The sequence below is a fragment of the Dipteris shenzhenensis genome, chromosome 12 (assembly GCF_047967505.1).
Source record: "Dipteris shenzhenensis isolate YYH24624 ecotype China chromosome 12, Dip_SZ_1.0, whole genome shotgun sequence".
Taxonomy (NCBI): Eukaryota; Viridiplantae; Streptophyta; class Polypodiopsida; order Gleicheniales; family Dipteridaceae; genus Dipteris; species Dipteris shenzhenensis.
In genome coordinates this window covers 34,495,958-34,568,046 of record NC_141607.1, presented here as the reverse complement: position 1 = coordinate 34,568,046, position 72,089 = coordinate 34,495,958, and the positions used below count along the sequence as shown (strand labels likewise).

Sequence of the window (72,089 nt, the reverse complement as noted above, 5' to 3'; positions counted from 1 at the left end):
AGCCTCTGTAAGTTCGATTGGCAAATAAAGTTCTAGAGAAACAAGTGAAATATTGTCTTTGCTCATTGCACTCTTCTAGCTACGATCTTGACGATGTCTCTGTTTCTCTATAGAACATTTTCTTTTTCCAAAGGTTCAAGGATGGCTTTAGTGCTAACACGTGGCATTTCAAAATTTTGCCCATAAAGCCCTTCCTTAAGGTTCATTTTAGCAAGTCAACTTTGCAGTTGATTGAACCTTTCTTTCACCTTTTTCAAAGGCATTTGAGGAGATGTGTTTCAAAGGACATACTAGTTTTTATTGCCTTCATTTTCTACACATATTTACCAATTAAGCAATCGTATTCATCTTAAAATTACAAAGGAAAATTCTTTTCTTCATATCAAGGCATTTGATGGAGAGGGATTTTACGTGGCAAACACAAGTCAAGTATTTGTTGATGTACAAAGGTTTGTGGCCTTATGTGAAAGGCACAAAGTAGATCGACATCACTATGGATGAGGAGCATATTTAAGAGCAAGCATTGGCCATCATTGCACTTAACCTTCATCCAAAACTCATTCGCGTGGTGGTGGGAGCCATGTCATCAAAGACTTCTTGGAATGAGTTGGATTGACTCTATGGAGCAAGTGGCAAGCACTCTTGCATTGCACTCAAGGTCAAATTATTTGGTTTACACTATCTGAAAATGAAAAGTTGAGTGATTATATATGTGGGCTCCATAGTATCACAATGCAATTGGCCACTATTGATGATAAGGTGGAAGAGGAGGACGTGATTGTTGTGCTCTTGAAGAGCATACCCGAGCCATAACAACACCTTATCACAACCTTAAAGGATCTCCTTAACCCTCATTTGGAAAGCATTATTAGTGCTTTACTTGATGAAGAGTGCAACATCAAGACAAAGAAAGGAGAGGGTATATCTACATCAACTCAAGGGTAGGCTCTATCCATGGGTCATGGCAAGAAGAAAAAGTTTTTCAATGGGCTCAAATGTAATTTTTGTAAGAAAAAGGATCATGATGCTGCCCATGGTTTTTTGAAATTTTGTGTAAGAAAAAGGGTCATGATGCCACCCATGGTTTTTTGAAAGACCCTTCACGAAATAAGTGTCATCATTCTGGTGAAATTGGTTGTCTTGTAAAGATTGCAAGAACCCACGTGAAGCGGGCAACTTTGTAAGCTCGTCAAATGACACCTCTGATGGAATCCTCTAAGTGAAAGAGAAATATGTGTCTTGTACATTGGCATTTTCCTACCGTATGCTATGTAATCCTGTATGCAATGCTCAACATGTAAGTTTCACATGTTGGCATTGAGAGGTGATGTTGAAATCTCTTCCTAGGAGAAGCAAGAGAGTTCATGAGTGAGTGGGTGATTAGCAATGGGATGTAGGCTTGTGAATTGGGGATGAGGACCCTAATCCTAATCTTTGTATAAGTACACACACAAGTTGAAGTGTGTGGTGTGGAATGAAAATCCAAACATAGGAGTTGGATAGCTCTTGCCTCTTTCTCTCTCACATCCATACCTTCTCTTTTGTGAGCTTTCTTCCTAGAGCTTCCACCATCTTTCTCCTCTTGAGTATCCCGATCCATGTTTTGTAATACTATACACCACCTATTAGGCTATATTTGTGTGGAGGTGCACCATTTTGTTGCAAATTTACCATGATATATCGAGTGGAGGTCATCACTTACAACTTTGGGGAATTTTGAGCTTTATTAGGCCATATTTATGTGAAATTGATCCATTTAGTGTTCCAAAAAACCCAATTTTGTAGTTCACCAAGTGATATTGAGTTGAGGGCATATGTTCAAAAAAAGGCCCAAATGAAATGAGAAATTCAAAAAAAAAATTAATAATGTGCTCTTTGTAGTAGTCTAGCAATCTTTTTACAACCCTTTGCATTGTCTATGAGGATTTTCTCAACTTTTTCTCAGCATATCTCTCTTATAGTTTTTGCCAAAACACTTGCTATGTAAACCTCAAAATTTATTTATTTTTTTGAATAAAGATGCCTCTCCTCTTGTTATACAATTATCACATTTAATAATAGGGACCTTTTTATATCTGTCAATCCATATGAAACAATTCAAGTGCATCTTGTGTTTTAAAAACATGAAAAATATTGCAATTGATGTGATCTCTCTAGTTGGCATATGATTTTTCCAATATAGTTGTTGGGTCAAAATGACTTTATATTGATCAATTTGAGTACTTGGTGAGATAAATTTGGAGCTTGTATGAGAAAACTGTGTTCATTTTGGGATTTATAGATATATTGCCACTCCAACTACTAATTCCAGTTCTGGGTGATGTAGATATTAGTGTTACTTAATTTCCTAATCGAGTCGTTCTTGCACCAATATGTTGAAACGAGCATGAGTGGCCTCAATTATTGTGGCAACTTGTATCATTGGAGTCTAAGATTATGTGGTAATGGCGGCACACATGATGTTATCACCATGGTTATAACTTGCCAAATTGTTATTACTTGACTCTAGTTTATCTCTACGCAGTTGCAATTGCACTTGCCGTTGGACCATGGAAAAGCGTAATAAATTTATTTGCATAGCCAAGTAGATGACCCCTTATAGGAGGGGTTCTCGATGCCAAACATAGTCATGCACATTGATTGCAAACTTCGATTATGGGCTGATGAACTTATGCTTTTGAATTCTTTTATTTTCTACTCTCCTTTGTACTACTTTCTCATGAGCATCACGCAGGATAATGTGATTTTAAAGCTTCATTTTGACCTACATCAGCAAGTCTAACAACTCCAACCCTCCTCCAACCATAGGCCCATTGCCTACATTGTGCATATTATCAATGAGTGAGACTTTTGTGTTATCAGTTGCACTTGTAATAGCTTTCCTCTTACTTAAACCTCATTCTCTTATTGTGCTTTAAATATCTATACATCTATCTCCATACTTATAACTTTTCAAACAAACAGCCCAAAAACATAGACACAATCAATACAATAATTCCAAATACAATTGGCACCTCACACAAATATAGAGACAAGTTAAATTAGGATTCTAATCCAAAATTTTGGGCAAAAATAACACCTTGGAAATCTCATTACCTCACATAATCTCATTTGCATTCATTGGCTTACAATTGTGGTTGATCCTTACCTCAATACACTAGATATCAACGTAGTGGACTACTTCCACAACCACAATGAGCCCTCTCTCCCTCACCCTATCTCTCTCATGACTCCAGTGTGGTCCACCTTATCCCAACACACTAGTTTTAGGATATATGGAATACAATCTTGCCAAGTAAAGAGCACTCGTGTCTCTTGCAAGCTTTTTTTAAGGACAAAATGGGTGGGAAATCCAATCAAACTTGCCTCTGATAAATGCAATTATACCACTGGTATTTATGATAATACTAGCAGTATTTAGATTAGTACCACTGTTAATTTTGAATAGGCTATTGGCATTATAGCTATTACTATTAGTATCATGTCTATTACCACATCAATATTATGGCTATTACTGTCAGTATATTTATCTGATTCATCGGTGATTTTTGTAGGTTACCAACATGACAACACTATTTTCATGCAAATTTGGACCAAAAAAGATGATCATGAATGATGCATTAATGTAAATGTCAAAATGTCAACAAAATATCTGTAAGAAAATAATACAACGTCTATGCTCAGCAGATAACAGGATCTCGTACGCAAGAGAGAAAACAAGATAGTATGGAGAATCAAAAATTTGATCACTGTAGAACTGATACAATAGATGGCGTTGCCTCCCAACCATGTGCTCCTGTGAAAGAAGCTTTGATGGCGTGCTGGAAACAGTAGAAGATGGAGGCTGGAATCAGGGTTGTTGTAGCCAGTGATGAAATGGGCTTCACGGGCTTGCTCTTATATAGCCACCAGTCATAGTTAGTTAGACCGACCCAGTCTGCCCAAAACGGTCGACTGGGGGTCGGTCCCGAAATAGGGCACCGACCATACGATAGAACTGGTGCGCAAAACAGAGCAACTGACATATAGTCACCGTTCGGCAGCCCAGAGCCATTCGGAATCATCTGAGGCTCCAAACGAGCCCCGCAACCTGAGAGTGGGCTACCCCGAGAAATGCTCCGTCTACGCTCAGTGCGATAATTCAAGGGATGCCTTCCTGCACTTGCATGTAGCCTAGTTGGCGGTGTGCCAACTCTATCTGAAGTCGTCCAGCCATCAAGCTACACATGGCCCCCATCTGCTGTCCAAACCACCAGGACCTACCGGATAACCGAGCTACTCAAATGCCTTCTCCTCATATGGGGGGCTTACAAGTAGAGTTCGCTAGTTCCCACGTGATTACATAAGAGTGGAGCATTGATATCTAACAATATCTAGGCTTCTCATGGAGAAAAGGTAGAATAATTCCTTTCCTTAGGTCTCTTCATGTTTCGCACCTCTTTTCTTCTCATGCAGGACTAAAAGAAGAAGATGGAGAAAGGGGTAGAAATAGGTCGTCTTGTCACATCTTTTTCTAGTTGTCTCCTCTTTTCTTTTCATCTAAGAATGAAAGAAGAAAATGGAGAAAGAGGTAGAAAAAATTCATTTCCTCAACTTTTTTCATGTCCTCATCCCACTCATTCTCTCTCTTAGTCTGTCTCATGCCTCTCTTTCTCTCTCTCTCTCCCTCCCTCCCTCTATCCTCCCCCTCCCATGGCTGCCAAGATTTATCATTCTGTCTCTCAATCAATCTCTCTCTCTCTCTCTCTCTCTCTCTCTCTCTCTCTCTCTCTCTCTCTCTCTCCCCCCCTAGGATTCCTCGACTCTTCTTAGAAAGAGGTCCTCTCCTCATACCTTTCATGCTTCTCTTAGCCTCATCTTCTCATGGACTAATGAGAGGATTACCAAAAAGTGACGTGGAAAGCGAGCCAAACAGTTAAATTGAGCCGCAGATAACCCTAGCCGATCAATTACAATTTGAAATAGAGGACACAAAGTATTAAACTAGTCTTAAATAATTTAATTACTATAAGCTAATGAAGAGGTCGAATTGCCAACCCGTAGAAAAATTGTCATGACACTTGCTACTAATTCATATACAAAAGTAGACGACATCCTACAGCCCTAACCATTTGAGTAGTCAAATACCAAAATCATTATTTCGTGCTTACACATGAAAACTCTCAATTATACTATTTGTACATTAAAATCTCTCAAGCTCTATCCAAAAACACTCGTCTTTTAACCATATTTTTAGATTGTACATCAACAACTCAACAGAAGTAACTCAAACCTATCTAATTATATTTCAAAGGTTTTTCTTAGATCCCAAATATTGATACAACGCCACCTTTGTGAGAGCCATTAGGAAAGAAGGGAACTCATTTTGGGGCCCTCTAAGAAATTCACTATCTACCTATTTTTGTTACACTCAAAATATGGGAAATGCCATAAAATATGGATACTTACTGCAAAAATATCAGTCTAGTCCTCAAGCTTCACATTAAATGCATGTATAAGATCCTTGATTTTCTATGCAGAATTTGATGATTCTGACATCGCTAGCGTGTCTGGAGCGGGCCAAAACCCCCCAAGTCGACCATGGAGACACGAAAACCGATGCCCAAAGTCCCGAAAAAGGGCAAAAATGCCTAGAATGGTGGATTTGCACTAAAAGGCGATTTGGCTAGCTGGCACTAGACACAGAAAAGCATCTTTTGAAGATCACGTATGTCAGACATAATATAAGAAAAAGATTTTGAATATGACTTATTTTATATTTTTACATGGTTTTTGGTATTTTTCCAACGTTATGTTGGCCCTCTTCTGATCGGTTGAGAGCCTATTTTTCTAAACCCTAAAAGGCCCCAAAAGGAGCTCCCTTTTTTCCTAATGATCCTAATGTTTAAACTGAAGGACTGTAGTACTTACTCCTAGCACAATAATAAAGACGTCATATATATGTTTGCATGAAATATAAGTTGTCCTATTTACTTTACAATCAGTAAAGTCAGAGCATGTGCAGCGTGGAAGCTCTACAATTGTGATTGGATAACTTAAGCCCTTGAAATTGATCCAAGACTCCGTAAATGGAAAAAATGAGCCTCATGTGGGGTAATGATATCCTTTTGCATAATCTCTGCATTTGTTGCCATCGCTTTCCCAATCCTATCTCTAAACTCCTTACTCAATTTCCAATCTCCACCTCACCACCTTTCCATCACAAATCCCAAAGCATGACTTCATGCGTTGTTTCTATGTAGGATTAAAGATTGCCCAACTATGAAACTACCTATATCATCCTTGAAGAAGAATAAAGCTTTTATCAATTCAACTCTCTCTTACATTGTCACAGAGGCACCCTTAGCAATCTTCCACAATGTAGGAGCAGAACTTGCACTCCTTGATAGAGCGATCAACATTCCATGTATTGGTAGTTGTTTTATTGTGGAACCAGATTACCTATTCTATGATGCCATTGGGATGTTTTCTTCTACCCTTGAAGCATGGATCCGGTACTCCTTCTGTACACCTCCTTCCCAACTTCTTAATCATAGCTCCACACCGTCTAGACACATCTTCCAAGTATCCAAATCATGTGACTACACTATTGGCATTTGTTCTTCAAATTTCCCAATTAGCATCATGCACGTTTGTCTCTTTGTAACCTTATGTTCATTACCTCCATGCATAACATGTCTTCTTTTCTCTACTTCTCTATTTGTTGTCACTGTTATATATTTAGGACGATGACGATCCACATCATGCTCCCCAATAGGAAATCCTATACCTCTCTTTCTTCTTACATTCACAGGCTCTATCATTGGTATGTTCATCTTTGGAGAGTTAATTCCAGCCTCCTCAAGAATAGTAGCTATTAAATCTATAAGCTTATTTCTATGTGCTTTACTTGAACCACTTTGCAAAATCTTTTTTAACAACACTTCTAGATCGGGTCCAGTACCCAAGTGCTGTCTTGACATGCAGGCATAGTAATGGGCACTCTACAAAGCACTCATTGCTAGATCAGATGTTGAAGGTTCATGCAATGAACCATATTTTCCCAATCCATGGGCCGCTTTAATGCTAGAATGCTTATCTCGATGCTCCAAGCTCCACTGAATGATTGTGTACCCTATGAATTGCACATCTACTTGTTTTTCATGATCATGGGGCAGACAGCGGTAAAATAATGCACATGTTGCAAGACACTCAAGATGCTCTCCATAGTGCTTACAAACCAAAGACCTACTCTCTCCAGTTATAGTCCCCAAAGGGGGATCCCTCTTCATCTGACCTTTCCATTGTGTTTCATTGATCATTCCTGTGTGCTCATTGTATGCACAATTGACATTGTAGCACCTCAAACAACCTCCACATCTACTAGTCCTTATAATACCATGGAAAAACTCCCGCCTGCAAGTAGTGTAATCTATCCAAACATGTCCATCAGACTTTTGAACCATTCCTTGCATGGGAGAGCTAGAAAGTATTGAGGGCAACTCAAAAAGAACACACCTTGCATCATAACGAATTGCAAGAGTCTTATTCTCTAAATATTGCAAGAAGGTAGTAGCAGGCGGCATTATGGTGGGGGAGAAAGAATCCTAAGAGTTCAGTAGAGCAAAGTGATTCAAAGAAGAATGTCTTAAGTAGAGGTAAGTGGTTCAGAGACAAGTGCTACATTTGTGAGGAAGAATGCACTTTACATGAAAGGTGGCAGAAACAAGCTACCTTATGTTACCAAAACCAGTTGTCGACACACTTTGAGTGCAACTAATTCCTAACATTTTGCCTTATTTCTAGTTCAAGAGAGAACAAGACTATCACAGGATGGAGTTCCTGTCAAGTATTCCTAGTTGAAACTACATGATACCCAGTTGGATAGAGAGATCCAAGCATTTAATTGAAGATGACACATAGCACTCATTTTTGTGCCATCACAAATTTGATGGTGTGAGTCAGTAACTCCTCCACTCTCTCTATTAGTCACTAAATCTATGATTAATGAAGAACACCTCCACTCAACCAATCTCCCCTTCAGCATGGGATATGGGATGTATACCTTTTCTCCTTCATGAGACCCAAGTAGAAATATTTGTACATGATAGGATACTTCAGACCATGTATATATATGAATATACATTAGACCATATATGTCCATGTATAGATAAATATAGACTAGACCATATATAAATCTATGTATCTATATAAATGAATACATAAGTCCATGCGTACATATGAGTCCATCTATCTATTTGTAAGAGCATCTATAAGTCCACATAAATAAGAGTCCATAAATATTTTCCCTAAGATCAATTTGTATGAGTCAATATATAAGTCCATGAATGTATACCAAACCACATATAAATACATGTATATATACATGAAAACATAAGTCCATGTACATATAAATCCATATATATGTTAGAGCATCTATAAGTCCATGTAAAAATATGTATTAGACTTTATGCAAGTCCATATAAGTCTATGTATATATGACCATCTATAAGTCCATTTGAATAAGATTCCATAAGCATTTACCATTTATACTAGATCATATGCATTAGACCATATATTATACCATATGTAAGCCCATTTATAAAACCATCTATATTATAGCATATATAAGTCCATGTATATATAGGACCATGTGTAAGTCCATGTTTGTGTATTAGACCATATTCAAGACCATTTACAAGTCCATGTATATATATTGACATGAATAGCTCATTAGACTAACAGATGATGGAACTCCAAGGAGTGGATACAATATCAACATTGAAATCCAAACCTTGAAGGAATGGCTGGCTGCATGCATTCAATCTACTTGACTGTCGAACCATCAGTATCTGAGCTGATCATCATGTTCAAAAATGGGCACTCCAATCCTCATCTTGATGCCACTCCACTCCTCCTCATGGTCACCTTCTCCTCACGGTCACCCTCTCCTCACTATTGGCTTCCTCTCCTCTTCATTGTCCTCTCGCAAACCACACCCTCTTCTCCTTGCTCTCCTCAAGGACGACTCCTATCCTCCTCTTTGTGGCTCAATCTTAATGTCCTCTTCTCCGAGCTATTGGAAGCAGGTACTAAATGAGTACCAGATTAGTACTATATTGGATCATGAAAAGGATGGGTCCTCGTTCTCATGGTGGCAAAGGCATTCTAGGTGTAATGTCTTAACATAGAAAGGTGATGTGAGTGGTGGGGTGATAGATTCTAGCTAGTAGTAGTGATGTTTGACACAAAATAAACAGTGCCACAGTGGCATGGAATCTTCGTTCTCAAAGTGGATTTGAATGACATACATTGGCCCAATTTAGATGGTTTGTGTGCACAAACCTCCCACACGAACGTCACCTTCTTGTTGAAAGATAGGCTGAAGGTATTGTAAAAGAGCAAGACCTCTCAAAAGTCCTTCCAATCCCTTCGGAACTCAAATAGCACCCAAGAAAAATGCACACGTCGCAAGCGAACTCTAAATAGATGGAGTTTGTGTAAGGCCGACCTCTGTAGCAAAAAAGAAAATTTCATGCCACCAGAATCATCATCAACAAATTCCTCTATTGTTGCTTGCCTACACTAAAGAGCAAAGCAAGCTATATGCTTCTGCCAAGCATGCGAATGTGATCCATGTCCAAAGTTGCAGAGGGATGTTCCTACAAACGACCAACTACTCAATCCGATGGAAGAGATGGGGTTGGTTTATCAGGTAGTATTCTTGTTGTTCCTATGAAGGCATGTCTAGGTAGAGTTCCCACTTGGTCTCTTTCCATAGTTAGAAGTGCTATGTTTGCCTCTGCTAATTTTTAGGCTTAAGCGAGAAATTTGTAGCCTTGCGTACTTATGATCCTTAGGTGCCAATTATTGTTGTTTACTTGATTTCAAAGAATGTCATTGCTCTTTAAAGGTAAATTTGTTGATGCAACTAAGCTAACTATTCATTAGTTGATGAATTCAAGCTCGAAAGTATTATATCAAAGCAATAGACGTGCTTAATGATAAGATCAAAGATAATCTCAAGATTGACATTACTCTAATCATTTGGATGTTACAAAAAAAATTTTGAAATTTGCTGTTGGACCTGCATATTGCTATGTCCCCCTCTCATGCTAATGTGTCCCCCTCTTAGGATTGAGCAAAGGATGAATGAAGTTCCTTCAGGCTTTGGTTCACTTACCCTAGTCACACTGCATTTGGAGGTTACGAAAAAAAAGTGAAATCTATTACTAGACCTGCATGCTAGTGTGTTTCCCACTCATGCTAATGTGCTCCCCTCTTAGAATGGAGAAAAGGACAAATGGAATTTCTTTGGGACCTGGTTTACTTACCCTAGTCACACTCCCCTGAGAAGTGTTATGTTCATGGGTTTCTCTCAAGTTACTAACAGCCCAAATATTACTCTAGTTACTACCACTGTGGCTATACTCGCTCATCAAGTTTTGTTTTGCTCCTTTCAAAGGAGACGTACATACGATGAACTCTTATTTAGTAATAAAATAGCCCTCTTTTGAATTCTCTAAGTGTTTTGGTTTTAAAATAAAAGTGTTGTCACGATAGTAAAATGAAGTACTAAAGAAGTACTAAAGATTAAGATAGCAAAATTGTCTCTTGATTTGATCGATTGTTGAGAGGTTGTCAGCTTTCCATTACTATGGTATGCCAAATTGTCTCTGTTGCTCATGTCTCTTGCTCCCTCATGATGATTGAATATACTTTTGTTCTAAGGAGATGGTGTTGTTGCAAAGCTAAGACCCTAAAACACTCCAAAGGGATTAGATACATTTCGTATGTTTTGTTGTTTCGTCGTTTCGACAAGTTTCATTTTGTTTCGTTTCAACTTTCCGGACGGAATGGATAGGTTTCGATTCTATACTTAATATATACCCTTATAGGGTTGAATAAGATCTACTATATTTAAGTCAGAGTGCACAAAGAGAAATACAAGTCAAGGCACTAAAAAGGACATTCAAAAAACAAACACGTTATTCAATTTTATTTAAATTCAATCTCTTTTCTCAAGTTCAGATAGGTTTCAAAATGATACTAAATACTTTTGTTCTAAGGAGATGGTGTTGTTGCAAAGCTAAGACCCTAAAACACTCCAAAGGGATTAGATACATTTCGTATGTTTTGTTGTTTCGTCGTTTCGACAAGTTTCATTTTGTTTCGTTTCAACTTTCCGGACGGAACGGATAGGTTTCGATTCTATACTTAATATATACCCTTATAGGGTTGAATAAGATCTACTATATTTAAGTCAGAGTGCACAAAGAGAAATACAAGTCAAGGCACTAAAAAGGACATTCAAAAAACAAACATGTTATTCAATTTTATTTAAATTCAATCTCTTTTCTCAAGTTCAGATAGGTTTCAAAATGATACTAAATATATACGAGGATAGGGGCAAATAAGATATTTTATATTTTTCTCCAAAAAAAAAAAGATTTTATATTCAAGTTTTAAGTGAACAAAGAGAAATACAAGTCAAGATACCTAAAAAGGAGATTAAAAACACAAACACATTCTTCAAAACAATCTCCTTCTCAAGTTTCAACCTTAGACCATTTAATATTTATGAAGTCAAAACTTAAAAGCATATGGATTCTAGAAAAAACGGGGCAAAAATGCATATTTTGATTTGGGTGAAACAAAGCTTTCATTGAGAGCGTTTTGTCCTATTTCAAAACGTTTCGTCTGTTACACAATTTGAGGTTTCAAACCAGACAAAATGGGTTTTCATGTGACTGAGTTCCAAATAACTACCATGTAAGTTAATTCTCCATTACAGAATCTTCTCTCTCCCCAACACCCCACCTTGCCGACAACCACATCATACATATTTTGGTTTTAGCTTCCACCCTTTCCCCTAAGACAACATTGCCTCTACCACTCATCAAACCCTTGGGCCTGGGTCGTTGGTTGAGTAGTATGGACCATGGAAAGAGACACATTCCTCTACACAAAGCTTAGCCCACCCTTTAACAATGATACAAGTTTTAATGAAAACGACACAACGGTGCTGATGATAAGATAAAATCCCAACAGGCATAGTAAGCACCTGTCCTCCATTTGGCACATTTGGTAGACAATTTCAAGGTACCAAAACCCCGAAACATTTAAACCAAATTGAGGATCCAGACGCACACAGGCAATACCACTCTCATCGACTCTCTACAAGCTCTTTTCAATGGTGAACCTTCTACTAAGAGCTTTTTAAGGCTCTTTATGTCTTTCGATACCTCTGTGTTTCGCTAAGAAAATTGACATTTATGTACCAAACAACCAACAGCAGCATAAGGTTGGTTGGACCATTCTTTCTTCTCATCGCCATACAAAATTTCAAAGTAAAATATAATCCCAGCCTCATGCAAGGACAATAGTATTATGCAAGACGCACAGAGGCAATACCACTCCCCTCGACTCTCTACAAGCTCTTTTCAATGGTGAACCTTCTACTAAGAGCTTTTTAAGGCTCTTTATGTCTTTCGATACCTCTGTATTTCGCTAAGAAAATTGACATTTATGTACCAAACAACCAACAGCAGCATAAGGTTGGTTGGACCATTCTTTCTTCTTCTCATTGCCATACAAAATTTCAAAGTAAAATATAATCCCAGCCTCATGAAAGGACAATAGTATGATGCCTACCATTGTAATGTATACTGAGTGCGTTATGAAATCACCACGTAACAAATAGACAAAAACTAAAAATTCAAACACTTCACTAACATTCATGCTCAGAAAGTTCTGCATCTGAAAGAATTTGCACCTTTGATTAGAATAACAGAAACACGCAGAATAATGCCATTCCCTTTGTAAAATCTGGCAACCTTGCAGGCATAGCTCTACAGCCTTAAAGGAAAGCTTAATCTCTTCAAAGCTGTTTTTATTGTTCCTGCTGCAAATAATACCAGTTCTCCACAGCCGACAATCACATCAATAAGCATTAAGAATAGATCGAACTATATTTCTACACAAAACTTGTGCACACCCTTACGTTTCAGGGGTGTGCAAATCCATTAGCACCTCTGGTTTCAGTTTGAATGACTTATGAAATTAATCTACACACGCTCTATGTCTACCTACCTCACAAAATTTCAAAGCCCTGTACTCAACGGCGACCCCTACGAGGAGCACTATCTTCATCATCAGATTCAACATCACCATATTGCCAAATGTTCAACCTTTTCTTCTTGGCAGCATCCTGATGCCCAGCTAGCCTGTCCAATTCTGCCAGCTTCTCTTTGGAATCCCATCTGTTCTTCTTCACGACCTTAGCATATCCTGCCTGGAAAACCCGAAGTACCAAACAATTAGTAAGCATCACATTAACTCTCTCTCTCTCTCTCTCTCTCTCTCTCTCTCTCTCTCTCTGTGCGTGCGTGCGTGGTGTGTGTGTGTGTGTGTGTGTGTGTGTGTGTGTGTGTGCGCGCGCGCGCGCGCGCGTAGTACCAAGATGGGATGAAATGGATGGAATAATGGGGAATGAGATCAAGGAGATAGTAACACAAAAGATGCTACAAAAATTATGGCAAAACCTACAATCAGCGGTGGTGCTCATAGTTTCATCAATTCTAAGACCTTACAGAAGGTGGGACTGATTGCTACTGAGATTGATCATGGGCTGAGAGTAGAGGTGGCAAATGGACAGCATTTGATCAGTAAATTTTGTTGCCAAAATGCAAAGATCAAGCTCTCTGAGGATTATGAATTTGCTGGGGATCTCTTGGCACTAGACATGGGCCCCCATTTAAAGGCCCATACTTGGGCAGTACAGAAATTCCAGTATCTAGGCCATCCAGCCTCTTCCTTGGTTCAGACCAGCACAATGTTGGAGAATCAGGAGAGCGCTTGTGAGCTGTAGACGAAGTACTCACAGTTCAGGAACCTTTGGACATTCCACGAGCACACTAAGGGGCTGATCTACAACCTTAGAAGAGGTGCACAGAAAGAGCAGGAGCAGATCTGTCCAAAGCAGCCACTGACTGCGGCACACGGTGGTCTAGAAGGGGTCTACAGTAGAAGGATCAGCAAACAGAAGCTATTCTTGGTGGCTTACCTTAGCATTTGTTAGCTGAAGGTGTTGTCACAGTTTCTGGTTATTTTGGACTTGGATATCACTCAATCTATGAGATTTTTTTTTGGCTGAATATCTGTGTATTCTCTCCATATCTGAAGTGTTCTCTCTGTAAGCACACGGAGTGAGTCATGTTAAATTCTCTCTTGTGATCTCGGGGTTCATCTTCCCATTAGGTGAGTAGTGTTGTTTCTAAGCAAGCAACCTACCTCTAGTTTTTCTTACAGTTGACCATCGTTTAAACATATGCTCTCAAACATATACACATATCTCCACACACACACATGCGCACATTTTTTTGTAAAAGCATGCGCGCGCGCACACACAAAATCTTTTTTTGGAGCGAAATCCATGTATTTTTATATTAGAAGCAGCAGTTCCCAGAAAGGAACATGCAATTACATCAGAAAATGGCATTATAAGACAAGTAAACAGGAGAATCTATCTGACGAGCACACAGACAATCATAAAGTGAACATGGGAAAAACATGGGCACGCGCGCACACACGAGAGCATCTATTTCAATTTTCTACACAGATCTTCGTATTGCTCCAGAGATAAAATGGGAAACACTAAGACCATGAAAATAGCAACTTAGCTTCCTCTCAGAGGTTCTAGCTGCAGCTTATGGGTAATGACAAGGTTATATATAACAGAAACCTTGTAGAGTATTTTCCTAGCACATAAAATGGCATAAAGAGAGAATAAAACATCAAATTCTCGGTAAAGCTTCAGTATATTAATGAGTTCTCCGTATGTCAGTAAAGCACTCTCTAACAAATCTTCCAGTAGAAAGGTGTTCCAATTGTGAAATCAGGAGTTCATAGGGCCTAGTTGGAATCACGTTGCTCTTCCAAAGTAGTGGCAATGATCAAAGGAGCAGACTTTAAAGGCTTGAAAAGTATTTCCACACGTAATCCCTACAGCGCTACAAACGATTTTCTTATTGATTTCCCATCCACCAAGATTAGCGCCAAACAAAGTAAGAGACCACAACATGCTCGCATTCTCCAAACAAAACACTAAACAGTAGCTCAACTGGTGGACATCTTACCTCAAGCATCGCAACATTTACTGATAGGTTCGCCTCTACATCGTAAAGAGTAACGCTAAGTATTGTGCCTGTTCCTTGGCCTTTAACTTTTCCACCAGAAGTATCTTTGTCAACCACCAATGCCATGAAGTTCTTGTCTCCAATGGTGCTACTAAGAAACTCTGCTGCCTCCTGTCCGTAGTCTTCCTCTAACTCTGGTACTTTGATATAAGACAGACTGAAAAGCAATGCCAAACCTGGAGATCCTATAGAAACAGATGTGTCCAAGGGACGAAGTCTAGAAAAAGGGACCATCTCTTGGTTTCCATAATCAATGTAAAAGACTTCATACTCCTCCTTGCCTAATGTTGAAGTCTGTCGTGGTGTATTCACTACCTGCATAGTTTCAACCAGCCCCAGATATTGAATTCTAAAATATTTGCAACTTTATACCAACAAGAATAGCTCACTCATAACTACATACACATGCATTGTCACCACTCTCTTTTCAAAAAAATTCATAGCAAGCTGCAAAAAGAATTCACTGATTTTTAATCCAACACTGTGGCCATCGTCTCAGATGAACCCAGATAAAATGCCATGGAATGGAACTTTTCAAGCAGCAAACAAAACACAGGCGACAAACACAAGGATGCATGGAATTCCACATCAAAGTGGGTGGTATTGAGCTAGAAACTCTGCATATCAACTCTAATAGAATATAAGACACAGCAAGCACTAAGATCCATGGCACTGTAAGCAGCTCACCATGGCACGATTCCAAGAACCATCAACAGCAAACTGGGCAATAACAGTCTCGCCTTTCTTTGGTTGAAAGGTAACTGGAGTAAGTGACTTGTCTTTTACTCTTAACCCTTCTAACTGCACCTGGATATTTGAGGCACGAGCATCATTGGCCAACTGTGCATAAAACTTTCCACCTCCCAATACCTCTGTCACACGAACCTGTGAGAAACAATCTTGCAAATTCAGAATTTATAGAAACAACCGTAAATGAGGTGAGAGAGGGTTTTCCATTTCTCTAGCAGGATCTCTCCCTCCCTCCCTTGCAGTTCACCAAACGCAGTGCTTTCTACCTTTACAGGCATCACACAATGCATACAGATCCCAACAAAAAAAGCATGGGATAAGCCTTTAATATGATATCATGTGTCAGATATAAGTTGTGCATTTACATCAAAAATAGCTCTACTACTAGCTTGACATTTTAGAAACAAGTGCCTCAATATTAAAGTGACATTTAAACCATTCAGTAATACTACAGGTGATGAGGGTCTATTCTCTATAGAAAATCAACACAAAAAGACAGACATTTCGAAACAAAATGGTCAGAAAACTGTCATCAACTTGGCAAGGTCAATGCCCCACATACAAGACCCCAAATGAGTGTTGTTGAGGCAGGCCTTGAAATTTGAAGCCTTCGGGACCCTTGCGAGAACATTTAACCCTTCAGAGGAGGCTTCTAACGAATTAGCCTTCAAAAAAAAGGGATGTTCAATGGAGCCCTTCCCAGCAGAAGAGTGACCAAAGTTTGACATTACCAAAAGAAAAGCCAAGGGCTTCAAGAACTAGCACATTGTATCATGCTATAATTCCGTGTGCACCATTGTAGCATGTGATTATAGCCTTTTATTTTAAACTGTACTTTGTGACATGGAAGCCTATAGTGCGTACAAGTGCATGTACACAACGTTTAGAGTCTAGATTTATCTTAAAACTAAAATGAATATCCACTACATTATCTAAAACTCTTCCCAGCCTTTTAGAATATAGGATAGGACTGGGACCTGCAGCCCATTTGCTCTCTCTCCTCCAGTCCTCACACTTACTACTCTCACTCTCCTCGAGTCCTTGCAAGAAGTCACTCAGGCCTGCCGCCTCACTCGTTACTTTTTGAGTCGCCAATTTCCAGCTCCCTTCAAGCACTCATAACAAGTTTGAGTCCAACCAAGTTCAAGGCTTTGCACGCTCCAGATGGATGCTGCTGCCCACAGAATCAACCCGGTGCAAGATTAGACCACCAAAACAGAACATGCTGATCAATCGCAGAAGTGAGGATTTGGTCTCACTGCAGTGTGCTTGCTTCAAGACAATTCAAGACAATAGGTCGCTGAGTGCATGCTGCTCTAGCCTCTACGTTCCAACCTCCAGTACGTCTATCTGGTTCTCAAAGTTCATAAATTTGTGCATCAATAATCATACCACTTTATTGTTGATTTGTGCGGACCTTCAGATCCAGTCAACAAATGATTCATACAGCAATACCTTGACTTGTGCATCTGGATGGCAGTGGTTGGTTGCAATGGTGCTCTTTGTGGGCTGTCTATGCTGGATTGTCTCTTTGCTATCCAGATTAGGCCAACCTTCAAGCTTCCACCACTTTGACAAAACATATAAAAACTATAACACATCAAGCAATAATGTACTATGAGGGCATGACTGATCAATTACAAATGATTGAGCAATTACATGTCGCCCTTTGTGGGCTGCCATGCTTTGCATGACACTGTTGTTGACGCTTCTTTGTAGTTACGCTGCCACTTCTACTCCTAGAGCTTACATCTCACATCAACTATCAGCTGACAATGGAGAGAATGAAACACAGGTTCGATAATGTTGCCTTCCAAAAAGAAAAATCATCACGTGTCCAAATACAATACTCAGCACAAAAACGAATACCAAAAAAAACCTAACAAAAGAAATGAAATAAGGCATGTATTCCAAGCAGATGAGACCTCTCAACCCTCATAAATATCACCAATTGCCTACAGCCACTATACAATCAAAATCAATAAAACCATGACAAGATAGGCACGTCTATCAGCTAAGAAAACACAGTAAAATCCTCCTTTCACTAAAGCATAAGTTCATCAAAGTTATCACAGCAAGCTTGAGACTACCAGCTAATCCCAAACAGTAAGCCATGATGCCATTCGTAACCAGCTTTGATATATCCACACCAAGGTATCAGTGCTTACAGATGAATCCATACATCAGAAATCAAAAAGAATCCAGACCACACAAAACATCAAATGATTGAAACCATAAGGATCGAGAATTGAGTTGGCTTGCCTGAAGAATTTCCTGCTTGGACTTGCTTCCATCCAATGACGAAGCATCAGATTCTTCCTTTCCTTCAACATACCCCTCCCAAACCTGCAACGTCATGCGGCCAATATCAAATTCTAGGGCCCTTTTGGAACATGCAGAAGGCTTTTAGTTGACACCTTCTGATAGTACATGCATCTCAGCCCCAGGAAAAAAACAAACACAGAAACAAAGACAACTACATACATGAGACTAGACTATATCCAGTCTTCCAATGCCTTACTCCCTGAACTATGACTGTCTATTGAAGAATGTATCCATATGAATGAGAAGAAACGTGGACAGTGTTCAAAAATTGAGAAACCTTTATCAACTGCTTCTTTGAACTCTGCTCAGCTTGAACCAACAAATGTCCCTCTGTAGTTCTCTCTGCACTAAAGAGAGGATGTAACTTTGCTAAACCAGCTTCAAGCAAAGAGATTGCTACATTTGACTTTGACTCCCACAGGGTACCCAAAAATGTTCCTGTTTTGTCCACGGTCTCTACCTCAATCTGCCCATACAAAATCAAATACACGTAACACTGAATGGTCAGACATTAACTAGCAATCACCTTGTCCTGACATATTCAAAAGACAGAAAGTAGTCCTGCACATACAGCGATCTAAATGTCAAGGTTCCAATCTTAGAAAATTTACACACACAATGTATGCACTCATTCAGACTGGTAAAAGTAAACATATTAGTACAGCTATGGTAGCACACTACCCTTCCTATTGACATAGTGTGTGCTTGTATTAGTAGCTGTTCCTGCATTTTCCTTCCTGGCCTTTCCATTTAACTTCTTACGTTTGTGTACGTAAGAAGTGAAATGGAAAGCACCTGCGCTTCTGATGGCTTTTCAATTTACAACCTTCCAGACACATTTGTGTACGTAATACAATCATAAACTTTCAGTTTCCATGTTCACACATATGAATACACAGATGTGAGGAACACCATGGACTTCCCTTGGACATGTCTATAAAAGCATATGCAAAGCTACCCTTTCAAATGAGAGAGAGAGAGAGAGAGAGAGAGAGAGAGAGAGAGAGAATAAAGTCAACATGATAGTCAGTAAAGATGTGATAGAGGATATGGAACAAATATATCTAAATTGAAATAAGACTCATACCTCCACATCCCTTTGAAGTATTCTGCGACGCATAAAAGCTATTGCATCATCTGCATATGGCTCTCCTCTGCCTGGGCACCTTACACCTGACAAGGAGAAAGCAATCGCACATGTTTCTTTAGGTATGATCAATTTGTAGCGATGGCCACTTAGCACATAATCTACAATGGCCGGAAGTCTCCTCGCTCTCTGAAGGAAGGGCAAAAACTGCTTTGCCTTCTGCGTAGTTCCCTGTACATAATCCAACAACTTTGAGCATATGCCATTACTAGTTCAAAAAAAGTATGTAAACAGAACACAGCGCTTTACAAAATAGAAAACCAATAAAATTACACATTGCAGGCACAAGGGAACACACTTTGGCTAAGATGCCGATGTACTAGAAAAAATAATATCATATGCACCCATCCTACAGGAAGATGCAGTGGCATGACTACTTGCCCAACAGTATGCTTTCGGCCTTGGGCTTGTGGCATGGAGTCAGCCCCCAAACGCTTCATGCACCAACTATTTCTAGAACAGGAACAGGATCCAGAAATTCAAAAATTCCCATCTTGGTGACAGCCATGTGCATAACAGCACTGAAATCCAACACCCAAGCCAAAAGATTCAAATGATCCATCCATGACACAGGAGCCCATCCAATCTCCAGATGCCACATGGCAGCACAAGGCAAACCTATTTGAGCCGCATCATCAAGACACGACATGTCTTGCAAGGCCTTGCACATGTTTAAAAAATCTTCCACGAAGCAGTTTGGACTCTGGAGCAATAAAGTGAAGTTTGAGGAGCAGCCATATAGGGCCGCCAATAAGAACCAGGGTCTTCATTTTCTTGCGGCATAGCAGCAGGACGGCTCCCATGTGGAAGACCTTAATGTGTCTGCAGGAACAGCAGCTAGGACCCTTGTATCTATTTGGCAACATTAACAGTAGTAAATTAAGAGGGCAGGCAAAAGAACATGCCCAAACTCATTCTCTAAAATCGAAACCAGCAATACAGTTTTACCCTCATAACATTATTAGCTTCATTATCTTGTACTAGCGCTTCTTAAGGGAGTTTGCCCAAGTAGCCACGTCACTGTCATGCTCACAAGCCATTCGAGCTGCTTTTTTCAAAAGATATGAAGAACCCAGCAGCAACTAGCATACCCATTCTCCCATGTACAACATGGATGCATTGGGTTATGCCATAGTAATAAGCTTGGCCCTGTTAGAAATTGACCAACAGAGGGTACACAGCGCAAAAGACTGATAGAATAACCCAAGAGCTCACACAGTGTGTGGGGTGTGGAATCGCAGACTTCTTAACTTAATGTGCATCACATAGATGTGCAGACTCATCAATAGACAATGAACCAGCCAGATAAAGAAACCACCACATCCTATATTTCCGTCCAAAGCTATGGACACAATACAAAAGAGAGAGATCCAGAGTCCCACCAATGGTGTGGTCCTCTTATCTTACCACAAGGTCCTTCTCCTATCTGCCGGCTATGTCTAGACTCGAGCCTGCGTGCTCCATCTCAAGCATCTGTAGACAATCTGTCCAGAATGATCCTCTCCACCTTACTGCCTGTGTATCAGCCTAGGTGGGCAGCACCTTGAGCTAGGTCTGCAGCTTCCTAGGCCTTCTTGGTGCTCAAAAATAGGCTCCAAGTGCTGATCTTTGTTGCTGCTCCTGCTTGCTGCTCCAGAGAATGAGTAATGAGGGCCTGGAGGCCCTCCTTTTATAGGCCCTCAAGGGGCTGCAAAAACCAACCAGGCAGGCTGCCTATGGCCGACCCAAACAGGCCGACTGTTGGGGTAAAGGCACATTGCCAACCCTTCATTAAAAGATAGGACACCTATGATTGTCTTAAGACAATCATAGGGTAAACCTAATCCTAATAAAACACAAGTGAGTTTGTGGTGTGGCTCATCATTCTTTCACACCCGCACTTGAGTGTCTCTCTCTCACTCTCACTCTCTTGCTCTTCTTCCCCCTTCACTCCCTTTCAACTGGTATCAGAGCCTTTCCTCTCCACTTCCTAGCCTACCCAACCCTTTCCGTACGGACGTACGGGCAGCGCCGTACGACCGTACGTCATCCGTACAGTCGTACGGACAAACTGCGGCGGCGCATTTCGCCTGCAGGGCAACAGACTAGGGCGCAGGCGGTACAGCAGATCAGGGTGAAGGCGGGCTGCAGGGCGACAGCGCGGGCGCGGGCGCGGGCTGTGGCGTGGACGCGGGCGTGGGCGCGGGCTGTGGCGTGGGCACGGGCAGCGACGCGGGTCGCGGGCCTCCTTGCATAGCAGCTGCTAGCTGCAGCTCGAGGCGCTGCATCAAGCAAGCAGCCAGCAGCTGCTACTAGCTGCTAAGCCTCTCGAGGCATCGCGCAGCTGGATCTCCTTTGACGTGCGTGTGTGCGCGTAGAGAGCCAGGCAAGTACAGCATTCGATTTTTCGCTGAAAAGACTCGACAGAATTTTTTTTTGGGGGAAGCGTGCCTACTGCAGGTATAGAAAGTACAGCAGGTACTCTGCAGGTACATAAAAGTACAGCAGGCACACAAATTTCTTTTTGGGAGAGGAATAGTGCTGAAGCACTCTGTTTTGTGCGTGGTACATGCATGTACGCGCAGTACATGAAGCGTTCCTGAAGCATTTCAGCTGTATACTGTGCATTTGTTGAGGTACAGCAGGTACTCTCGTGTCCCTCACGCTTGAGGTGACTTGTGCCACAGTGGTGGTGTTTGCGCAGTTACTTGTCTTTCAGGAAGGTCAGATGCTTGTTTTGCAGAAGCTTCTATGCATTTACTGAGTGCAATTCTCAGTTTTGGGTGACCATTTCAAAGGGCTTTTGCCTGGACGTGTTTGCAGTATATGCCTTGAGGCAGTGTGTAGCCAGGGAGCACACATTTGCTTTGTTTCCGCAGTGCATTTGGTGACATTTGTTGCAGGTCACATTCTTTGTACGCACTTTGAAAATCTCAGTTGAGCCACGCTTGGTCAGGGCGCATCGAGTTTACTCGGTCCCTAACTGCCCATCGTTGACAGTGCTCAAAAGATTTTCTTCTTGGTGTTTGTACGTTGTGATTTGTGTTGTTACTGAGTACACAGGGGCAGTCTATGCATTGCACATTGTCAGGTAAAAGTGTCAGAGAGATTTTCATAGTGTGTGCGTCATCCGTGTGAATCTTGACAAGCTGAATCAGCTTATCATCTATTACCTCCCTGATGAAGTGATACTTCACATCAATGTGATTTGTCTTTGCATGAAAGACAGGATTGTGTGCCAACTGAATAGCACTTTGACTGTCACAATGCATCAATGGAATATCACCAGTGCCTTTACCCCAACATGGAAGACTCCAGGTAGTTCACTCATTATGAGGGGGACAATTGGAAGATCATGACGGCTGGATTGCTCGAGTTCGAAGGCAGGAACGTCATTGAAGGTGGTGCTATTAGAGATGGACCTGTGTACAAAGATTGTGTGCGGAAGCGGAACCAGACCTAGTGGAGCAGGAGCCATTGGATTGAAAAGCCAGGAAAAGATTTCGACATCGAAATGCTCCAGAGGACTACGACCAGGGAGTTATTGGAGCATCGTCATCGACGTGTTGGCATTGGGCCGAGATGTGTCAGTGAGAGGGGGTGTTGGAAAGATTAACTCACCATCTGTAAGCCCCCTTATGAGGAGAGGGGGGGGGTGAACCTAGGGTTTCAAAGTCTGACACATGAGCAGTAGCATGGCTGCCTTGTGGGCAAGAATCAAAGAGAGAGAGGTATCTTGGACAGATGGCGCAGCATGGCGGGAGGCTGGAGGCAGGTACACGGCCTGCATCATGGATGTCACATGGCGCAAGATGGCAGGAGAGCCTGCAAGGAGAGCCAGCAGCCAGGTCGGCCTGTTTGGAGGCTGGTAGGGCTGGTCACAGCAGCTTACCAGGCCTGGAACAGGGGCAGACTATGCGGGCTAGACCCCACAAGATTAAATGGCATATGGCCCTGGTTTTATAGCCCCACAGGGCAGTGGGGTGGCAGGGCACAAGTCGGCCTGCATAGGGGTTGTGCCCTTGCCTTGAAGTGTAGGCCAAAGGCCCTGGAAAAGAAAGCCCCAAAGGGGCATTTATAGCAGACCAGGGCAGGGCCTGGTCGGCTGAAAGGGAGTGAAGGGGGAAGAAGAGCAAGAGAGTGAGAGTGAGAGAGAGACACTCCAGCGCGGGTGTGAAAGAATGATGAGCCACACCACAAACTCACTTGTGTTTTATTAGGATTAGGTTTACCCTATGACTGTCTTAAGACAGTCATAGGTGTCCTATCTTTTAATGAAGGCTTGGCAATGTGCCTTTACCCCAACAACCTCCCACCTAAACGCCAATGTGCCTAAAGGGGAGAAAAGAATAAAAATTACAGCAATATACAGTTACTGTAGACAAGACCATAAAGTAAGAATGGTCTCATCCTAATCCCATGATGTGGCGGCAATGTGCAAACCGCTCTGTAGGCAAGCTCTTAGTGAGCAAATCTGCAGGATTATCATCAGTATGCACTTTCACAAGCTCAAGTCGCTTGTCTTCCAGTACCTCCCTGATGAAATGATATTTCACTTCTATGTGCTTGGTCTTCTGATGAAAGACCGGATTCTTTGTCAACACGATAGCACTCTGACTATCACAATGCAAAACTGGCATATCTCCTGTAATGCCCAAATCTCCCACCAGCCGAGTAAGCCATATTGCTTCCTTGCAGGTCTCAGTGGCTGCAACATATTCAGCTTCTGTGGTTGACAGTGCAACGCATTTCTGCAACCGAGACACCCATGATATAGCACCTCCTGCAAATGTGAAAATATAACCGGTAGTAGACTTCCGGTTATCTGCATTCCCTGCATAGTCTGAATCTGTAAAACCATGCACCAATGCATCTTGCCTACCATAGCATATGCACAAGTCTTTGGTACCCTTGAGATACCTCAAGACACCTTTCACTGCTTCCCAATGCCGCTTGCCTGGATTTGCCATATACCTGCTGATGACTCCCACCGCAAAGCCAATATCCGGACGAGTGGCAACCATGGCATACATCAAAGATCCAACTGCAGATGCATACGGAACCTTGGCCATTTCAGCCTTATCATCATCTGATCTGGGGCTGTCCTTACTGCTGAGTTTTAAATGTGGAGGCAACGGGGTACTAATGGACTTCCCCCCCTCCATTTTAAACCTCTGCAGTACTTTGTCAATGTACTCTTTCTGTGACAGAAACAAAAGTCCCTTGGACCTGTCACGAGTAATACGCATGCCAAGAATATGATTTGCATCACCCAAGTCTTTCATGTCAAAAGACTTATGCAGTTGTTTCTTCAAAGCACAAATCTCATGCTGAGATTTACTGGCAATAAGCATGTCATCCACATATAGAATGAGTAGCATCAAACTGCCATCCTTTGCCCGTTTGGTGTACAAGCAATGATCGGTCTCACACCGATGATACCCTTGGGACTGCATGAAGGCATCAAACTTCTTGTACCATTCCCTTGGCGCCTGCTTGAGTCCATACAAGCTCCTCTTGAGCTTACACACAAGCTGCTCTTTCCCTCTAGCAGCATATCCCTCTGGCTGACTCATATAGATCTCATCATGGAGATCTCCGTGAAGAAAGGCTGTCTTCACATCCATCTGACATAAATCCATGTCATCACGAGCAACAAGAGCCAACACTGCTCTCAAAGTAGTCATCTTGACTACAGGGGAAAAGATCTCATCAAAGTCAATGCCCTTCTCCTGCTTAAATCCCTTGGCAACCAATCTGGCCTTATACCTAGGTAAAGCATTTGAATCCACTTTGACTTTGTAGACCCACTTGCATGGCAAAACCTTTCTGCCTGCAGGTAACTGCACCAAGTCCCATGTATCATTCTGAAGTAGGGAGTCCATTTCTGACTGCATGGCTTTCTCCCACTTCTTTTTCTCTGTTCTTCCCATAGCTTCCTTGAAGCTGGAAGGCTCACCACAATCTGTCAGCATGATAAAATCAGCCACATTATTGGCTCCTTGAACAAACCTGGCAGGAGGCCGTTGTGCACGGGTGCTCCTCCTAACAAAATGTTCCGGATTAGGCTGCTGTCCAGCCTGTTCTTCATGCATGACGGGTGGCTGTACCACCATATCTGGCTGTGCTACAGCTCCATCTGCTGGCATATCCAGTGGTGCATCATTGGCAAAATTATCTGGCTGATTTTCAGCCTGTATACCCTCTTGAACAGGGTGATCTGCAGCAGGCTGCTGCTGCATATAAAAGGGCATTCTTTGCTGTCCAACATCATCATAAATAACCCTCCTGTATTCCACAGGTTGCACGGGTTCCTTGTGTACACTATCCTCTTTAAAGATGACATCATTGCTGCGTATAATCTTCCGTTTAACGGGATCCCATAATCTGTACCCCATTTCACCTTCGTCACCATAACCCATAAAGATGCATCTGATAGACTTTGGATCCAGTTTGTTGCGCAGTTCTTTGCGTACATGAGCAAAGCACTCGCAGCCAAATACACGTAAGTGCTTATATGAAGGTGGCTTGCCAGACCACACCTCCTCTGGCACTTTCAACTCCAAAGCCTTGTTTGGCGACCTGTTAATAATGTGAACTGCTGTTTGCATGGCTTCTGCCCAAAAGCCATGGGGTAATGCAGCATAAGACAACATACATCGAACCTTTTCCTGAATAGTTCGATTCATCCGCTCACTTGCACCATTTTGAGATGCATTATGAGGGGCTGTGAGTTCTTGTTTGATGCCCTTAGCTTGGCAAAACTGCACAAAAGCATGTGACACATACTCACCCCCATTATCGGATCTGAGGCATTTCAGCCTACGACCTGTCCGATTCTCTACCTGAGCGACAAACTTCTTGAAAGCATCTAAGGCATCTCCCTTATGCTTGAAGAAATAGACCCACACCTTATGTGTGGCATCATCAATGAAAGTAATAAAATATTTTGCACCCCTTAGTGATAACTGTGGCATCTCACACAAATCAGTGTGCACTAGATCAAGTGGTGCTCTATTCTGGGGAGTTCTCCTCTTATGAGGAGTGACAGAGTGCTTGCCGAATATACAATGATCACAAGTAGGCAAATCTGAAAAAGAAAGAGGCGGCAGATAACCCAAACGTGACAGTTCTTGCATTCCTTTAACAGACATGTGTCCCAACCGGCTATGCCACAATGAAACCTTTGGCAGCTCGGTTATGGCAACAACATGATTACCCACACTGGAAACATAAAGAGGGTACAAGGTATCACTCTTAAAACCCTCAGCCACTACAGTCTGGCCATCAGTAATCACCCATTTGGAATCCCCAAATGTGGTGTGGTAACCACTGTCATCCAATAAGCCAGTGCTAATCAGATTTTTCTTGATTTGCGGCATATGGTGAACACCATCAAGCATAAATGACCGTCCATCAGGAAATACTATCTGTATACTGCCAATCCCTGCAATCTGACATGCATAGTTGTTCCCAAGATGAACAACTCCATGAGTACCTGTGTAGGAAGTAAACCACTCCCTATGAGGAGTAACATGAAAAGAGGCACTTGAATCCAAGAGCCAGGTGTGCATGTCATGGCCATCAATAACCAAAGCATGTGCTATTACAGCAGAAGAGCATAAAACATCATGTATGTCACTGTCACTGTCCTCTGCTGCAACATTCACTGCATCCAAGTCATCTGCCTTGGCCTTGCCTTTGCCTTTGCTTGCATTTCTTGCATCCTTTGTTTCAGCCTTCTTGGCTTTCTGATCCCGTATGAACTTGAAGCACTTAGACTTCACATGTCCCTTCTTGCCACAATAAAAGCATTCAATGTCCTTTTTGCCACGGGACTGACTGCGGGATTTGGACTTACTAGCAGATCTCCCCTTCTGCTGAGTCCTGCCTCTGTCCTGTACCTGCAAAGCATTTGAAGACTTGCTGCCCGCATTATTCTTCTTGCTCATCTCCTCCATAAGGAGAGAGCTCTCTACATCAGCATAAATAAGAGTGGCATTCGAGTTTGACAGGGTGGTGTTGAAAGTGTCCCAACTCTCGGGGAGGGTACACAGCAAGAAAGTAGCCTTGAACTCCTCATCAAGGTTCAACCCCTGTGCAATCAGCTGTGTAAAGATGGCATTGAACTCACTCAAGTGTGAGGTCATAGCTGTACCTTCCTTCATACGAAGATCGACCAACTTCTTCAGCCAATAAACCTTACTGGCTGAGCTCTTTTGGGCATACAATTCTTCTAGTCTTTGCCATAGACCATAAGAGGTCTTTTCAGCCTGTACATTGAACACAAGAGTGTCTGAAATAGTGAGCATGATAGCTGCCCTCGCGGACAAATCAAGCTCTTCCCAGTCATCAGCTGCCATGTCAGATGGCTTGACACCCTTCACCCTTATGGGCTTAGCAATCTTCTTTAACAGAAGTACATTCAAGCACTGTTCTGCCCATAATGCATAGTTGTGTGCTCCTTCCAGTTTCTTTATGTTCAGAATTGAAGAATCACTTCCCCCTGATGCCATATCAGATGAGGAAAGTACCTGACTCCCTGGAAGTAAAAAGACTGAATAAAAATTCTGATTTCTCAGAAAAACCTGCTCTATTCAAGAGCTAGAAGCACTCTCAATGGTGCTGTTTTTACTGTCAGGGAAATCTGCAGCAAAACAGTAAATGACCCTGCAAATACTGTACCTTCTGACACACTGTACTGTGCTCAAAGAGGCATAAAAACAGTAATTTCAGACTGCTGCAGCTGCTCAACAAGTGCTTAACAGTGCATAATCATCTGACAAACCACAAACACTGCTGTAAACACTGCTGTACTGACTGTACTGATCACTTTTCCCACCTCAGATGAGGTATTGCACTGAGTTAAATTGCAGAAACCACTTGGCAAACACCCAAAAAAAAATGACACTTCAGCCTGTCACAAAACCTGCAACAGTAAATGGGATAAATCCCAAGCAATCACCCTTATACCAAGGGGAGAAAATGCATCTGAAGATCTCTGTCGGTAACCCAAGTCCAGCAGATTTGTTGACAAAAGGCTTGCCTGCAGAGCGGTTTGCACATTGCCGACAGTTGATGGGTATAGGTTGAGCCTCATTTTGCCCTTGTACTCCATTGTGTATATGCTGTATTTCTCTCATTTATTTTTACTTGAGGGCATATTGCCTTTAAGTGGGAGGTTGTTGGGGTAAAGGCACTATGGCCACCCAAGTACAGTTAGTACACTTAAGTACAGTTAGTACTTTTATTGTTAAGTACACTAAGTACTGTGTACTTAGTGTTGTAACCTTATCCATTGATATAAAAGGTTGACTGTGTGCTAGGGGAGGTACACACATACTTCTTATCCCCACACTCTTGTGTCTATTGTGTGTGTCGGTGTGCTCTCTCTTTCTCTCTCTCTCTCTCACCCTCACATTCCAAGCACCATGCTCTGAGGGTCTGTTTCAACCTGTCCTTCCTTTGGCAAGATCCGCAACAAATGAATATCTCCAGATAACCTGGACTATGAACTCTCACTGACCTCTCAAGCAGGTACTCTTCTAGCTTCAGTACACCTTGTCCATCACCTTCCAGCAATCTGTGTCCGAGATTTGAAGAAGCACCCACCCTTCCCCTTCTACCTTCGAAGAAGGCCAATTCCTTCCAATCTCGCATTACCTGAGACAAATGAAGAGCAGAGTCTCTCCACAGCATGCTATAAAGGCTCAAATTTAGAACATCAAGTACATACCTAGATGAATCCAGGAACATTCCCAAACTCATCCTCTAAAAACACAACATAGTGCAATTTCAATCTCATGATAGTCACTCACAAGGTTGAAAACCATAAACTCCATCATGCATAGCAGGAACTAGCTACTATGACATACCACATCGTCGTACTGCCAATGTGCTTGCTCTGAAAGCAAACCATGCACCTCATCTAGGCACATACCAATAGCCTGTGTAATTGTCCCCTTCTGAAGTACAACATCCATCTGAACATGAAACCCCAGAGCACTCCATGGAATCCACCTTTGTGTCAGTATCAAGAGCCACGCACCTAGAAGATACCAAGGACTCCATGCTGTCCTTCACCTTCACAAAGGCATCTAACTCCTCGTCGCCCCACATCTCAATGTCAAACATCATCACTGTGGTTTCTGGGTCGGCATATCTAACATCAATAACACATGGACAGCTCTTCGATTACCACATTATCTTTGGCTTTTGTGTCACGCTTCGAATCTGAGTCAGACTCCTTTCTCTTGTTTTTTTGATCCACCTTCTTCTTTCTGCAATCCTTCGCAAAATTACCTAGCGTGTCACAATAGAAGCACTTCTTCTTCTGCTTCCTCTTTGAAGTGTCCTCGTCATCTGAGTCATCCTTCTTGGACTTGCCACCGTTACGCTTACCCTTCCCTTTGCCAACAATGTCTTGTCATCTTTGTCGTTGTTGTAGAGCTTCTCCCTAGCTTCTTCCTGTAGCAATAATGGACCCAACACCTCAAAAGTCAGAGGTTTGGTCCTCTGTCCTGCTGTCACAATTGTAACAAAGTTTTTGAAACTCCGAGGTAGCCTCTTCAATACCATCAAGGCCAAATGGCACGAGTCCACCTTCTGACCAACTGATGCTAGTTGATCCCTCACCACCTTAACCTTCGTCAAGTGGTCATGTTACCGAATCTCCCTAATCCATACAAGGTTGTAGAGCTGATGTTGAAGAAGCAAGATCCGGGATGTGTTGTCTGACTCATACAGATCCTTTAGAATGGTCCACGCCTCTACTAACGTGTCGGCCATCTGGATGTGAGAAAGCACAGAGTCTGCCGTAGTCCCTATGATCAATGCCACCCATGGGCATCTCTGTCTTCCCAAGCTTCGAGATCCTCTCCATCTATTGGCATGAGTATCTTCCCCTGTTTGTCCACCATATCCTCTAGCTTAGCCTCCACTCCCGTGGTCAATTTCCACAACTTTCAAGCCACTAAATGACTCCGGATCTTCACCTTCCAGATCGGCTAATTTGTCCCATCCAGTTTCCTAGACTCTCCAAAGTTAGGGATGGTGAAAGAAAGAAATATGAGGGAGGACAAAGGAGAGCAAAGGCTGAAGAGGCTTCTGAAACCGACATCTGTTGCTAAACCACATAGCAAAGTCGATCAAACTCAACCTTCCGTAAATCAGAACTCTGTATGCACCCGACTGAACCAGAGTCATCCTCCTTGCAAGGGCACTGTCCTCCAGTCGTGGAAGTCGATTCCCAAAAGCTTTTGAATCAAGGTCATCCTTCATCAAGGTCCCTGCCTTCAGGCTCCCACACATGTGAGCCTCCTACTTGGGCTCTGATAGCATGTTAGAAATCGACTAGCAAAGGGTATGCACAGCAAAAGACTAATAGAATAACCCAGGAGCTCACACAACGTGTGTGGGGTGTGGAATCACAGACTTCTTAACTTAATGTGCATCACATAGATGTGCAGACTCATCAATAGACAATGAACCGGCCAGATAAAGAAACCACCATATCCTATATTTCCGTCCAAAGCTATGGACACAATACAAAAGAGATAGATCCAAAGTCCCACCAATGGTGTGGTCCTTTGATCTTACCACAAGGTCCTCCTCCTAACTGCCGGATCTCTAGACTCGAGCCCCCGTGCTCCACCTCGAGCGTCTGTAGACTTTCTGTCCAGAATGATCCTCTCCACCTTAGTGCCTATGTATCAGCCTAGGTGGGCAGCACCTTGAGCTAGGTCTGCAGCTTCCTCAGCCTTCTTGGTCCTCCAGAATAGGCTACAAGGCCCTCAAGGGGCTGCAAAAACCGACCAGGCAGGCTGCCTATGGCCGACCAGGACCTGCCCTGGTCTGCTATAAATGCCCCCTTTGGGGCTCTCTTTTCCAGGGCCTTTGGCCCACACTTCAAGGCAGGGGCACAGCCCCTATGCAGGCCGACTTGTGCCCTGCCTCCCCACTTCCCTGTGGGGCTATAAACCAGGGCCATATGCCCTTTAACCTTGTGGGGTCTAGCCCCATAGTCTGCCCCTGCTCCAGGCCTGGTAGGCTGGCTGTGACCAGCCTACCAGCCTCCAAACAGGCCGACCTGGCTGCTGGCTCCCCTTGCAGGCTCTCCCACCATCTTGCACCATGTGCCATCCATGATGCAGGCCGTGTACCTGCCTCCAGCCTCCCACCATGCTACGCCATCTGTCCGGGATACCTCTCTCTCTTTGATTCTTGCCCACATGGCAGCCATGCTGCTGCTCATGTGTCAGTCTCTCAAACCCTAGGTTCACGCCCCCCCATGCTCTCCTCGTATGGGGGCTTACAGATGGGAAGATGCCCTACCCAACATACAAACGGTGTACCCAGTCCACTACACCAGCTATTATATGGTCACTCCCCCTGCGTGTAGCTACAGCACCACCGTGAGGCCCTTGGTATGGTATACAATGTTCGAAAAATTTGGCACTACTTGCTTGATAACCCCTTCGTGTTTTTTGTTGATCCCCAAGCTCTAATGTATTTGATTAACAAAAAGTCATCCAAGGTAGGCTATAGTATGATGATCATACATAAGCCACCTGTTGGACAATAGAAAGTGACCTAGCATCCTTTCCCCTTGACCTACACATGGAGCAGCCAAAGGAGACAGCAAGGCAGAAACAACTAAGGAGCAAGGTCTTCATCTTTGGGCACCCTGAGGGAGCATCTTGCAGGCTTTTCAATTGCAGCACCTGGAGGTTTGTATCTTTCAAACATTTGGCAAGATTAAGAATAGAGACTATTATATTCAGACAGAGGGTCAATTGCAGCCCAATGCTACGTGAAACACAGTGATATTTTATCATCATTATTAAAAGTAGAAAGCTGCATCCTTCCACTGAACAATCAAAACAAGAATTGAAACCTCTCCATTCATGCCATTACAGAGAACAGAATGAAGGTGAATGAAGGTAGAGTTTGGATCCTTGATAAGAAAATTAAGGCGGAAGGAGTATCAAGTAACTCTCTATAGGATGACAATCTTAACAGCTTTTGCACATGGACGTGCTCTGTGACATGCAAAAAAATGGTCTGGTGGATAGTTTGGTGCAATCCATTCATCTAAAGACATTTGCGCTTCTGCCATGATGGGCAACGGGCAAGCAAACAAGGCAACCATTCCCCAAGGAATCCACATTGAATACAAAGGGGTCCTCCAACTCATAGACTCGGATATTTGTGGAGACATGCCTACACCATCACTTAGGTGCAGTATATTTTCTAGCCTTCATAGATAATTTCAGTAGAGAACATCTGGGTATTAAAAAGTCTGAGCTATTCCAATACAGCAAGCATAGGATGAAATAGAGTTCAGTTTTCTCACAACCGGCCAAACCATGAATATTATCAGATCGTGAACACAAATCGGATAGTCTTTTTTCTTTTTTCGTTTTTCTTTGTTCTTTTTTAGTTTTTTCATCCTCTAGTATTTGATGGATAAACGTGTGAAAGGCACTTACTTGCAAAGACAAGTCACTGATATGCATTGGAGGAGGCTCTTTGGTTGAGTGTATTCCCTTTTTCCCTTTCATCGCTCTCGACTCGGCAGCAAGTAGAGCATCGTAATAACTAGATCGATCTTCGAAATCCCGGTGCCTAACTACTGTAGCAAGTCCTCTCACAACGATCATTTCTGCAACATTAATACCTTCAGGCTGCCCAGGAACAGGTAAAGATGGAGCTGCATCCAGAGCTTCACCCTTTGATGCAGACACCAAAAAGACAGAACCAAAATCCATGACACGTGCATCCATTGCAGCTGGATTGGGATTGGGTGTTGGTCCATCAGCTGCAGTGACCTTTCGTGAATATTCCATGATCACATTAACCTGCAAAAAAGAGACGACCAACATCCATTCCATTTAGAAACTCTCCCAGACAAAAACAAAACATATTTTCAAAGCCATTTCTCTGTCAAACAAGGTGATTCAATATGCTTGAACCATGTTATGTAGACCCTAATAGCTATATAGTCCTCAATTCTAGGTGATGATTGGATTATGTGTTTCCTTTTAGAGATCTGCATATCCCCTCATGTACATATGCTGATTTGAGTGTTGGGGTAAAGGCACATTGCCACCCTTTAAAATGTTATGACACCTATGACTGTCTTAAGACAGTCATAGGGTGAATCCCTAATCCTAATAAAACCTATGAGTTTGTGGTGTGGCTCAACACATTTGACACACCCACACTTCTTGTGTCTCCCTCTCTCTGTCTCCATCGTTCCACTCCCTCTCTCTTTCCCTCACAAGTGGTATCAAAGCCTTCCTCTCCCTCTTATTTTCCGGTCTACCCCTCCCTCTACCCCTTCCTCTCCCCTCGGGCCTCGTGCCCTCTGGCAGCGGTGTGCGAGCAGGGCGCGGCAGCAGCAAGCAGGGCGCCGCCACGCGCAGCAGGTGCGCGACCCGCCACGCGCAGCAGGCGCGCACGCAGCCACAGTTGCAGCAGCAGCTAGCTGCTGCTAGCTGCTACCCGCCTACCAGCGGCCGCAGCCTACCAGGCGGGCGCAGCCAGCGCGCAGCACCGGCCGTGCGCAACCAGGCTGCACAGCAGCCGTACCGGAGCGACCAGTACAGCCAGCCGTACCGGCTGTACGATCGCGTGACCAGCAGCAACCGGCTGCACACAGGCAGCCAACCTCCATCAGCGGGCGAGGACGCGTGCAAGACCTTCGACTTTTTTTTTGGGGATCCGTGCCCTCGCAGGTACAGGGTACAGCAGGTACCCTGCGCAGGTACAGAAGGTACAGCAGGCACAGATTTTTTTTTTGGGGGAAGAAGGAAAAGAGAGAGCACTCTGCTCTGCATTCCCGGAATTTTTTCAGTTCTAAAACTGTGTTTGAGGTACAGCAAGTACACTCGTGTCCCTCGTGCTTGAGGTGACTAGTGCCACAGTGTGTGGTGGTTGCACAGTTATTTTTTGTTTCGGGAAGGTCAGATGCCTTAATTTGCAGAGGGCTTTTATGCTTTTGCTGAGTGCACATCTCAGTTTACGGGTGACAATTTCAAAGGGCTTTTGCCTGGAAGTGTATGCAGTGTATGCCTTGAGGCAGTGTGGAGCCAGGGTGCCCACATTGGCCTTGTTTCCACAGTGTACTCAATGACATTTCTTGCAGGTCACATTCTGTGTACGACACTTTGAAAATCTCAGTTGAGCCACGCTTGGCCAGGGCGCATCGAGTTTACTCGGTCCCTAACTGTCCATCGTTGACAGTGCTCAAAAGATTTTCTTTTTCGGTGTTTGTACGTTGGGATCTGTGTTGCCACTGTGCACACAGGCAGTTTATGCATTACTGTCAGGTGAAAGTGCCAGGAGAGCGCTGTTTTTTGTATGCTACCTCAGTGTTGACGTGTTTTTCACTTGGTACAAGTGTCAAATCAAGGGGCTTTTGCCCAGATTTTGCTTGTGAGCACTTGAGTTACTGTTTGAGAACTTCAGATGCCTTTTATCCTCTTGGCAGAAGGGTGATTGTTTGGGATTTGTCCCATACTTTGTTGCAGGTTTTGTGACAGGCTGAGGTGTTTGGAGCCTTTTTTCAGTGGACAAAACAGTGTATGACAGGTGGTTTATGCATATAAAATCAGTGCAATACCTCATCTGAGGTGGGAGAAGTGATCATGACATCAGTGTTTTGTGTTTCGTCAGATGATGATGCACTTGTAAAGCACTTGTGGAACAGCTGCAGCATTCTGTAGTTACTGTTTTATGCCTTTTTTGAGCACGGTACAGTGTGTCAGAAGGTACAGTGACTGGAGGGAAAATTTTCTGTTTTGCTGCAGATTTTTTTACAGTAAAAAACAGCACTATTGTGAGTGCTCCTGGCTCTTGATAGAGCAGGTTTTCTGAGAAATCAGAATTTTATTTAGTCTTTTTTTGACTTACAGGGAGTCAGGCACTTTCCTTATCTGATATGGCATCAGGGGGAAGTGAATCTTCAATACTGAACATAAAGAAATTGGAAGGGGCACACAATTATGCATTATGGGCAGAACAGTGTTTGAATGTACTTCTGCTAAAGAAGATTTCTAAGCCCATAAGGGTGAAGGGTGTCAAGCCATCTGGGATGGCAGATGATGAGTGGGAGGAGCTTGATTTGTCCGCAAGGGCTGCTATCATGCTTACTCTCACTGATTCTCTTGTGTTCAATGTTCAGGCAGAAAAGAAGACCTCTTATGGCCTATGGCAGAGGCTAGAAGAGTTGTATGCCCAAAAGAGTTCAGCCAGTAAGGTTTATTGGTTGAAGAAGCTTGTCGACCTTCGCATGAAGGAAGGTACAACTATGACCTCACACTTGAGTGAGTTCAATGCCATCTTTACACAGCTTATTGCACAGGGATTGAACCTTGATGAGGAGTTCAAGGCTACTTTCTTGTTGTGTACCCTCCCTGAGAGTTGGGACACTTTCAAGACCACTCTGTCAAATTCAAATGTCACTCTTATGTATGCTAATGTGGAGAGCTCTCTCCTTATGGAGGAGATGAGCAGGAAGAATAATGCAGGCAGCAAGTCTTCCAATGCTTTGCAGGTACAGGAAAGAGGTAGAACTCAGCAGAAGGAGAGATCTGCTGGCAAGTCCAAATCCCGCAGTCATTCCCGTGGCAAAAAGGATATTGAATGCTTTTACTGTGGCAAGAAGCGACATGTGAAGTCTAAGTGCTTCAAGTTTATACGGGATCAGAAAGCCAAGAAGGCTGAGACAAAGGATGCAAGCAGTGGAAGCAAAGGCAAAGGCAAGGCCAAGGCAGATGACTTGGATGCAGTGAATGTTGCAGCAGATGACAGTGACAGTGACAGACATGATGTATTATGTTCTTCTGCTGTAATTGCACATACATTGGTTGTTGATGGTCATGACATGCACACCTGGCTCTTGGATTCAGGTGCTTCTTTTCATGTTACGCCTCATAGGGAGTGGTTTACTTCCTACACAGGTACTCATGGAGTTGTTCACCTTGGGAACAACTATGCATGTCAGATTGCAGGGATTAGCAGTATACAGATAGTATTCCCTGACGGACGCATATTTATGCTTGATGGTGTTCGCCATGTGCCGCAAATCAAGGAAAATCTGATTAGCACTGGCTTGTTGGATGACAGTGGTTATCACACCACATTTGGGGATTCCAAATGGGTAATTACTGATGGCTAGGTTGTAGTGGCTGAGGGTTATAAGAGTGATACCTTGTACCCTCTTTATGTTTCCAGTGAAGGTAATCATGTTGTTGCCATAACCGAGCTGCCAAAGGTTTCATTGTGGCATAGCCGGTTGGGACACATGTCCGTTAAAGGAATGCAAGAACTGTCACGTTTGGGTTATCTGCCGTCTCTTTCATTTTCAGATTTGCCTACTTGTGATCATTGCATTTTTGGAAAGCATTCTATGACTCCTCATAAGAGGAGAACTCCCCGGAATAGAGCACCGCTTGATCTAGTGCACACTGATTTGTGTGTGATGCCACAGCTATCACTAGGGGGTGCAAAGTATTTCATTACTTTTATTGATGATGCCACACGCAAAGTGTGGGTCTATTTCTTGAAGCATAAGAGCGATGCCTTAGATGCTTTCAAGAAGTTTGTCGCTCAGGTTGAGAATCGGACAGGACGCAGGCTGAAATGCCTCAGATCCGATAATGGGGGTGAGTATGTGTCACATGCTTTTGTACAGTTATGCGAAGCTAAGGGCATTAAACAGGAACTCACAGCCCCTCATAATGCATCTCAAAATGGTGTGAGTGAGTGGATGAATCGAACTATTCAGGAGAAAGTTCGATGTATGTTGTCTTATGCTGCATTGCCCCATGGCTTTTGGGCAGAAGCCGTGCAAACAGCAGTTCACCTAATTAACAGGTCGCCGAACAAGGCTTTGGAGTTGAAAGTGCCAGAGGAGGTGTGGTCTGGCAAGCCACCTTCATATAAGCACTTACGTGTGTTTGGCTGCGAGTGCCTTGCTCATGTACGCAAAGAACTGCGCACCAAACTGGAGCCAAAGTCTTTCAAATGCATCTTCATGGGTTACGGTGACGAAGGTGAAATGGGGTACAGGTTATGGGATCCTGTTAAACGGAAGATTATACGCAGCAATGATGTCATCTTTGAAGAGGATAGTGTACACAAAGAACCCGTGCAACCTGTGGAATACAGGAGGGTTGTTTATGATGATGTCGGACAGCAAAGAATGCCCATTAATATGCAGCAGCAGGCTGCTGTAAATAACCCTGTTCAAGAGGGTATACAGGCTGAAAATCAGCCAGACAATTTTGCCAATGATGCACCACTGGATATGCCAGCAAATGGCGCTGTAGAACAGCCAAATATGGTGGTACAGCCACCCGTCATGCATGACGAACAGGCTAGACAGCAGCCTAATATGGAACATTTTGTTAGGAGGAGCACCCATGTACAACGGCCTCCTGACAGGTTTGTTCCAGGAGCCAATAATGTGGCTGATTTTATCATGCTGACAGATTGTGGTGAGCCTTCCAGCTTCAAGGAAGCTATGGGAAGAACAGAGAAAAGGAAGTGGGAGAAAGCCATGCAATCAGAAATGGACTCCCTACTTCAAAATGATACATGGGACTTGGTGCAGCTACCTGCAGGCAGAAAGGTTTTGCCATGCAAGTGGGTTTACAAAGTCAAAGTGGATTCAAATGCTTTACCTAGGTATAAGGCCAGATTGGTTGCCAAGGGATTTAAGCAGGAGAAGGGCATTGACTTTGATGAGATCTTTTCCCCTGTAGTCAAGATGACTACTTTGAGAGAAATATTAGCTCTTGTTGCTCATGAGGACATGGATTTATGTCAGATGGATGTGAAGACTGCTTTTCTTCACGGAGATCTCCACGATGAGATCTACATGAGTCAGCCAGAGGGATATGCTGTTAAAGGGAAAGAGCAGCTTGTGTGTAAGCTCAAGAGGAGCTTGTATGGACTCAAGCAGGCGCCAAGGGAATGGTACAAGAAGTTTGATGCCTTCATGCAGTCCCAAGGGTATCATAGGTGTGAGACCGATCACTGCTTGTACACCAAACGGGCAAAGGATGGAAGTTTGATGCTACTCATTCTATATGTGGATGACATGCTGATTGCCAGCAAATCTCAGCAAGAGATTAGTGCTTTGAAGAAGCAACTGCATAAGTCTTTTGACATGAAAGACTTGGGTGATGCAAACCATATTCTTGGTATGCGGATTATTCGTGACAGGTCCAAGGGACTTTTGTTTCTGTCACAGAAGGAGTACATTGACAAAGTACTGCAGAGGTTTAAAATGGAGGGGGGGAAGTCTATTAGTACCCCGTTGCCTCCTCATTTAAAACTCAGCAGTAAGGACAGCCCCAGATCAGATGATGATAAGGCTGAGATGGCCAAAATTCCGTATGCATCTGCAGTTGGTTCTTTGATGTATGCCATGGTTGCCACTCGTCCGGATATTGCTTTTGCGGTGGGAGTCATCAGCAGGTATATGGCAAATCCAAGCAAGCGGCACTGGGAAGCAGTGAAAGGCGTCTTGAGGTATCTCAAGGGTACCAAAGACTTGTGCATATGCTATGGTAGGCAGGATGCATTGGTGCATGGTTTTACAGATTCAGACTATGCTGGGAATGCAGATAACCAGAAGTCTACTACCGGTTATATTTTCACTTTTGCAGGAGGTGCTATATCATGGGTGTCTCGGTTGCAGAAATGCATTGCACTGTCAACCACTGAAGCTGAATATGTTGCAGCCACTGAGGCTTGCAAGGAAGCAATATGGCTTACTCGGCTGGTGGGAGATTTGGGCATTACAGGAGATATGCCAGTTTTGCATTGTGATAGTCAGAGTGCTATCATGTTGGCAAAGAATCCGGTCTTTCATCAGAAGACCAAGCACATAGATGTGAAATACCATTTCATCAGGGAGGTACTGGAAGACAAGCGGCTTGAGCTTGTGAAGGTGCATACTGATGATAATCCTGCAGATTTGCTCACTAAGAGCTTGCCTACAGAGCGGTTTGCACATTGTCGCCACATCATGGGATTAGGATGAGACCATTCTTATTTTACGGTCTTGTATACAGTAACTGTATATTGCTGTAATTTTTATTCTTTTCTCTCCTTTAGGCACATTGGCCTTTAGGTGGGAGGTTGTTGGGGTAAAGGCACATTGCCACCCTTTAAAATGTTATGACACACCCACACTTCTTGTGTCTCCCTCTCTCTGTCTCCATCGTTCCACTCCCTCTCTCTTTCCCTCACATTGAGTACTCATTTTCTAATCTAGGAGGACCAACTTTGTAAAAATTGCTAGTTTCATTTATTCACGGAGCCATCTTCAAGACACCAGAACTTTTAGGCACTACATAGTCAAAAACTCATTAACATCAAAAGGGCGGAGCTCTACTAGAGGATCCTTGAGCTTCTAAAAAATTATAGCCCTTCACTCAGCCAATAGGATAAGGTGAAATCGAGCACATCTAGAAAGATAAGATCGATATACAATAACATAGAGGCATAAAAGAGGCTTGATATAAGTTTTCATAGCATGAATAAATGTTCCTCCAATGAGAACAAATATGCTCTATTCTTACATCTGTATCAAGGATTTAATCAAAAGCATGGATACTGAAGCATATTAATGCACTATAAAGTTGTGATATTCACACATATGGACACAACTATTGTTTTCTGTAGGACATTCTATGGGCTATCCATAGGTGCCACTCATTCCTTGATATGTGCCTTGTAGGCCTAGTTACAGTCAATTAGGTCAGTTGGTACAGTTAGTACATGCACCACTTAGGACACTTAGTCCAATTAGGGCACTTTGCCCTAGGGTTTTGTTAGATTGTCTCTCTCTTGCACTTTCACTTAGTTTTGCAGCAATGCATTACAGCATCTCGTTTTTGTCTTCATTCCCTCATTTCTTGAGCTTCCATCGCTTGCCCTAGCCTACAATGGTATCAGAGCAGGTTGGGGATCCCTCCCCTCAGCCATTGACAGCTTTCTCAAGTTGTTTGGCAGCCTCTTGAGCCCTCATTATTTGCTGGTCTCCTTGTTTTCTTCATGCACAAGATCATATGTCGCCTCTCCAAGCACTTCCGTCATGGGAAGTTTGCCTTTTGCACAAGAAGATTGCATTTTGGAGCACCTACTGTGAAGGAAGACCTGTTTCGGAGCATTTACTACTGCAGCCGCCTCACACGTGTGATTCCATACAGCCGTACGGACAATATGGACCAGCTGTGGCTGCATTTATTGTGGTTTCTAACGCTGTACAGATGCATTAATTCTTGGTACAGACTTGACAGCAGCTATACGGACACATTAATTGCTGATACGACTTGCACAGACGTTTTTCAAGCTGTTCCGGTGCATTCATTGCCTTCCAAACCTGCCTCAAAGTTCGTGCCATCTTTTTGGAGATGTTTCTTGCTGTCTTGTGCTGAGTGCCGGTGTTTGGAGACTTTTGGAGCTTGTTGCTATGATCCGGAGGCCTCTCCTTGAGCCCATTCCTTCTCGTTTAGCTTCCCTTTGCCTCGCTGTACGGACGTTTTTCGAGCTGTCCTGGTGCATTCATTGCCTTCCAAACCTGCCTCAAAGTTCGTGCCATCCTTTCGGAGGTGTTTCTTGCTGTCTGTTAGAAATGACCCAACAGAGGGTACACGTAGCGGAAGACTTATAGTAATGCCCAAGAGCTCACACAGTGTGTGTGTGGGTGTGGAATCACAAACTTCTTTACTTATGTGCATTCAATAGATGTGATGTGCAGACTCATCAATAGACAATGAGCCGGCCAGATAGAGAAACCACCAAAATATATATTTCCATCCAAAACTATGGACACAATACAAGAGAGATAGATCCAGAGTCCCACCAATGGTGTGGTCCTCTGATCTTACCACAAGGTCCTTCTCCTATCTGCTGGCTATCTCTAGACTCGAGCCCGCGTGCTCCACCTCGAGCGTAGTAGACTTTCCGTCCAAAGATCTCAGCACCTTGCTGCCCTAGTAGACAGCCTAGGCTTCAGGCCCAAGTGAGCTCAGTCTGCAGCAACTCTAGCCCTGCTTTGCCTCCTGGATGTAGGCCCAAAGATCAGGCTTCTGCTGCTCCTATATTTGCTGACTTGCTGGATAATGAATGAGGCCAAGAGCCTCTCCTTATATAGGCCCTAAGGCCTGCTGAGAAAACCGACCAGTCTGTCCCAATCTGGGCCGACTGGACAGACCAGGTTGGCTGGCCCAACCGACCTGGTTGGCTCAGCCCAACCAGCCCCAATAGGGCCCTTTACTGGCCCCACAAAATCGCCCTCCTGGGCTCTCTTTTCCAGGGCTTGCTGGCCCACAATTCTATGCAGGGGCTGAGCCCTTGCCCAGCCCTAGATAGGGCCTGGTTGGCTGGCTTTGCCCAGCCCAACCAGCCCTCCATATGGGCTGCCATGTGCTGCCCCATCCCCTACCATGTCAGCGCCTGTTCTCCCTGCTGGTTTTGCCCTCTGCCAGGCTCTCTCCAGCCACGTATGCAGCGCCGTACTGTTCCGTACATTGCTGATGTCATCGTGCCTATTACCTGGGACACCCCAAATCTGTCCCAGATCCACACATCCAGGTAATCTCTCTTTGGGCACATCCTGCCCTAGGTCTCCCTCCCCCACACTCTCCTCATTTGGGGGCTTACAAATGGGGAGGTGACCTTTCCAACACTATCTTGTGCTGCGTGCCGGTGTTTGGAGACTTTTGGAGCTTGTTGCTGTGAATCCGGAGGCCCCTCCTTGAGCCCATTCCTTCTCATTTGGCTTCCCTTTGCCTCACGCCTCACGCTACAAGTTTCCCTCCATTGGATCACCCTCCTTTCGTTTCGAAGTGTTCTCCTCCTCAGGGGACACTTTCTCTTGCTATAACTCTCACTTCCAGCCTTCTCTTGGCATCTCTCAGTGCCATTTGTTGTCCTTTTCACCTCTCCTTGATTCCAGAGCAGATTCACTAGGATGGTCGAGATGCCAAAGCACATGCCTTGATTCCTCTTTTAGTTAAAAGGGTCATTATCCCTCGTATTTGATCTTCCAAGACAGCAAAGCAAGCTTATATCAGGCACAGAATGAGGCGAGGGTCACCTATCTTCGCAAGACTTAAAGCTTGAAGAGCGTGGTAATATGGATGCCTATCTTACCAGTATGAAGGATCTAAAAGGGCACTAAGCTAACATTGATGAGGTGGTGCCTGATTCTCAGCATGTTTCTAATACCCTTGATGGGTTGCTTGATTCTAAACAGGGCTTTGCTACTACATTGAGGTTGGTTGCAAGTGGCAATGCCAACCATTATTTCTTTGACCAGCTAATTGCCGTCTTACTACAGGAGGAACAAAGCCGTGCAAACCGTAATGCTTCTATGGCTAATGATCAAGCCTTTGCTGCCTAGCATAAACACAAAGAAAAAGGCAAGGTTTCAGCTGGTAAAGCCCCTCATTCACATGCTAGTCACTCCCATGATGCTTCGGATAAGAAGAAGAAAAGAGATGCAACTATTGCAAGAAACCTAGGCATGACATTTCTGAGTGAATGCCAAAAGAGAATTGCATCTGAGAAGAAAAAGAAAGAAGTTGAACTTGCAATATCTAGTTATCCTACTCCATATGATCCACATGAGTTAGCTAATTTTGCACATCACCAACATTGGGCTTTTCTTGTTACATGTCAGTATGATCTTGATGTTCATGATGTTCATGATGCCTGCATGACAGTTTCCGATGAATCTGATGCCTAGTTCTTTGATAGTGGTGCTAGCGAGCACAACACTTCCTGCAGAAAGTTATTCAGCTCACTTGGGCATGCATCTAAGGGGGGGACACTTACATATGCCAATAATGCATCATGTACTGTGAAAGGCATTGGGAAAGTTACCATTACTTCTGTTTCTAGTTGGTCTACTCAATCTAGACAATGTGCTTTATGTTCCAAGCATTCGCAAGAACCTCACCTCTATTTCAGCCATAGCTACTTGTAGCTTATCAGGTTCTCTTTGATGGTGTTCGGTGTGCGGTTTAAGATGCTACACATGCCTTTACCATGGTGTTGATTGGGACACTGACTAGAGAGCTATACAGACTTGATGCCTACGACAGATGCTTGGATGATGCTGGACTTGCAGATGCAGATGCCTATGATGTTGATTATTCTACCATGGCAGATACCCATTTGTGGCATGAGAGGTTTTGACACCTCAACTTTGCCGCTTTGGTGAAGTTACATAAGGATGGTATGATTATTGATCTTTCAAAAACGCATATGCCTTCAAAGCATGTCTATGAAGCTTGCTTGCTTGGTAAGATGCACCATTCTGCATTTCCCAAGGATGGGAGAGCTGGTGCTTCACACAAGCTGTATTTGGTTCATAGTGATGTTTGTCAATCCATGCGGGTTGCAGCTCTTGAGGGATTCTGTTATTTTGTCACATTTATTGATGACTTCACCAGGTATACTTGGATTTTTGCTTTGAAATCTAAATCTGAAGTTTTTGCATGCTTCAGGCATTTAATTTCCTTCATAGAGAAGGAAAGCGAGCTGAAAATTGCCCACATTAATACAGATAGGGGGGGTGAGGAATTTGCTGATTTTACATCATCAATGCACTGTGCCTTACACTCCTCAACAAAATCCTGTGGCTGAGAGAAAGAAAAGATCAATCATGGAGATGGTTAGGTGTATGTTGAAAGGCAAGCACTTGCCTAACAAGTTGTGGTTGGATGCCGTTACGTGTGCAAATTACATTTTGAACAGATGTCCCACCAAGGCATTGAAGACCATCACACCATACGAGGCTTGGATGGGTCATAAGCCCACGATTTCTCACACAAGGACTTTTGGATGCTTGGCATATGCACATGGCCTTCTCAGACACGCACGAAGTTGGATGATAAAGCTGTCAAATGCATGTTTTTTGGGTATAGCTTAGAAGCAAGGGATACAAGCTCTACCAGCCCCGCACAGGCAAGGTTTTTGTTAGTAGGGATGTTGTGTTTGATGAATCTTCCTCTATGCCTTTGCTGGACTGTCAAAAACAGCCCGTTGTTGATGCTCCAGATCTCTTTAACAGCTTGATGCCTTTGTTTCCGTCAAATTCTCATTATGATGTCACATCTAAGGTTGCTCCTCCTACATCTGCTGGTCATTTGCAGCCACATGTGCAGCCTGAAATTCAGCATGATTTACAGCCTGATATGCCTCAGCTTGATCATGATATTGTGCGCAAGGCTCTTGACCAGGAGAGAGCTGAAATTCAGGAGCCCAAAAAGGTCGCCCGTTGGCTCCTTGACACATTACAAGACAGCAAACAGGATACTCCTTTGCCAGCCCATACTAGAGCAGTTGTCCAGAAAGAGCATGCTAATTTGGTTGCTTGTGCATTTGTTGCTACAGCATGCAATCAAGAGTCCATTATGTCATAAGGATGCCTTTCAGAATGAATGTTGGTTAGAAGGCTATGCAAGCTGAATTGGATTCTATCTATCAGAATAACACTTGGGAGTTATACAACTTGCCTCCTGGCAAGAATGCCATTGGAACTAAGTGGGTTTATAAAATTAAACAGAAAGCTGATGGTTCAATGGACTGTTACAAAGCTTGCCTTGTTGCTAAGGGCTATGCTCAACAGCAAGGCATTGACTTTGAGGAGACTTTTGCCCCCACTTCCAGGATCACTACTATCCAGATTGTTATTACCTTTGCTGCCCACTTTCATTGGGAGGTACATCAGCTTGATATTAAGACAGCTTTTCTTCATGGGCATTTGCAAGAAGAAGTCTATGTTACCCAATCTCCTAGATTTGAGGTTGAAGGTTCTGAAAGGAAGGTATGCCGCTTAAAGAAAGCCCTATATGGATTGAAGGAGGCACCCCGGTAGGATACATGCTCATTTGCTTACACTTGGCTTTCAGAAGGCTACTCTTTACATCCGCAAGAGTTGGACAGATTTGCTGATTTTAGTACTCTAAGGGAAACCTCAAATCTGATGTGGATCCATTGTTGTACACTGAAATGAAGATAATGGGAGAGAGGGGCCCTATATATAGGTCGCCCCCTTGCCCTAGGTAACCGACTAGAAGGGAAAGGGGGTGGCCGACTGGACAGCCAACCCAGGGCGGGTCTAGCCAACTGGCTGGTCGGTGGGCATGGCCAAGCCTAGGGGCATAAATGGCCTCCCAACCAAGGAGCCTCCTAGGCGGCCTATTGGCGGCCGTAGATAGACCCCAAAGGAGGGCAAAACAGCCCTGAAACTGCCCGGCAACTCCTGCTGTAGTACGGCAGACAGCTCGGCCTGGTAAGGACATGAAGAAGGGTGGAAACCAGCTCTGTACCTCTCCATCCACCCCTCCACACAGTCGAGGACTCGGCAGCACCCATTGCTCTCTCCCTCCACCTCTCTTAGGCCCTCTCTCAACCTCTCATGGGCAGGCAGACCCACAACCAAGGCCGTCACTCTAGAGATTTTCTCTGTGACAAAGGCTAGCACCAAGGCAGAGGCTAATCAAAAAGTAGTCTGCATTCCCTTTATTCAAGATACAATGGCTTGTGCAGACTATACAATTCCATTTTAGTCTCTCCCAAACAAGCATTTCTAAGCAAAAAATGTTTACATAATCTAGCTTATGGGGCAACACCCACTTGTGATAATTTATGGCAATATCAACAACCACTATACAATTCCCTTTTAGTCTCTCCCAAACGAGTATTTAGATAATCTAGCTTATGAGGCAACACCCACTTGAGATAATTTATGGCAATATCAGCAACCGCAACATGGATGAAAACTTCACAAGGTGAAATTTGCATGTCTGCTAATAGAACGGGAAAATATAACTAGATGAATAAAGTCATCTTCTAAAAACACAACGCATATCGAGCTTTAATCTCATGACAGTCCGTCACAAGGTTGATAAACTCAATCACGAATAGCAAGGACTAGCTAGTATGACAGCCCCACAGACATCATCAGCGCCGAATGGTGGATGTAGAACGCAATATCAAGATATGCTTTGACACTTACATATCCACACACACACACACACACACACACACACACAAGCATTTATTCATACGAAGGTCGTTGTACTAGTTTCTGACAGCATTCCAGAGGTGAAGGGCAGACTCAACCATGTCAAAGGCTAGCACTATACTAGATTTCTAAGAGTTTGCTGACTCTTATAAGTTTCCATTGCTTTCATGTGAAATAATGCTTTATGCACATCCTTTTAGCACAGCTCTGAAATTCTTTGACGGAAGTTTCATACAATGTGGCACCATCATGGCTCACTATTTCTAGCTTGAGTACTAGGCTTTATCCCACTTATTTGTTTCTCTCTCATGATTTCGGGACAATATTTCCTGCCATACTATCAATTTTGGAAAGGAAGAGCAAATCCAGAATGGAGAAAAGACGAAGTGGAGTGGTAAAATGCAAGGTAGGGAGAGTGAGGAAAGGGGGGTTGTGTGTGTGCAGCACATGCCTATGTGCGCATTTTAGTCCTTTCTGTCTATATATTCTCTAGTGCTAACCCACTTAGCTTACATTTTCTTTGTCAAAGCAATCCCTTACCAAAGATTTACTGTCAAAATTACAACCAATGAAAAAAAAAATTTACAACCAATGGCTATCCCACGATGAGCATCTATTGGGAGACCATGGGTTGCTATTTGGTTGTAACTGGCTGGCCATGGGTTGCTAATAGAGCATCCCAGTAGAAATTGGCTAACCATGGGTTGCTAGTAGCTATCCCTAGGGTTGAGGGAGCCTAGAGAGCGAAGTTATTAGTCTAGGGACGAAGGACTAAGGGCTAAGGTGACATATGCCATCGGAATAAAGGTCTCATGGCATAAAAGCATTCAAGCGCTATATCTTGGCATGATGGCTTGGGTCATGGGCATTCACTAATCAATACCTAGATCATGGATCTTGGCCATAGGCATGGCCAAGATAGCTAGCTAGTAACCTACTCTAATGCCTCCCTTGTGGAAGGGATGTCTGTAGTGGTATGAGATATGTCGAGCTGCATCCAAGAACATGCCCAAACTGATACTCCGAAACACAACACAGTGTGCGGTTTCAATCTCATAATACTCACTCATAAGGTTGAAAACCATAATCTCCATCATGCACAGCAAGGACTAGCTACCAGACATCCCACTGATGTCATCAATGCCCCACGGTGGTATAAACATATGCTAACACATACATACCCACACACCCACACATACTAATGCATACATTTATACAAAAAGCTTCATACTCAGTTTTTGTCAGCACTTTGGAGGTGAAGGGCAAACTCAGCCATCACAAAGGCTAGCACTAAAGGAGAAGGCTAATCAAAAAGGAGTCCACATTCTCTTCATTCTGGCACTCTGCTTGTGAAGATTATAGATTTTAATTTAAGCTCTCCCAAACAAAGATTTCTAAGCAAAAAATGCTTAGACAACCTAGCTGAAAGATAGATAGAATTTATCGCAATATCAGCAAGCCGCAACATGGACGAAAACTTACAAGGTGAAATTTGCATGTCCGCTAATATGCAGGGAACATATCTCTTGATGTAACCCAGGAACATGGTCCTCTGAAAACACAACACAGTGTCCAGTTCCAATCTCATGATAGTCACAAATAACATTGAAAACCATAATCTCCACCAGGCATAGCAAGGACTACCTACTATGACATCACCACCGACGTCATCAGCGCCCAAAGGTTGGTGCAGACCATAGAATAAGCATATGCTCACACATACATATCAACACACCCATACATACTTGAGCATACATTTATAAAAATATATAAAATTCAGCCGGTAGATTATATAAAGGAAGTATTGTAGCCCCTCTCCTCATCAAGACGCCTGGAAGAGGGAGAGCAGCATCAGTGCCATTTGAGCCAAAGAACTTGCAAGCTCAGCTTTTGTCAAAGCAAGAGTGACTAACACCTGCTTCCTCTTAAGCCACAAGATGGCCCCCTAATCCCAGCATGAAATAGTGACTGTAGTGGACTGTATGCTGTCTAAGTCTTTAGTCCACTCAGAATCACATTACTAAGTGAGATACAAAAAAATAATCCCATACTGCATGTACCTTTGAGACACCAGAGTACCTCATGCAGGCAGTCCAATGAATCACCCTTTTCTTTGATGGAAACAGACTAAGACCCACAATAAATCTAACTACCTCCTAAATGCAAACGTGATATCCAAAAAATCTAACTACCTCGTAATGCTGGTAGCCACCCAACCAAAAGATGTCCCCTTTGCTCAGCTTGGGCTTCAACTACATCGAAGGTTTTAATTGTCTTAAGTTTATTGTGCAAACCCTTGGCAGTACACTTTTGGTAGCTTCTGGTACCTTGAGTTGACGGAGCTTATAGCGATTCCTTTTGTGCTCCAATTTCTGCTGTACTCTCAAGTTCTCAGTTTCTGCTTGAGCACATTACTCGGTGTGTGTTGGAGAGAATTGGGCTCTGTTACCATCTACATTCTGTTGCAGGACTGGCATTACATTGCTGTCCATTCTCTGAAAAAATACTCAGCCACTCACTTTTTTCCCCTTAAAACTGTCTCTCTTCTTATTCAAGTATTTCTTACCCACTTGTGCTGCAGCCCTGTCCCTCATGCAGACTTTCCTTTATACATGGCTTCAAGTTCACACTTGCCTCTAAGTAGACCTTCCCTCATAGAAGGCATCAATCTCACTCTGTGAACATCATCCACCGTTACATTTGTGCGTTCACCACACTCACCCTAATGTAAGCTGTGCACCGTACACACCATCAAATTTGTGCTGGTCAAAGATGAATAAGCTCAGGGTGCTAACATATCAGCAATGCCTATATTCGGATGGGTGAACTGCCTGCATGTATAGTTCATGTTTTGCCAGACTTACTCTGAGATTTCACCATGATTAAAGCAGAGGATGATATTTTATTGCCACTAAAAAATGATGCCATACATATGCAAACATGCAGGAAAATGAAAAGCATCAACCTCTTGTCCAATAAGACGAGACCGTAAGAATTCCTTGGCTTCTCGGGCATAAGGAGCAGGTTTCTCCTCTTTCTTTGGATTGCCCATTTTCGGAGCGCGAATACTTGACAAATTCACTCTGCGTTCAGCCGTAAGGCTTCCAAAAGGAGCAGCAGCATCAGCCACAACAATACAATCTCCACTGACGATCTCTATAACCTGTAAGACAACCACACAGACATTTGATTAGATAGTACAATTCAACTGTACACAAAAGAGAAATACCAAACACCAATTATAAGCACTACCTTGCTAAGTTGAACCATTAAAAATATTTTCAGCTTTGTTAATAACAACCTTGCCCTTGAAGTTGTCATCACGGATGGCAGTCGAGTTTGATGGAGGAGGAACATAATTCGTCCACAGTCGCAGCCTATCTTTCTTTGCCAGCAATTCGGCAGTCTTCAACCGCCTTCTGGCATCTTCCTCCAGCAATTTGGCACTCCACTCCACAACTTTCGCTAAGCCCTAATGTGTCAGTCATAAAAGCCTATCAGACAACTTGGATCCAAATTCTAAAATCCTGTGCTTTAAAATGTAGTATGAAAAAACCTGCCGACCCAAGATTCCATTAAAATAGAAACTCACATTTTTTACAAGTTCAAGGGCTAAATCCACTGCAACATCACCTTCAGGGTAGTGCACTGACCCTATCAAATTACTGAACTTATCAACTCCTTCCAAAACAATTCGTACCTGCAGAACCCCCAGGTAACAGCATAAGCCAATAAAGGAAAGCAGCCACATTGAAAGTTACGCCTTTTGCAAGGCCAATAATAACATACTTGTGCCTTCCTCTTGCTTCCATATCTTAATAAGGCAACACATCATTTAGAATTCACCTTACATCCCTATGCAAAGCCTGCATATCAACATAGTTTCCACGAGTTTCAAAAACGGGGAAACAGAAATGGGCGGGAAACGGTGTTTCAGAGTTTCGGTCACCCGGTAAACGGTGGAAATGGAGTTTCGGTTTTTAAGGTTAATAAAATATATTATATATATACCTTTGTAAGACTAGAATAAGTCCAATCATACAAATTTAGATTTTTTGTTGTTCTAACGATCAAAAATATACACAGAAAATAAAAGAGAATATGAAAGAGAAGAAAAAAGAGGTAAACAAAAACTTTACAAAAGGAAGACATACTTAGCAAGCAAAGCAACACTTATGTCGTCATCAGTGCCCAAGCATAAGCAGCTATACTGGGTTTCTAAAGACCCGCGGAGTCATATTATTATCAATACATATGTCATACAACAAGGCCTGAGAGGACAACAACAAGGAGAGGAGAGGGCAAGGGCTGAGGAGAGCAAGGAGAAGGGGGCAAGAGGAGAGGAGAGAAAGAAGGAGAGGTTGGAGAGTAGAGTAAGGAGAAGAGGAGAGGACAAGGGCTCAGAGCAAGGAGGAGTGCTGGATAGGAGAGCAAGGAGGAGGGACAGCGGGCTGAGAGGGGGGTTGTAGGATGAGAGGAGAGCAAGAGGAGAGGCTTGGAGAGGGAGAGGGAGAGCAAAAACTGCCCTACCCACCAATGGGGTTCTTTCTCAGTGGTTGAGGTGGGCGTGAGTGGTGTGTGCATGCTGTCACTTTTGCTTCTATAGCTGAGGATTGGTGTCTACAAGCTCTTACATTGCTGCTCTATATATATGCTTCCCTGGCTAGGCTCTAGAGGCACTGCCCAAAAAAAAAATATTTGGCCTGTCCAAAACACCGTTTCTGGTTTTGGAAACAGCACTGAAACGGCGAACCACTTTGGGTGCCTGACGCCATTTCTGGGAACTATGCATATCAGTCCACAGACCAAGGCCGACAACAAATAACAGACATACTGGTGCCTTCCTCTCAATTCAGTGTCTTAATAAGGCAACACATCATTTAGAATTCATATAACAGCTCTATGAAAAGCCTGCCACTTCAGTCCACAGAGAAATTGCATGACCAACAACAAATGATCGACATTCTGGTGCCTTCAATGTCTTAATAAGGCAACACATCATTTAGGATTCATCTTACATCTCTATGCAAAGCCCGCACTTCAGTGAAATGCTTTGCTTCCCTTGCATAAGGGTCTGGTGGAACTTCTACGTTCGCTGCCGAAGCGGTCGACGCAGCTAACCTCTGAGCAGAGGTGAGTGGACCTCCTAATGAGCCACCACCATCTATAGACTCTGTCTCACCATTGGTCACTTTGGAGATCACTTCTATTGAACTTTGGCTATCTGAAACTGGAGCACGCCTTCCCATTGATGGAGCCTGTGAGGTATTTGCAACATTTCAAGCATCTGTCAAAAGTTGGATGATTCTTATACAAAGACGACCAGACCACATATACCATCAGAGCATACTTTGCTTTACAAACGCAAACAGCAAGGCATACAAACTCCTCCAGATTTTTTGAGAAAACTCAAAAATTAAAAAATTCATTGAGAATACCTGAATCCCTGCAACAAAAACTTGCACATACTGATAATCTGGCAGTAGATTAACACGGATTGTGCTTCCATCCCTCACTTGTTCTACAATTGCAGGCAATGGTTTTCCTTTACTTGATGCAAGAAGACCCATTGCATCAAAGTTAGTTGCATCTCCAAGAGCAGAGGGTGGAAGGTCTCTAATCGATGCCTCCGCTGCACCAGGTGACTGAAAAGGGATGACAAGGGACACCCCATTACTGCCAATAAAAACCGACATCTTCACAATGAAATCAAAAAGTGTATGGCTAGATGTGTCCACAACCATGCTGAAGCTCATCATTTAAGAGTACAACAAAAAGTGCAGTCGCTATCCTTATGATAGAAAGCAGGCTACATGCCATCTGCTGTGAGCCTCTCGACTGCTTCATCAGCACCCAACAGTGCATATTTTATGAGTTTAACCCATAGCATATATTGTTTGTTCTGTCTATTACAACTTCACAGATGAAATGCAAAGACTAGCAATTGCGGAGAAGACTAATCAAAAATGCATTACCCATGAACCCATCATTTTGTCTGCCTAACTCGGGAATAAATTGCGATGTGATTTTGTTTGTCCTCGCCAAACAAAGCGCTATGAAAATTTGCTTTCAAATATAGCTGATAGGAAACCATGCAAATGACAATAGTAACTGACGGCAGCTTGGGCAAGAATTCCACAAGGTGGAATCTGTATGCCTGTTAATGTATACATAAATATCTAGGTGTCTCCAAAACCTGGGCAAGCTAACAACCACAGTGCTATTCTTTGCTTTAAGTACAAAGCCAATAACATTTGTAGCAGGTTAGTACCCACAAAATTACAGGCGTGTGATAAAGATTGTATCAACAAAACCAAATGAAACAAATAAAGAACTCACTTTGTCCCATATTCCAACACCTTTCTGTTTTGCTTGTTCTTCTAATCGTTCCAATTCAGCTAAAAATGGGCTAGCCTCATTGTTCTGCCCTCCTTGGGAACGAACCTGCAAGCAAAAATACGATCCTTTAGCCTGGCACGACATTGCACTCCCAAAGAGCTCAGAAATCCAACAGCATACTTTAAGCCTGCCTCAACTGAAGAGACAGCTTCAAAAATTAAAAAAAACGAGGACATTTGAAGACCTACAGCATGAAATTAAGTGAATAATTAAATAAAAAAGAAAATTTGCCTTGGCCCATCCTTCTTCAACAACTGCCAGTGCCAGATTAGTATCCCCAAGGAAAACAGATCCAAACTCCCTATTGATAGTTGAAACCACGTAATCCACCTTGAAGATCACCTCCTGCACATTTTGTCCACCAACAAAAGGAATGATATCAATGCAAATCGTGCTAATCACACTGACATGGATAGAATGGTGACCACTTAGCCATATGACAGCAGCACACCTTTCCAATACATTTCTTCCTCAGGAACTCCCGACTTTCCCAAGCAAAAGGTTCATCCTGCCCACCTCTCCGGGCCTGCATCTCAAATTCCCATTAAGAAATGAACACGAGAAATAAAACCTTGTCAATAACAGTGAGAACAACTATCTTGGCTCGTAGAATCTCACTGTTAAAGATTATGCCCAGAAACAAAACCATACGTATCCAAAACCAAATTCTTGTCATAACAAACTTCAGCAAGTAAAAAGTATATCCTGCGCTACCAGCAACATACGTTTCCAAAGCACCGATCTCTCTTTGCACATAATCACGAATCAGCTTTGCAAAGATAGACGAAGCTGTGAAAAAATCTTTATTTTCTCGCTACTCCTGCTACGGGGAGGGAAATCTAGTGCTAATACACCGCAGCAGCAGGGATGACTTGGGCTTTCGACAAGTCGCTTGCTAACGAAGGAATGAGACCAACGCTACAAGGCAGTGCATCTTGGGGTCCTGCAGAAGGGCGAGAGCGACCTTACAAAAATCGCCTCTACTTCGCACTCAAACAGATAGTCCTTCCTTACAAGCCCAAATGATCCTTTAGGCCAGACTAACCGAAAGTGCATAATCTTTTAGCAAGTTCATGAGACAGCTAACAGATAAAGGTCAAATTCCGTGGATTCGAGTTAATGAAGTATCTTGAAATCGAATCTCGATTTCTGTTTGTGACGGGTGTTCGTCAAACGAAACTAGTTGAACAGACCAGGAAATGGGTCCGTGCTTTGAACCCAGAAAGAACGAGGGAGACCCTGATATTACACACTTTAGCCGACAACGTACATTTTCAAATCTATGGAAAGAGCTTATTGCGCCAAACTGGCGAGTCAGCACGCGAGAAGCGTGACAAAAAGTTAAGTCCTTTCATCGATTCGTGGCATTGACACCCAAAGTAATTCTGGAAGCCTTCATTAGCACTACAAGTTCGAACTCATTAGATCTAAATGCTCCTATACTGAAACTAGCATTATTCTGGGTCATTGCGCATCAACAGTGACGATTTCTTTGGGTGTGAATTCCGCTTGTGAACCATGTAGATCAGATCGGTTCAAATAGCAACGGATGCTAAAGGGGGGGGGGGGGGATCAACAAATTGCGCTTACCAATCTGGGAGCAATTAAGGAGGAGAGTGTGATGGTCTTCTCAGGAGGGGGGCCGCTCTTGACAGTGCCCATGATGACGAGAGAATCGCCGGAAGGAACCGATTTGACTGAGCCACGGAGCCATTGAGCGGACATGGTGGTGGAGGGGGGAGGAGGGAAGCAAAGGCGGCAATGAAGAGGACGGGAAGGAAGGAAAAGGCACATGCAAAGAGAGGGGAAGGGAAGAAGCAGGAGGCAGGGGAAGGGCAAGAAATGGGAGGATGGAGATGCAAAAAATCGGCAGAGGCGAAGCTGAAATGCAGTGGAAATCGACAGGGAGAGTGTCTACGGCCAAAATGGGCAGAAATGAACTTGGTTAACATTATTATTAAGAGAAAAAAACATTAAGTTTTTTTTTGAGTTGCTTTAGTAGAACTCGCCTCTCTTTCTTTCTTTTGGCGCAAACCAAAAAACAAGGTGAATCGCTTTCACCTCACTCCTACCTTCTCTCTCTTTTTTGCGGGGGTTTTTTTGGGGTGCAATTGTCGTCTTCGGTGTTTTGCTCCCCCCCCCCCCCCCCCCCCACACACATGGCCGCCTCCTCCGAGCAAGGTCGTGTCTGCCGCCAACATCGGCAAATAGCACAACAAGGGGCTTCTCGAGGGAATCAACAAATGCACCTAACTGAGAAGGTTTTTTTTTTTTTAAACCACTACCACCCTGCTCACCCACCCGTGGTCTTATCGTGGGGCACCCCCCCTAGACTGGTGGACACAGAGTCCACAGTTGTGGTTGACTTAACTCAGCCACACACCAGACACACACACACCCCCCCAACCACATGCTAGGACGCCAGGCCCCAACCTCCACGATTGGAACCCGTGACCTGGGGATTGGAAGCCCCATGCCCAAACCACTAGGCCAAAGCCTTGGAGGCAGCTGAGAAAGTTGAAAATCATGTACTCTTTGAGAGAACATCACTCATTGACACTCCTTGCATGGTTTTCACAACACCAAAACTCAAGTGGATGAAGGCCCACCCACCTCATCTGCCACCACCAGTGGCATCCCACCAACTCCTCGACTTCAATGCTAAGATGGGCAGAAAATAACTTGGGCAAAATGAAGAGACAACAAGGGGGGGTTTTGAGGTGTTTTAGTAGAGCACCTCTTTTTGTTTGGACCTCAACAACACAAGCTCTTCAAGAGCAAAACATGAAATGCAATGATGCTTTTCACCACCTCAGTAGAAAGTTGGCTTTTGAGTTGGATTTGGGGGTGGAACTGTCTGCTTCCGTTAGCATGCCTATAGTATCGAGATGAATTCCCATTTAAAGCGAGGATAACCATGTCCTTCTTTCATAAAAGAAAGTTGTAATTTTTGCTCCCTTCTATTTTTAGCCCTCTCTCTAGGGTAAAGGGGCCAGTCTTGTGCAGAGCTAACTTTTTGATAGTGTAAGGGGTAGCGCCTATGGTTTTTTGGGGTGTTTTCAAAATGTAAATGCATCACACACATAACAATGGAGGGAGAATATAATTTCTTCAAATAAAAAGGGGGGGGGGAATTTTATGCTGGTGGAAAACCTCAAGACCCAATACCAAAGGCATTGGTGGGCCAGTACTATGTCACGTGAGGACTAGCTCAACTTGTTATGAGAGGTTGACACCTACTCAAAATAATGCATATTCATGCCTCTTTATTGGGTCTTCCCATGGAGAGAAAAGGGGGTTGCTGACATTGTAAAGGCACGTGCCTCTTTATCGGCCCCTTTACCCTAGTCCTGCCTTGCCCCTTGTCTCCCTCTCCCCTCCCTTCTCACCCACTCTCCCTCTTTCTAGAGATGTGAGCGCAAGGCAGTGCGCCCCGCACCCTATGCCTCTTGTTTTGTTTCAACCCCCCCCACTAACACACACACATGGCTGCCTCCGACGCTGCCATATGGGTCATATGGGGAGGTTATTTGGGAAGAGGAGACTTCTTGAGGGAATCAACAAGAGGCACACGTGCCTAGAGCACTCGCCCCAAGTGGCTAAGTATAAGTGTTATTGTTCTGCTTTCAAAGGGCATCATAAATAGCAAGTTTCTAGTAGCAAGAGCCCTGCTCCTAACAGGGCAATGCTAACAAATGCACACAATTAAGAATGTTTTTTTCCTTTTTTTTACACAGCCACCCTACTCACCCACCCATGGTCCTACCGAGGGGCTCCCTTCTTGGACTCGTCCACAGTTGTGGTCAACTCAACTTACAGACACGTGCTAGGACACCATGCCCCAGCCTCCAAGATTTGAACCTGTGACCTAGGGATTGGATTCCCAATGCCCAAACCACTAGGCCAAAGCCTTGGAAGCAGCTAAAAAAGTTGAAAATAATCTACTCTTTGAGAGAACAGCACTCATTGACACTCCTTGCATGGTTTTCACAACACCAGAACTGAGGTGGACGAAAACCCATCCACCTCATCTGCCACCATTGTTGTTGTCATGTACTCCACCAACTCTTGAACTTCGATGCTGATTGCTTTCCAACTACTTTTTTTTCCCCTCTTTTTATTTCTGAACTCGCACCCACATGGTGAGGGGTGTGCATCTGCCCTAGGAATAGCTTTCACTCTCAACCTTCGCCAAAGGGATTCAAACACAAGCAACCACTCTAAAGATAGCGTGCACCCTACTGCCTCGACTACCATCACTGCCACTTTGCTCCTAATTCCATTTTATTCTAAGCGTACTCTACTAAGCTCTTTTAGCCCTCTTTCAGCCTCGTAATGACCCTATCCATACCTCAAGTCAAGACTCACCTACTCTGCCTTTCAATCAATGCCCTAGTCCACCCCCTTTCAACACGTACTCATTATTATAAGGTTGGGCGTTTGGGTCAAGGAGGCATGTTCATTAAAAAAAAGGAGGTTTAATGTCAATTGAATTGCAACCTTCCCATTTGACCTAAGAGAAATCAATTCCGAGATCACAAGAATCTCCAAGTTTTGTATCCTCCTCGTTATATTCATCCCAAAAACCTTAAAATTAATCTTTAATTCTCATATGTGGACTTGAACAATTTTAAAATTTCAAGATGGAAAAAAAAAGTCTAAATTATGCGTCTAGGGCATCCTTGCAACCCCTTCAATTGTCATCATCTACAAGAAGGTTGGGTCTCAAAGTAACATCACCCAAGTCCCAAGATGAAGGTGAGGCCTAAAGTAACATTACACGTTACACAAAAGGAATATCGAGTTTAAAACAACTCAAAGTACATGTCTTATGTAAGGTGAGCCCTAAAAGTCACATCATTCGTTACACAAAAGAAAGATCTAGTGATGAGAAAGTACCTTTACAACAAGCCTTAGTGCAATCTCATGTTTGAACCATTTCTAATAAATTTATACACCAAACTACTTTGGATATGTAAGTTGAGAAAGACATGTAAGGAATGGCATTCCCTATTGCATTGTGGGTCCTAGAAGCCAAGAATATGTACACATGTTAAGAATAGTGACTTTCAATCACTTCATGCATCTTTAAGAAGCATTGTACACGTGACCTTTTGGGTAATGGATAAGGTCAAGCAAGCAACTTTAAAATGCATTTTGTAGAATATTTCCATATTAGTAGCAAATGAGACCCACTCTTAATCAATTGTTATTAGATCTACCTTGATGACTATGAGATCAACATAGTGGATCTTCCTCAATGGCTATGAGATCGACATAGTGAATCTAGCTCAAAGGCTATAAGATCAACATAGTAGGTCTATGTCAATGGCTATGAGATCAAAATATCAAATTTGGCTCAAATTGCTACAAGATCTATGTAGAGGCCATGAAATTAAGCTAGCTACAATAGGTTGAAAGACAATAGTTTTGTTTTGAGAGCCAGCTTTTTCTATGTGCACTAGACATCTCATGGAGAACTTCGGCTTGTTAATCATTGTTGCATTGATGTAAGTTGATTTAGCTTATCAAGCATGGGCAAGCTATATCGACCATCTATTCTCCTTTTACAAATACATGGATTATATCTATCATATCCACCATCTATTCTCCATACATTAGTACATAAACCTAGTGCTCTCTCTCTCTCTCTCTCTCTCTCTCTCTCTCTCTCTCTCCCCCCCTTCTCTCTTTCTCTCTCTCTCTCTCTCTCTCTCTCTCTCTCTCTCTCTCTCTCTCTCTCTCCCTCCCTCCCTCCCTCCCTCCCTCTCTCCCTCCCTCCCTCCCTCCCTTCCTCCCTCTCTCTCTCTCTCTCTCTCTCTCGTACAAGTGTGCTTACATATTGTGCTAAAACTTACTTAGATATTGGTGACCAGATCAACGGTGTCTATTGAAATCCAAAAAGATAAGTATCAACTAGAGACAAAAGAGGCAAAAGGGTTAAGAATAAGAATACAATTGGAAAGAGCTTCATTTATTATGGCATTCTGTAAAACATAGTTGAGACTTTATTTTATATGAAGTCACATTAATTTCAAAGATCTCGGAAGCTTTTGCAATAAACGTGCTCACAAGTCTTATAGATATTAAGACCCCTATTATTAGTCAATGAATGAGAGGAAGGAGGTGAACTCAATGCTATGCAACAACTCCATGACTTGCCCAATAGATCCCCCCAGTCAAAAAAAATCAAAAATTTACTAGCTACAAAGAGGATGGATGGAAAAGAAAGGGGAGCTTGATTAATGAGAACCTCTCGTTACTTATGAGGTAAGGCTCCCCTCCCGTTTTTTGTTTTTAAAAGCTAACCCACCATGGTCCTGTCGAGGGGCACCTCCCTAGACCCATACTTCTCTCACATTATCTTCGTTTAGCATATTGGTTAGACCTTAAGAGTGGGAGTGGATGCTTTGAGTTCAAGTTCCCCTTTGCATGAAGTTCGAACTATCCCTTTGACCTTAGCTTAATCGGTGTACTCTACCTAAGAAATCAATTGAATTTCTCTTTTATAATATAAAGGCCTTTTCAATTCCCTTTCTACTTATGTTAAGTTATCCGTATGGCATAATTTGCTAAAATTAAGGGCCTTTATAATAGAATTATAGATGAGCAAACTAATCTAGGAACTACGTGAGGAGTATTAAGGGTGCAATTGGGGAAGGGAGGGGTGTGACCTCTTTTTAAAAAGTTGTGTAAGCCATAAATAAGCTATGTTTCCTCCATTTGCACATAATCTTGGGTTTTAAGTTCTCATAGGCATGCCAAAACAAGTCCATTCTCTTCAATTAGAAGATGAGGCATGTGGCCAAATTTTAAATATGTTTGTGGTCAAGCAAGGTGTTATCTTACACAATAATAGCATAGAGTGCGTGCCATTCTATATGTAATGTGTAGCATGACCCATCTTCTTTACCCATAACTTGCATCCTCCTACCCTTGCAAATTCCAATCTCTACTATTGCCTATGCACATGAGCATTTCAAGCCTGTTCAATTACTAAGAGGATCCTATTAAAATATTAACCAAGCTCATTAGTGGTCGTATTAGAGCAAGTGAAGGATTCTCAAAGATCGATCGATACACAAAAATGGCAAACTTACCTATGGCGGATTATCAATGTTGCCCCAAACGTCCAAATGCATTTTGTCATCACCAATTAGTGGAAGCAAATGCTAAATACATGCAGCCTCTAACATCGTAGTTCTTGGACTTGGGTAAACCATGAATGTTTCATTATGCTTGATTGTGGATGTTGGCATACTTGCTTTTGTTAATGTTTGGATTCAGCTAGATTCACATGGTGCCAAAAGATTGGCATATTCATTGAATTCACATAGTGTATTTCCTAGATTTACTTGGCAAGTTTCCTTTCATTATAGAGGATGTTGAATAGAGGACATTGAGGTTGACGTCAAGAGTGGTATTGAAGGATTCAAGCCAAGGAGGAATTATGGCAATGGAATAGGAGTAGTGGGCACCTATAGCCAACTAAGACAAGTAAAACAAAACAAGATACATGCATAACATACATACATACATACACACTTTTTTTTTAGTGAAATCCATTGAAGAGTATATTGCAAGAATCAGTCTTGAAAGGTGAGACCTCTAGTTACAAGGATCAGAAGATATCATTATATGACAAGAAAGCAGGATACATACATACATAAACACGCGTGTGCATGCATACACACATATCATACAAATATATTGTACACTATGTGTTTGAGGAGAGAGAGAGAGAGAGAGAGAGAGAGAGAGAATATATATAGAATTGATCAAATTTTGAGATGAAGCATTTCGTATCTAAAACAATTATGGAAGAACCGAGAATTTGCATTTTTTGGATATTGATTCGTTTCTTCTTAACACGGTTCACATCCCACCTGTTCTCGAAAGAGCCCATTCCTTCATTAGCTAAACTTCTTACTTTTCCGCTTTCATTCAGACTTGTTTTCCATTCGTACATGATTGACGGAGGCCCTGAGCAATATGTTACTATGTTTCCAACATTATGTCCTCATTTCATTCTCTCCTTTATTACTTATCAAATTTTGGCACTATCTAATCCTTAGTTGCTATGAAAGATGAAGAAAAGAATATGAGAAATTGTTTTACTCAAGTGGTTTCTGCTTTCTTTTGTTCCACTTCGTCACCTTTGGTTGGGTAGTCTTCAATGTTCGGCACTTTTGTTACTGTCCGAGTATCAAATCCACTAATTCGCTCATAATTAAGCCACAACCTAAGGTTCCTGACTACATAATGTTAACCGTTCGTATTTCACTTATTTCGTTGATATGTTTTTAGGTCTTAGTAATGGTTATCTGTTTGTTGGAATCAAAAGATATTTATTTGAAAACCCGTTTTAACAATCATCGTATTTTGAGGGTCCATTTGCTTCTCACAGCAGCTCTGTTCAACCCCCCAAATATCTGGTTTTAATTCGTTACCCGTTCACCTTTTCATTTTCTAATAGAGTTGGCCATCTCCATAGCCTTAATTATACCAATTCATGAGAAGGCGGCCCCCCCCGAGCCACTCCCCTCCTATTGAAAAATAATATTATCTCTCTCTCTCTCTATTTATCTATTCATCTATAGATAGATAGATAGATATATACATATGTATGTGTGTGTGTGTGTGTGTGTGTGTGTGTGTGTGTGTACATATATATGCATATATACATGCATACACATAGACACGCACACGCGTGCACACACACATACACCGAAATCAAAATTGAAAAGACATACGAGGATACTATAAACTTCAAAATGGTATGTAGCGTGGAGACTGCAATGCAACTACAAAAAACCACGACCAAGTCTGTGTCATGGGGTGTGATGGATCAGACTCTTCTTATTCCACATAACAATTAATGTGGATCACATATTGGCTACAATTTTGATGAACTTACATCTACAAAACATATTTCTTGTCCATAGTACTAAAACACATTATGCGGTTCAGATATGGTTGTGATATCGTCACTATGCTTTTGTTTCGAGTTCTTTCCTCTTAAAAATTGTTTTAAATATCTTTACGATTTTGATCCTTAAAAAGTCGATGATGCTTCAAGCATGATGAAGTACTTTCATCCTTTCTTGTATACAAGGATTTGAGTTCCTTCCCTTTGCTTTAGTGTTAGAAATGGTTGTAGTTATAAAGATGCTAGTATCCCTTTTCTAAACTATTAAAGTGCATTAATATATGTTTTAAAAAGCTTCTAAATTGTACTTCATTAAGCTTTACAAAGTGGTTTGTTTAGCTCAACTGATTATTATAAATGCTACTATTTTTGCTTAATCTAGTGTCTTTCTGCTAACTTTAATAGTTAAAAATTGATTTCTTTTTGTGGGGGTTTAAGGTTGGTGATTCGCACTTCATTTTTTTTTTCATGCTTAATAGGCTCCAAGTCAAAAGGCTAGTTTTGGTGTACTATAGTGTGGTCTGAAGTTGTCGGAAGGAGCCGCCTTCATCACCTTTGTCTAGGCGAGCTTGTTGGTGATTGGAGTGACTAAATGCTGCCCCAGTGCCCCAGTTTGCAATCCTTCCTATTCTTCATGCCAGCAGTCGATTGCTCAAATACTTAGAGCCCAATATGTCTAATGGCTTCTCAAGATATTCGTCTACACTAGCCTTTGCGATGTTCTACTTGTTTGGAATGATCTACCTCTCCTTGTCTATTCGCCCTTGCTCACAATGACTGGTGTTTGATATGTCATGCTCGTGACGTGTTGGATGTCAGATAGAAGGTGCTTATCCTGGTCGTCCTAAGTGGATGTAGCTTAGCTTTCTTTTGATTGTTAAAACATGAACTAGTGTTGTTATTACTACTTATTCTTGGTTAGCTCACTGCATTCTTTGCAAGCCTCATGTAAAAATTGGAGAATTGCTTGTTGCCTTCTTTTAAAGGTGCACTATTGGTGCATGGCTTGGTGCTTTGTTCAGGTCGTTATCTTTTTAGGCTGCCTGCTTTGGTGGTTCGAGCAGTTGTTCTATTAGTAAGTGAGAAGTTTGTAAGGCAGTGTAGAGGGCTAGCAAGTGTGCGCCCTGGGGTGCCAACTCAATATGTAATATGTTACTACCCTCATCCAAAATCCAGGGTATAGAGGGACAAGTCCACATACAATATGCATGGATTTCCTTTTAAAAATTCCAATATGCAAGGGAAAAATATGAAAATTTCATGTCCCCCCTCCCATAAAATATAAGATATGTACCTTGAAAAGTATGCAAGATTTTAAGATTTTTACATATTTTTCATAATATGTGAGGCCCAAGGGGGGGGGGTCTTTTGGATGAGGGGGGTAGAACACAAATAAGCCTAAAATATGAAAACCCATCTCCTTTCAAATTAATGTAACTTTTTCATGTGTTACCCAAATTTCAAGGTGTAAGGACATATTTGAAGCTCTTTTAGTGTAGAACATAAGCATGCTAATTTGACTAATTTCTACTCATGGCATATTGTTAAATTCATTTCATACTGAAGATTTTGATAGGGTTTCTTACTAAAGGGAGTTGGTGCCCTAGAGTGTGTACTCTATTGTCTTGTTTAAAAGGTTGCTGCATCTACCTAAGCTCTCTGGTCTGTCTAGTGGTGGTTCTAGGTTTTGAGTTTTGGAGTGGACCTGCTTGTCTTTGTTCCTACTACTCCTAAGCTTTAGTCTTGGACCAAAAGCTTCCTACATAGTTTGGTCACTTTATGGGCTTGTGCGCATTCTCCTACTCGAGCTTCGTTTGGTGCGTTCAATTTGTCTTTTCATCACCTTGTCTTTCGTTTCTGTGGGTTTCTTTGTTTCTTTGTTTTTTGGAGTCTGTCTCAAAGGCTAAAGCGTCTACAAGGGTATAGAGGGACATGCATGATAGTTTTCATCTAGCTTCCTTGTGGTTCCCTACTGAGCATCAGCTACTCTAGTCAATGTTTTGGTTGGGACAGACACTTTGTGCTCGAATTATCTTGGCCCTTCTTTGAAGGTCCTTTCCTTAATTCATTGCCCTGCTACTTTGTCTCTACTTTAATTATCTTTTATTTTTCTTTCCTTTTCTTGTGGTGGTCATTCTTTCGGTCTCTTAGCATTGTCAGGTGATATGCTTGATGAATTTGGTCGATTTCTATGAGTTTTGTCTTAGCATGGTGTTCTATTAAGTTATTGGTACTAGAGGCTTCTCGATTTATTGCTAAGAATAGAAAGGCTCTTAGTTATATATATATGTGTGTGTGTGTGTGTGTATCTAGCTTTGTCTCTTAGGTGATTTGTGTGTGTGTGCATATAAAAGGAATTTAAATAGTGTCTTTACTTTTAATAGCTTGATTTTAAATTTCAATTATCATGGAAGTTTTTTACTTCTATATTTTTGTCAAATTTATATTTTACATTAATTTCTTCTCTCCGATGTTTAAAACTGTTGTAAATTTATGTCTTGTTATCTCAAGACACATGACAAGACAAAATTTGAATAGATGTACATTGACATAATATCTTATGATGTCAATAGTGTTGTATTTAATTGAGACATGGATACCAACTGGGGAGATGTGTTCTAAACCTTCCTACCCAGCATGGCATCTATTGTACTAACAAAATGTTGTGTTGGATGGTGGTAGGCTAGAATCTCTCCCTTAATTAATATGACAATGTTCACAAAAGTGAACGAGTATATTGGGTATCCATATCAGTAGCATTATTTCAATTGACATATAGAATTTTGGACTTTTTTGGAATGACAGTATTACAAAAAGAAATTTACCATTCGATTGAAATATCACATGACCATTTTGAAGCATTGTATTATTATACAAAGTATTGCATAGAATTCGATTTATATTGAATCAATAAGTTGAATTAAAGTTCAACAGTGTAGAAGCATATTGGTTAATAAGACAAATGATTAAAAAAGAAAAATCATAAACAAAGCGTTAAACTAAAACAAATGCACATGTATGTAGTGTTATGGTTAGCATGCCGATTTGATGTCTCTGGGGTATGATACACCTTTACTGGCCCCTTCTCCAACTGCCGAGGCATTCTTAGTCATAATATTGAACCTGTAGTTTCATAAGAAAGTCCAAGATCTTGACTTATATACTTTCAAAAATGACCCTGAATCTCTCTACCTTTACTGGCCCCTTCTCCAACTGCCCAAGCATTCTTAGTCATAATATTAGACTTGTAGTTTCATAAGAAAGTCCAAGATCTTGACTTAGATACTTTCAAAAATGACCCTAAATCTCCTCTACTTTTACTAGCTTAGCTAGTGGTAGAAGAATGGTGCAAGCTATGGCACTTGAATCACACATATAAAAATTATTCAGTCATAAAGCTGGTGCAGATTCAAAATCAACTTAAAGAGTTCATAATCCAAGATGAAAAACAAAAAGATTACAACTCGCCAGTTAATGAAAAGGTCTTTTGAAATCCATAGTGTAAAGGACATCTCTTATACCTATTCAAGGAAAGAAAGACTATTTGGAAACAAATTTCCTTGCCCAGAGGGCACTCGTAGCTTAATAGATGTGGATGATCTCACTCAAGAAGAAAGAGAGATTATTACACAAAGACACCATACTCCGCCACCTCTCAATAGGTCACCACTAAAGCCTAGCAAAATTCCATATGCAAACCCTTATATTCCTGAGAGACAGATGGAAATAAATTTACCATTGGTTAATAACAAAGCATACAAATTTGGTGATTACTCACTCCTAGCACTGAAAAGGAATATGATTTTGATATGCCAAAAGATAAAGATAATAGAAGGAGCACACCAGATATGTCTTTGCTATAGGTGGAAGAGTAGTAGGCTAGGCTTTAAAGTTGCAAAAGGTTGTTGCACTTTTTGCAATAGAAGTAAACTTTGTTGTAATTACAAGGCTAGTAAAGAGATGATTTGGTTGTAGAGGTTTGTGGAAGAACTTGGAAAGAAGCAAGAAAATCGTAGCTTGAGCTAAAGTGCTATTAATCTTGCAAATTACCTAGCCTTCCATTCCAGAACCAAGCATATACAGCTTAGGTATCATTTCATTCAATCAATTTTGGAAGATGGACAATTGAGGTTGGAAAAGATACACACTAGCCAAAAATCCTATAGACATGTTATGAAAGGTGGTAACTAGGGAGAATTGAGTTATTGCTTAATCTCTCTCTCATTCTTTTGTACTATGATGTTTTTCTCTTCAAATTATGTGTCTTTCACATATTTCAGTCTTCAGATTATTACACGATGATCTCATCGCTCCTAATAGTCCATAGTATTTTCATGGTCTAATTGCCATAAATGACACTCTTTCCATTGGAAAACTCATATTATGTGAGGCTTCACCTCTTTCTAACCCTCTTGAAGCATACTCTGCTTTTGTTGCGTGTGTCATGGATTGTTTCTTGCCATGTTTTCCTTGCCCAGCCTTAGTTATGTTGATGCAATCTCTAGTAATGTGGCCTAGTTTGCCACTATCATAACACTTTATTTTGTTATTTGTAAGTGATTTCTACTTGGGAATATACTACTATCTTTGTTGAATTTAATTGTTTTTATACTATCTAGGCTTGGACAAAGAACTTCCACCTTGTTGTGCATTCTTTTAAGGCTTCCCACCTTTTAACACATAGACCTCCCATAGATGGATATTAGCATAATCCATACATGAGATACATTAGCTAAACAGGTCACTTGGGCAAATACTACATTATATAGAAATATAATGAGTATGTCTATAGCTTTGGCATTTGGCTCATCACATGCATATTTTTTTTCTTCATGGAATTCTATGTTGGAGCAAGCACTTTTCCGTCAACAATTGCCCATAATTTTTTTTCACTGATAGATTCATTATTTAGCATTTCTAGATGTGGAAGTTATTCCGATCAAATACTATGGTGTTTGGTACATAAACTTTTATCATTAATGTCATCTTGGTGATGACTCAAGCATTTGGATAAATGTCACTACCCATAAATTTGCTCAAAAGTGCTGATTAAGATGAGCACGATGTAGATGGATATGAGTTGTTCATATTGGTTTAACAAGATTTGGATTTGGAGTGTTGAGAAAAAAGTTATACCCGTTCAAAAATTGATAGCGTTTATGCCAAGAAGTACTCAAATATTCTGTTTGGACATTTGATTTTTGTAAAAAAGGAGAAGGGTGCTCAAATTTGGAATCTCATTCACTTCACAAGCCCATGTTTTTGGAGCATCCAATGGGATTGAATTGATGATTATTTTTTTTTGGGTTTAACCTTCATTCATTTTTCAATTTTGGGATGGCCACTTTTAACTTATGTTAATCAAGGGGGGTGAGAGGAGTTGGAACTAATTAATAGGAATCTCATATTTTTCAATAGAAAAGGGGGACATTCTTGCTTCAAAACAAGGGGGAAGTTGAGACTAGAGAGGGAAGGGTTGTGTAGGGGTAGGAGAGAAAAGGGTTGTGTAGGGGTAGGGGAGGGAAGGATGGAGACAATGGGAGAGCTCATTGAGGAGGATAAGAGATACGAAGTCAACAAGAGAACGGGCATCCAAGTCAATTTTATATATGTAAATGACAAAGTTTTCAACAAAAGCCGACATTACATTTGATGGTATGGTTGAACTTACTATCAAATTTATCATCAATATACTGATGCACATATACTAATGGCCATTGATACCTCCTCCATAACATTTCACCATGATTTCCCCTAAAAAAGCTATCTTTTTCAAAATGCTAGTTGAAAATGTCCCTTTAAAATCATTCTTTTGTAGTTCAAATCAAATCAATTTTATCATGTATATATTATCATTGAATTTACAATAATACATGGTGTCACTTTATCTTATACCTATCTATCCTATAAAATAGTAGTTGAAATAATAACAATGAGATTACTATTGTAACCTTTTTTCTAAATAATTCATAATTTACCTATAAAAATTAGAGTTTATGGTATTGTTACATGATCTTTTCTTGCAACAACTCTTCTTTGACTTTAATTCATGTGGTCCCATGCCTCTTTAGATTCGAAAATAAGAAGAGTTTAATACAATGGATTTCTAGATTTCAAACTTCAAATGAATATAAAATGGTGGTACCCTTTTTGGTACTTCGATGTATGTGTCTATACAACTTAAAGGTGAATGGTCCTATCTGACCTCAAAAAAGAAATCGAGTATGGGTTACAAAGATGGCAACTATTTTCTATAAGATTTCTAAATAGAAATATTAAGGCTTTCATCCTTTTGAGAAAATGGATGAGTAGCTCATATTCTAGAGTGATAGCTTTTATATTTGAGTAGCAAATGAGTATAAGTTGAGACTTTGAGAAAAAATAAAAGTACACTTGCACGTATGAGAATATTCTAGAGTGATAGCTTTTATATTTGAGTAGCAAATGAGTATAAGTTGAGACTTTGAGAAAAAATAAAAGTACACTTGCCCGTATGAGAATCATCATCCTTTAACTTGCCTGCTATCATGTCTACTTGAGTGTTGGAAACTTATTGATGATTTTGAAGTGAAGATAAAATTTATCAAATTTACAATTGCTTGTGAAGATGAGATTGTTTTCTTGAAAACACATTCTAAGCTAGAAAAGCACTCGAAAAGATAGCCAATACTGCAACACACCACTAGAAACAAAGGGATCATCACAAAATCGGCATGTTGTGATTGTTTTGGGGACTTTAAAGCCACATACAAAAATCCTCTTAATATTTCCAAAATATAAGATAAGTAGATATGTGCAAAGTGGTCTGCAATTAGGACCCACAATGCTGTAACCATTAAAATCCTCAAAAGAGCAGTGCTCTCAACCAATACCTTCACCCCCTATAAGCGTTCTTAAATTCATTATGAGCTATGAGCAAGAATATTTCTCAAGTATATAACATTCCCTTAAGTGTTTTCTGACTCAGCTTAAATTTTACAACACTCTAATGATCTATGATTAATAACTCTGGGACTTTGCGTATATAATTAGCACAAATACATGTGATATGTCTATGCATCTTTTGCTAAGTCCTCATCCATACAAGAGCACATGCTGCATACTTACCCTAAGGATACTAAAGCATGAGAGAGGAGAAAGACTACAAGAATATTCAAGTGAACAACATATTCAAGAGGAGAAATACTACAAGCATATTCTAGTGAACAACACCAAGGGCTTGTTGAGATCCCACATTCTTGTTCCTACCAAGTTGAGCTTGAGGCTCCAATTCCTTGGAGAATTGCCTGCAGATTTATTCCAACCAATTCATTTCCATTTAAGCCATCTCTCTAGAGGGCTAGGGATCCATCTTTAGCTAATCGTCCACTACACTAAAATTCCCTAATCTTGCTATCATTACCTCTTCCTTGGCCTGGTCTATACAAGTGCAGCATTATAGCTCTCTGTAGTGGGCCTAAATGAGGATAAAAACCTCTCATCCATTGAGACATGAGCATCTTTTAAGAAACAATAGAAGGAGAGGCACAAAGGAGTAGGGTGAGCAATGGGTAGTGGCAACAGTGGGTGAGCAGAGCTATTGCGAGTGGGGGAGCAAAAGCTATGGCAGGAGGCAGAGAGAGGATCAACTTGTTTGTTGACAACTTCTCGAATGCTAGCCTATTTGAGGTCAACAAGTCAACATACTAATCTTTGTGCACAATTGGTATGATGCCATGTTTCAATTTATTGACACTGGCATCCATAAACGACACTTGTCCTGTGATAAGCACAAGCAAATTTAGGAATTTTTGCATTATCATAGGCCTCCTTTACCACCTCATCCCTGACGTAGTGGTCCAATGATGTGTACCCCCACATGAGCAATCTGTAGTTCCCATCAAGTGCTGTCTGGTGGGCATTTGGTCAGGGATGTGATGAATCGAAAGGTGTTCCAAGATGATCACTAGTAGCCAACAATAGCTAGAGATGCGTGCATGTATATCGAGCAATGTGAGGTCTACCAAAGGTTCGGTAAGACAACCATCCACCATTGAATGCCATACAATCTAGCTCTACCCCTCGAACCATTCCAAAAATCATATTGACAACTCTAGCGCCTCCTACATGTTGAGACCAAGGTCCCCAAGCACATGCAACATTTGATTAGGGACCTTGATATCTTAAATCCCTCCACAAGTTCCAAACCAATATAAATACATTTCAAACCCAATATATGTGGACCCAAGGGATCCGTAGCTATGACTTTAAGACTTATGATCAAAACCCTTAAACCCTTGGTCAAGGGACCATTTATCATAACTCTTAGATTGTAGCTCTAATTACTGAGTTTTAAGAAGAGAAAATGTTAAAAATCTTACTTTTACACAAATATGACCTCTTAGTGTGACTTGAATGAACTCCATGGAGTCAATGGGGCTTTTAGAAAATCATCAATTGTCATGTGAATGGGTTGGTTCTTCTGATCTTTCCAAAGGTCATATCCTAATCCAAAGAGGACTCTCCCCCCAGACTAGGGTGTATCGCCATTTCATCAAGCACCTTCAATCTTTGATGAAGTAGTGTGCCTACTGCATTGGGCATCAAACTCATCATCTATTCTAGCTCTATACACCATTCACAGTCACCACGAGAGGTTGCCTTTCCTGGACCCATTCTAAAACCATGGCATGAACAACTAGCCACTTGTCCCTTCCAAGCAACCAATGTTTTACATTTTCTATCAGATTGCTTATCTGGCAACACTAGTCTAGGCAAAAAATTTGGTGCCTCATCACATCCATTGTCGAAGCATCATCGATAGACTCTATTTCTTCTTCATCCTAAGCAACAATATGCACCATATTTATCTATGGTGCTAGAGCCATTGAAGCTTCATGTTAAATCTTGGATCTTCTCCTTTTGATTTTGATGCTTCTTCAATAGATGACACTTGGACTTCCACTATCCAAGAATAGAGAAATAATAACATATGTTTTATTAAGGCCTTGGCTAGCCATTCTGCATGCTGCCATTGGCAAGACATTGTTGGGGTCAATATGGTTGGCACAGCTAGTCAGATTGAGCTATCAAGGCTAGTGTCAAAGCCATGGCTCTAGTTGCGATTGCAGCCCTAACAGGCTATTGTCACTACTTAAATAACTCATAGTACTTGCATTCTTTACCAAGCGGTTTGAAAAATTGACGTCCTAAATTTTGTCGGGAATTTCTCCAAATCACAGACACCGACTGGATCACCTATGTGGCCTTTTGATACCCACCATGGCCACTCGAAGACTCATCACTTGGGTACCCCCATACGGCTAACTTAGATGCTTAGTCACCTAGAGCCCAGGTCGATTGCAGGTTAACTTGAAGTCAACATTTTGCCTCAGCTTAGCTTCATCCGTGTCCATGTGGATTGGGTACTTAGTAACTAGTATAAATAATCCCAACTTTCAAAGCTGGTTGGGTGGCTAGCTTGTCTTGGATTGTTGACAGGTCTTCTTTGATTTGGAGCTAGCCCCTATTTTTGAGTCAAGGTAGGTGGCGGACGAGGCAGAGGAATTCGAAAGGCTTCTTTGATTGTTAATAAGTAAGGCCTTAAGGGACCTTCTGTTCCTAGTGCTGGTATCCGTGGCCAAGGGCATAATGCATTGATGCCCACCGGTATAATTTCTGTTCCTCTTTCCTTCTCTTTTCTTCTCCCTCCCTTCACTTTCCCTCTTTTCTTCTCCTTCCCTTCTCTTTCCTTCCCTTCTCAATTTCTGCATTGTTCCTTTCATGTTAATTAATTCCAAGCTTTTCACATAATTTATTTTGTTAATTCAACACATATTAATTCAAGTTTTGTTTTTATATTTTATTTATGTCCCATAAATGTAATAGCTATGTCTAGTCACGCTCATCAGGATCAAAGAGTAGTAAGAGATCCATGTACTCATGGCTCTCATAGATGAATCTAGCCTAGTTGAATGAGTTTGTAGCTAGCATGAGCCTGGATTAGGTAGATATACTTGAGTGGGACCTCCAGTCTAGAAAGAGTAAGAAAAGTAGCACGAACCTGCTTGCTAAAGAGAGATGGTTCACACATTGGGAGTAGTGGGAGGTTCAAAACTAGGCAATTGATTGCAAGTATTTGTGCTACGTACTTCTTTTGTATTTCTTAGTTTCATTTGAATATATTGTTTTGCTCATAGAAATTCATCTAATGCTTTTTATTTGGGTTCACAACAAGAAATCGCGGATCGGGCGAACTTTGGCAAAGGATGGAATGGACTACATGGAGCCTTGCCACATATGCTCTTTTCCAGAAGCTAGAGAGGGATGAAACCACAATCGATTGGA

General features: G+C 42.1%; 1 protein-coding gene across 1 annotated transcript; it reads right to left on the bottom strand.

Annotated features, from left to right (window-relative positions):
• Positions 1 to 12,727: 12,727 nt before the first annotated feature.
• On the bottom strand, positions 12,728 to 54,772 carry LOC147896132 (ribonuclease TUDOR 1-like). The gene is made up of 16 exons (XM_087382180.1): positions 54,425 to 54,772; positions 53,286 to 53,360; positions 53,066 to 53,179; positions 52,775 to 52,879; positions 51,874 to 52,080; positions 51,454 to 51,693; positions 50,028 to 50,135; positions 49,737 to 49,907; positions 49,401 to 49,598; positions 32,868 to 33,236; positions 19,339 to 19,569; positions 18,529 to 18,717; positions 18,189 to 18,272; positions 15,864 to 16,061; positions 15,117 to 15,491; positions 12,728 to 13,273 (listed from the first exon to the last, which is right to left on the bottom strand). Exons 1-16 carry the CDS (start codon positions 54,626 to 54,628, stop codon positions 13,097 to 13,099), a joined length of 3,045 nt encoding a protein of 1,014 aa, XP_087238306.1. The 5' UTR covers positions 54,629 to 54,772; the 3' UTR covers positions 12,728 to 13,096.
• Positions 54,773 to 72,089: the final 17,317 nt, after the last annotated feature.

Excerpts from the sequence above, each read along its gene's own strand:
- LOC147896132 (XM_087382180.1), bottom strand. The coding sequence starts at position 54,628 with ATGTGCCTTTTCCTTCCTTCCCGTCCTCTTCATTGCCGCCTTTGCTTC. Across the intron at positions 52,880-53,065 it reads TTGAAGAAGGATGGGCCAAG|GTTCGTTCCCAAGGAGGGCA; the intron begins GCAAATTTTCTT and ends TTTTGCTTGCAG. Across the intron at positions 18,718-19,338 it reads TACTTCAAAGGGATGTGGAG|ATTGAGGTAGAGACCGTGGA; the intron begins GTATGAGTCTTA and ends TTGTATGGGCAG.